Source organism: Catharus ustulatus, chromosome 3 (genome assembly GCF_009819885.2).
Source record: "Catharus ustulatus isolate bCatUst1 chromosome 3, bCatUst1.pri.v2, whole genome shotgun sequence".
Classification (NCBI taxonomy): Eukaryota; Metazoa; Chordata; class Aves; order Passeriformes; family Turdidae; genus Catharus; species Catharus ustulatus.
This window is the reverse complement of record NC_046223.1, coordinates 109,411,622-109,483,474: the sequence shown is the minus strand read 5'-3', so window position 1 is coordinate 109,483,474 and position 71,853 is coordinate 109,411,622. Positions and strand designations below refer to the sequence as shown.

At 44.9% G+C, this 71,853-nt stretch overlaps 1 protein-coding gene across 1 annotated transcript; it reads left to right on the top strand.

The window, feature by feature from the left end:
- The first annotated feature begins 33,720 nt into the window (after positions 1 to 33,720).
- LOC116993636 (protein LYRIC-like) lies at positions 33,721 to 64,403 on the top strand. The gene is made up of 12 exons (XM_033054468.1): positions 33,721 to 33,894; positions 33,970 to 34,068; positions 44,520 to 44,579; positions 45,773 to 45,863; positions 48,134 to 48,202; positions 49,998 to 50,201; positions 51,121 to 51,195; positions 52,777 to 52,872; positions 59,307 to 59,410; positions 60,088 to 60,207; positions 61,634 to 61,763; positions 62,232 to 64,403. The coding sequence occupies exons 1-12, from the start codon at positions 33,721 to 33,723 to the stop codon at positions 62,285 to 62,287; spliced, it is 1,278 nt and encodes a 425-aa protein (XP_032910359.1). The 3' UTR covers positions 62,288 to 64,403.
- The last annotated feature ends 7,450 nt before the right edge of the window (positions 64,404 to 71,853 follow it).

Below are 71,853 nucleotides of genomic sequence, written 5' to 3'. Positions count from 1 at the left end.
CTGTATAAAGTAAGGGACAGGTTAACTGTATGTTAACCTCAGTTTTGAGGTAGTTTTCCAGGAAAAGGGAAAATGTGATGGGAAACTACCATGATCCAGCCACAGTAAATTACTGGTCCTCTACAGTTATAAAAGGTACAATAAGAGAAAAGGTGTTCACCTGGTGCAAAACTCCTCTTCAGTGAACTTTTGTGGGGGAACTGGGAGGGAAGAGGCTGAGGTTTCTACCTGGGGCTGATCAAGGGGAAGGGAGAGGGAATGACAGGATCTGCTTTCATTGGGGACTGTTGTGTCTGATGAGCTGCTGGAAACAGCACAGAATTCATAACCTTTATGCATTCCTAAACCATCCAAACTCTTTTTTTTCAGTCTTTCAGAAGAAAAACCACAAAACTCACACAAAGCCTGTTTCTTGCCACCTGCTCCCATACTGTGGCTCCACAGACTCGTCCTTTCCCTGGGTAGCTCTTGCTATTTATTTAAGTGATCAAAATGTCCTGCCTAGGAATTGTGACTGTCCTAAGGGCCAGCAGCAGTGGGCTTGTGGCCCTCTGCTTCCATGGAGGATAAGAGACAGATGATGGGTCCCACACCACTTCTATTCAGATATGTAAACTTTGTCACTTAGGTCTCAGCTCTTCTGAGTCTTCTGTAAAGTCATTAGAGGCAAAATAGGAAGTTGGAGGAAAATTTTCTTCTTACCTTTGACATTTCCCTTTGAATGAGAAAAATACCCCCGTCAGCATGATCCTTTGAGGCAACAGAAGGCAGAGAGAACCTGAAAACAACTTTTATGTGTTGAAATTTAAGTGAAGCTGATTCCCCCTGGAGTCTGTGCCTGATGTGTACCAGGAGGAGCCTGTGGAGACACAGCAAAGCTGAAAGCTGGCAAGCAGTGAATGAGACTGAGCACAGCAGGCTGGGAAGAGTCCTTGGGGATGTTGACCAGATCAGTGGCACCTCCACAGACACAACCAAAGGTGCTTAAATTCCCTGCCAGATGTCCCAGACAGAAGTCCCAGCTCCACAGAGGTGTCACTAAGGTCCCCTGGAGTAGAGGAGCAGTGTGTTTTAGAGGTTCCTCTGCTGCAGCATCCAGCATGAAGGTGTGCTTACTGTGTGGGAGTTATCCAGACTTCAGTCTTGTGGCAGCACCCTGCTAGACTGAAGACATTTCCCACTTTTGTAAGAAATCATGGTTTTTTGGCTCAGCTGGGAAAACTGGCAATCAATAAATAAATAAGTAATGACCATTGCACCTTTAAGGCTACTAAATATGGGGGAGATTGCAGATATGCAGATTTTGCTCTGTGCAAGGCCTCTAAGAAGGGGCTACACACAGGATATTTACTGCATTATTTTACAGGAATTCTCTGTAAAATAGGAAACTGCAGGACAGCTGTGACTAGTAAGTTACCCAAGTCACAGAACAGTGCAGTTTGTTCCATGACATGTGTCTTTTGGGGCCTTTAAAGGGAGTTTATAGAGATTTGTATATTGGGAAATTTGAGCCAGGACACTGAGATAAACCTTTCTGTTACGTGACAGGCACACTGTGGTGAGTTGCTGAAACTCCCCAGTCATGACAGCATAGCATGTTCAGTATCACTAACAGAAACAAGGGGTTTATCAGTGAAAAAACCCAATATCTCATCCTGTCTGCCACTTTAGAATGATATATACTCAGATTTCTTCTTCCACTGACTTGCAGCCACCTTCAGGGATGGGACTAGAGCAGCTGTGCAAACACCATGCAGCAACCCTAAACCAAGGAAGTGGAAAGATTTATCATTACTCTTCATCTCCAAGGAATTCTTGGAAGATGGTGGAAATCACTTTTCATCCCCAAGTATACCATGTCTCTCCTGACAAAAGTATGCCAGCGTATCTTCAGTGTCCCAGCACATTTGAATTCTTTGTTTTGTGCCCACCAAAGGAAGGACTCACCATTGCAAGGGTCATGGAAGAAGCAATATTGAGTTTTCAGCTCAATTCTGATAAATTGAGAGAAGCAAGTGTTACAACTCAGAAAGCCTCATTTAATGAGAATACTGAAGTCCACATGCTCTGAATTTTATTTTTTCCTAATCTCTCTGAAAATGCAGAGAATGCAAAAGAGTTTGTGTAGAAATCTGGGCAGAACTCCTTTTGCTTATGGCCATTTCTGACTTTCCTGTTGACACGTCTCTACAATATTGACCCTTCTCTACAACCAATATTTTTGTCTCCCAAAAGGAAGTGGAAGAGGTGTTCCCACATGATATTTTCAGGAGAATAGTCCCAATTTGATGATACCATAGGCATAATTATCTGATAATGTTCTTCTAGGTGTGTTAAAGAAATATGCTGAGAAGTGCACTACAAAGGAGATGTAGATGATCATACAGGTAACACATCTAGCATTGTACTGGGAAGGATTGCAGTTAATTTAGTTAAAACTCAGACACTGGGCTGGGCTGGCAGGGCTTCTCTGCTTTGTTCAGGTGCAGGAGTGGCTCCAGAGCCCTCAAAGCACAAAGAAAATCAGAAACAAGGAGGCTCTGCTGTATCTCCATGATCCAGACACACTGTGCCCATGCTAGAGAGGTGAAGGGTTTGATCCTTCAGCTGGACTTTGGCTCTTACACAGGCTCTCCAACGCCAGAGCAGAGCAGCTAAACGTGAAAAGCTATCTGAGGCTTCACACATCTTTAATTTTGGACAATGAAGCCTCTATCTCTGCTTGACAGATCCAATATTGCTCCTGGCATGAATTTAAGCAGCTGTAATGTCAAGGATTTACAAAAATTCAAGCAGCAGAGTATAGCCCAGGGCTTCAGCAAGCACAATTGAAATGGTGTAATTAGGCATTTACTGAGATGTTTCTTGGTGTAAATTGTATTACCTGTTCTTCACACTTGCTTACAGCCTTTGTTAGCAGGGACAAAAGTACGATCATAAGTCCTATTGAAACATTCAACCTACTTTTAATGCTGGGTTAGTAAACCCATAAATTCCAGCATTTATTAGAAATGCCATTTTCAGACCTTTACATGGAAACAGGAACTGTTAATTATGAACCAGCTCCATTGCATCTCACATGTTTTTCAGGAATGGCCTACAGAAATCCATCCTGGAAGTGCAGAGGAGCAGGGCTGTCCTGGCAGACTGCACATTGCTTTGCTGAAGATCTTTCCTCTCTCAGCCTTCACCCCTCTTGTCCATCTGGACTGCACCCCAGGGGAGGATCCTCCCTTGCTTATATCAAGTGGTCCCAATGCAGACCAAAGTCTGTCAGCATTTCTCTAGCATACACAGATAAAACATTTTCAGAGGAATAACAGGACATTTGGAAATGGGAATTACTTGTTTTTCCTTTTTGAGCTCCCTGCAATGAGGGATGCTTTCCAGCCTACCCAGAGCCAACAGCTCATGTTGTGCTTTTTTTCCCCTCTCACCCTGACCTTGGTACAGCTCTAATACATCAACATACAATATTCCTACTATTGTTGAACCTCACTTCCTGAGAGACAGAAATCTGGGTTCTCTCCCTCTGAAAGTGTGACTCACAGCAGGAAAAAAAATCCCTCACAGGAGGTCTACTCTTCCAGAATAATTCCTCTTAATTCTTCTCATTCTTGAGCTCAGGAAATTATATCAGGAAATTATATAATACAAACAAACCATGGTTTAAAGGGGAAAGGGTAAACTTAGATTGAACAAATATCTTTCCTGTTAGGATGCTCATGATGAAAAGTGCAAATGTCTGTCAAGGGCTGCTCTTCAGCCAGGGCTGTGTTTCTCTCCTGGCCTGAGTACTTTTCTCCTAAAAAACAGCTTACCTGCCATCTTATAACAGATGCTAAGTGTGAAGAAAGAAGGAAATAGCTGCAGTAGAAATGTAACTTTAAAAACTATTGCTGGTAAATGTTTGTACAAAGAACTGGAGATATGATTGAAGTTAATGTAAAGGAAGCCACCTGCAGACCAGAAGCATTTAATTTCTGTCATCAGGGTACAAATAGTAAATGACTTTGGCTTCCAGCTATGATGTTTACCAATACCTGACACGTATATAGAAGTGGATATTTATTCTAGCACACTGTCTTCATTTTTTTCAAGGCTACTTTCAAGCAAGCCTTTGAGAAGCACTGTGAGCACCACGAGCCCAAGGGCTGAGCAGCTGTGGCTGGGCACTGCTGGTGCCCAGACCCTGCCCCAACCCTGCCCAGGATGCCAACATCACTGAGTTTGGAGTCCAGCCCCTCTGGAACAGCCTCAGGGTGTTTATCACTTGTGACTAACCACCCATTTCCCCCTCTGTGCAATGAGTGCTGCTCTCTGTATCTGCAGAGCATGCAAATCAAGAATAACTCAATCACAGTTATTGTGGCATCTAAAGAAGCCTAGAAAGGAAATCCAAGTTGTTTCAATTCTTTCTGTGCAGCTTGTTCAGCTTCAGAAAGGAGGGAAACATGCAGTGGCAAGTCTGGCTGTGAATGTTTTTAGGGAGGATGAATCTGTGGGTGTAACTCTATCATCCAGTGCACCCAGGTTCACAAAACAGGCCTGTGAGCCTGAGAAAAAAGGGCAGAAATAGAGACAGAGAGGGAATAGGAGACAGAGGGGACAGAGTGAAGAGGGAAAGAGAAGGAAGGAAGGAAGGAAGGAAGGAAGGAAGGAAGGAAGGAAGGAAGGAAGGAAGGAAGGAAGGAAGGAAGGAAGGAAGGAAGGAAGGAAGGAAGGAAGGAAGGAAGGAAGGAAGGAAGGAAGGAAGGAAGGAAGGAAGGAAGGAAGGAAGGAAGGAAGGAAGGAAGGAAGGAAGGAAGGAAGGAGATAAAAAGAAATAAGAAAGAATAGAGGAAGGGAGGGAAATTCATACATCTTGTTTAAAAATTGTAACTTCTCTCATAGTCTAATTTTCATTACTGAATCAATATATGAAATTAAAATTACACTTAAGGAGAGTAAGGCAGCAAATACCATAAGGATGGAAATATAACCACAACAATAAACTAAAATGGCTCAAGGCATGCCAGCTCTGCACACTAGCACCAAACACCTCTCCATCCTCAAATATCAAGAGACAATATCAAGCCAAATGAATATCTCAGAGAAGTTCTTTATCTCCCTAACTGTTCAAATCCATATCTGACCTCTGCTGGCCAGCTTTCTCCATGATGCATTTACAGAACACCACAACTTGGGAAGTGATGTTTTGCATATGGCTATTTTGATTCTTCACTCAGCAGAGTTTTTAGGCAGCTGGGGTGTCTGACCACTGTTTCTGGCTGTTTCCAAAGGCTGGGCAGGCAGCATTCAGCAGGTGAGTGTGTGCTCTCCTGGGCTCATTTCACTCACTGCCTGGGAACTGCCCAGGTCAGGTTTCCCACGGCCAGCACACCTGAACTGCCACCCAGCCACTGGGACAGCTACGGCTCTGCTGGCACAAAAATCCCACCCCGTGCTCACAGAATGCTTTGTGGTCAGACTGTTATTAACACTGCATAGGTTTTCATGCTCATGATCTTGCTGTATTTATATAAAACATAATTGACTTTCCTTGCTTGCTTTAAACTTTTAGGAAGTGCAGGGAGAATGTGACTGCATGGGAACATGCTGGGCTGGCCCAAAGCTGGGTGAGTTCTCCTGTCCAACTGCAAACCTGCATGGGATGGGTAGGTGGTCAGTTTAATACATCACTGAGAGGGTGTGCTACAGGGACCTGGGAGAGCACAAACAGACCACAGTGAGATCCATATTGCAGAGGTCTCCACAAACATCCCAACCTCGTGCTCAGCCCTCCAGGAGAGCCATGGCCTCATGGAGAAGTGTCTCCCCTCCCAAGTGCTGCAGGGAACATCCCAGCTCTTCAGGAATAATAACCATTTAATTCCATGTGACCATCTGACAATGACAGATCCATGAACATTAATCACAGGTAGCCTCTCAAAGCAGCTTCAGACACAAGTTGTGGTGTTCCTCAGAACTACCAACTCCTGCTTTGATGGCAGAGTTTGTGAGCTCTTGAGCTTTAACATAAAATGTATTGTGCAGAGGAGCTGGGAGCTTTGTGTGAACTTAAATGTCCTTTCTTCTTTCGTGCATTAATATATTGGTTTTGCACTATAATCCTTGGCTAGCCACAGAACTCCATAGACTTCTGGATGCTTGTCCCCTGTTAATGAGCCCACAAGACTGATTTCTTGGTGTTATGACATCAATGTGACCTCATATTTACATGGAAAAATCAGTGGCTGAAAGTATTGGCGCAAGTCAAATCCTGAAATCCTTTCCCAACCAGAAACCTCATCAAAATCAGTAGGGCCAAAGACGTAAGAACTGCTCATGTAAAAGTTTCAGGGCTGTTCTTTCAATCTACATATCTGAAAAATACCCGTTAAAATGCGCCAGATCATTTTGCTTTGTGTCTTTTCTGGCCAGCTTGAAAAATGCCTTGATGATTGCACAATCACAGTCCTTCAAAGAATAGCTCTGATTTGACTTTAAAAAAGCTTCATAATGCTGGCTTTGCCACACAGGCTACACTTGCCTTTGGGATGAAGGGGGTACGTTCTGCCTATCCAGCCAAAATCCACGCAGCAGTCCTCAGGTTTTAATGAACAGAAAATCTTTGTTGGAAAGACAGGTTAGACTTGATTTATTTTTTCTTAAGAAGAGAAAATATTGTCTGTAGCAGTGGGAAGGAGTCAACATGTGTTCACTGGTTACAACAGTTATAAGCTCTTGTATATGAAAAAGGATTAGAACAGCATGGTTTTTACATTTTCTGGGGTGGAAAATTTAGTTACAGATTCATATTGAAGAATAAATGTCATGAGCTCTCCCCACTCCTATTGACATTAAGGGGAATTTTCTAATTCATTTTCTAAGGAACAACTTTTGGTTATTTTCTTTATTCCGTGCACAGGAATGCTAACTGAGCAGCACAGGGATTTAACATCATAACATGCTCGTGGGACATTGTAACACAGTGCAGAAAAACTGATTTTAAAGATATGTCTTAGTACAGACACTGCTGTAGGACCAGGGAATGAGCCTATTGTGTAGACAGCAGGCAGCCATGGAAATCAAGGACCGCAGACTGAATCTGAGTGAGTTCCTACTGTAAAGCAGAAGAGGATAATGTGATTCATGGATGCATGAACAAGGAAGTAGTGAGTAGGAGTGGGGAGCTGATCTTATCTCTCCCCACTGCTCTGGTAAGACGAAAACTGGCAAAATGCATAAAGTTCTGGTGCCTTGTATTTTAATTGTAAAAGCTGGAGACGGGTCAGAGAGAGGATGAGAGAAAAATGTCTCTCTCTGGTGAAAGCCTGGAAGGGATCTCTCTGCTTACCTTATCAAAAAGATGGAGACATGACTTGATTAAAGCATACAAGTACCACCGCAACAAGATAATACCATATGCAAAAGATCTTCTTCATCTAGTGGAGAGAGCATAGCAGGAATCAACGGCTGGAAGATGAAGCCAAACAAATTCATACAAAGAAACCTAGGCATGCATTATTAATAGTAAGAGCAATTAATCCTGGGAACTACTTACCAAAAGTAGGGCTGGATTCTCTGTCTCTTGATGTTTTCAGATCAAGATTGGATGTCTTCCTAGTAGAGATGCCCCAGGCAAAGCTGTATGAAAGGGAAGCAAGGTGAGACATAATAGTCCATGATACACCATCAGACCGGTTGAGTAGATGATCCTGTTCTTACTACTCACTGGTTCTCTCTGCTAGTAAACTGAAGTGTCAGGACCCAGGCCCAGACTCCAGAACATGATCACCTATGCTATGAAATTGTTAGGACAATCCTTCACATGTTGCTGACCAGGGTCAACCCAGACACACTTAGCACAGTTTGGGAACGAGCCTAGTCCAAGGTTACAGGAAATTTGGACGTGGGCACCATATTTTGCAGAGGAAAGGAATACAATAGTGGTACATGCTGATCAGACCACCCTCTGGCAAAATCCATTTTCACCTGTATTACTTGCAAGGATTTGATTTGGCTACAGCAGCTCCAGGTTCAACACCAACCAAGAGAAATGTCTGTGAATCAAATATTCCAGAGCCGCCTCCGAGTAGGTGGAATGATGTTGACACACTCACAGCTTTGAAGAGCTCTAAAAGGAAAAAAAGGAAGAATGTTTTGACATATTTTGAATATTCAGAAAGGCTAATTGTTTCCTGAAGTAACTGACATTCCATAGGAGTAGTGTATTCCTGCCTGTCATGTCCATACTAGATGGAGACATTGAAGCAGTGCTTCCCACACAGCCCTGGCAATTAGGCAACATGGAGCCTGATGACTGGGATCTTTTAAATGTCAACACAGCTCCCTGTTCCAGTGCTCAGCCGGCACTCATTAGCAGCACTGAGTTAATGTGCTTGTTGCTGCTGGTGATGATGTGCAGGGACACAAGTGCTACCCCTGGATGTCTGCTGTAACAGGAGAACAAGGAGTGCAAGTTCAAGATTTAGTATCTCATCTCAGGGATCCCACAAGGATGCTCTTTGCTGTTTCTGAGTGCTAGAAGCATTTCTTGCCTCCTGAATATTAAACAGACACTAACCCTCAGGCTTTTTATAGAAGAAAAAAAATCCCATACACTCTGGCTAAAGCTTTAGCAGGCTCTAAACCATTTTTACAGTGGAATTGCATCTACAATTAATTTTTTTCCAGCACTGTTGAACCTGGCAGCACAGTAAATATTGTATGGGCCATAAGGACAGTTGGGCAGCAGTTGCTGGGCTACCACCATGCACATCAGAGGCCCCTAATGCATTAGTTTGTCTATTGGGAGACGTGGGACAAAGGACTGGAATTATAGCAAGCCCCTACATAAAGACTTCCAGATTTAATCCCTGTTTATAAATCAACCAACACAGAACCCCCAAGAGAAAACAAAATGGTACTACCACTTCTTTCTAGTGTAAGAAATGAAGGCAGAGAGACAAGGTGCTTTTGGTCCAGGAGATGTACAAAGAGAACTGAGGGCAGGTCTCCACTTCAGGCCTTTGTGCAGGGACACCACACGGTTTTATGGTTCTGGATGCCTCCAAACCAGATGTCTTGCTCCATGCTGAGTGCTGAAGTGCCATGTCCAACTCAGCAGACAGTACCTGAATGAGGAGTTTCAGCATTAGTTCCCATATCTCCCCAAATCAGCCTTTTGCTTGGTGTGTGTCAAAAAACTCTGGCCCAAGAAAACAGAGCAATCCCGCATCTGGGACTCTCCAAAAAGAGCTCCCCAGCTGCAGCAAGGAAATGCAAAAAGACCCTTTCCAGTGCTCTTCTGCAAGCCTGAAGATCCTGTGCTGACAACAAGGTCATCTATCTCAGAACAAGGTTTATTATTTTTGTGAAACTCAGATCACTCAACACCTGGAGGCAATTTCCTAAGCATCTGCACTTTTACAATGTGAAGCCAAGGTGGGATGAAAGGGCAAAACCCAGTCAACTCTCAGAAAATCTGGCACTCCTGGGCTTTGCAAGCTTGCCTTAGCTGAGCAAAGTTGCCATTTGCAGTATATCCCTGAAAAGCTTCTGGAGTAAGTGAAGCAACACTGTGGTTGTGATTTTCACTTCATTATATGGAACACACTTATTTTAGAAAATTTCCTTCACATTTCATGCTGGCCTTAAAGTATTGTGTTGTCACAAAAGGTGGATATAACACTGACAAGCAGGGCTCTGAAAAGATGATACAAATACATAATTGATGTGGGGAGACCCATGGTTTGGGCATCATTCATCCCAGGCCAGCTGGCACTCCTGCAGTCACAGCTCAGGCACGGCTCAGGAGCTGAGCCACTGCCAACAGGCTTTTAGCAGGGGGACACTCAGTTTTGGGGAGATGGTTGCTTACCTGTGTGGCCATGAGGAATTCCACAGCTCTAGGCCATGGGACAGAAAGAGTCCTGGAGCTGCTTTCTTATTCACAGTGGTGCAATCTCAGGATTTATCTTGCCAGGACATGAGAGGAAAGGAGCAAATGAAGCTCTCTGAAGCAATTCAGACATCAGGACTTAGATGTAGATACCTAAACTTAATGTAATAAATTTAATAATGATTTTTTCTGCTAAGTGTTAACACATGAGGTAAAGGAGAAGTAACTTTTATCACCTTCTGAGTTGATCATCTTTTATCACCTGAGACCTTCTTGGTATTCTCTCTGGCATCTAGACAACTGAGCAAACATCTTTGGGACTGTGCTGTGTCAATTCCCACTGCACCACATAAATCTTGTGCATCCCAGGACACGTGTCTGGCCAGCAGAGCTGAACCCACAACCCTTCTTAATACAGAGCTGAAACCTACCCCAAACCTCTAAAGGATTAATTTATAAAATTTGTAATAAATGTCATTATTTTAAAAATACCGATAAAATAATATATCGGTCTTTTGTTTAAGATAATTATAAGGTTTGAAGTGCTACTCTTAGTTGTTTTATTCAAAGCATAGAGAAGTATCATAGATATCAAGAGCTTCCTGTGTGGATTTCCATACTTTCATTCTGCAATTCTAGGTACTGAAATTTTGCCCGTGTGAGAGGCATTGCTTTTTCAGGGAAGGTCATGGGTGGATCATGTCTCTGGATGCAGCACTGGTCTCCAGTGCTTCTTAATATTTTTATAGAGCATAAAAAGCAAATGTGGAGATAAATTCCCAGGACATATCTATGCTGCTACTGCCCCCTCTATGACAGTGACAGTGAGCTTCTCAGCCTGAGGCTCTGCAATGTGAGAACTTCCAACAGAACAAACAAAGGGACAATTGTAAGAGAGTGGTTTGGCAAATAAATGAGTATGGGCACATTCAGAGCTGCCAAACTGAGCCTGGACACACGACCTGGCATCTGTCAGGACATGTCCATGTCCAGCCTACGGATGGACATGTTGTCCGGCACAGATCTCCACATCTGTTGATGTCTGCTGTACCAGAGGATCACAGATTGTCCCAGCTTGGAAGGGACCCATAGCTGGGTTACAGAATGTCTTGAGGTAATGAGAGATCCTGGGAGCATCCCTCACCTCATTGTTGTCATCCCATTTTTTGGGTTTTGTCTTCTTTCTTCTGCAACACTTTCAGCATGTGCTGCTAAGCTGGGTCCAATTTTTAACTAAATGTCCTTGGAAATTGGAGCAACCCTGGCTCAACCATATATTCAGAAACTCAGGACACTGCATGACTGTGCACCTTGGATTAGGCAGTGTTTCACCAGTCACAGCAGCAAGCTTTAATAAAGTGTTTTAAATGAAAAGAACTTTATTAGAGGGAAGGGAGGGAAAGACACAGAAGGAAGCAACATTCAGGGAAAGTCTGAATTAACACCCAGCCAGCCCCAGGCTTGCCCCTCAGCAGAGGTATAAAGGAATTAGCCTGGACTCATCTTTGTGCTTGCAGCTGTGACAGTGACAAAGGGATGGCACTGCCCTCCTGCCTGGTCCCATTCACCTTGAGACATGCCTGTGCTCAGTGTTTCAGTGGGGTGACTGCCCAGGCCATTTCCAGGGCTCTGAGTATCCCATGGGCAGTGTTCCCAGCCCTGCTGCTGGTGTCCCCATGGAATCATCAGGCCTGGCAGGTGCTCCCAGTGTCCCCAGACTGCTGCCCAGTAGCCTCCAAGCACAGGTTTTGCCATGGGGTGCTGTGGCTCATGCAGTGCCAGCTCTTGCACGCAGCCAGGGACTTGCTCTCCTCTGCAGTCAACACTTGCTCAGGTCACCCCTGGGCCACTTGAGAAGCTGGGAATGCCTCTTCTCCAGCTCTCCAATGGGGCCAGTGGACTCTACACCTTTTAAGACAGCCAGGATCATATTTACAAGACTTCTGGGTGCAGCAGTTGTCTCCTGCCACGTTTTCACTGTACCAAGACCAAAAAATGTGAAGTTTCTAGCTATTAGTGATCATTTCTGTGATAGAATAATACATGGTCTGTGAGAGGATTGTAGCTCTACATAATGGCCAGAGGTGATGGGAGTGCAAGGAGGGATGACATCCCTCAGCCCCCTGATGCCCAATAAGAGGCATGGCACACATGGTACAGGAGGAGAAATCACACAAAAGGACATTAGGAAAGAAAACACAGAGAAGATCAAGGAGGAAAGAAGGGTGGGCAGAGCACATGACATGAAATGGGTCAAAAGAGCAGGATGAGGTAGAGAAACAGCCCATCTGAGACATGGTGCAGCCGTTTCCTACTCATAATGTTGCATTTTCCCTGAGGATACCCCAGTGTTTTCCTTCTTCCCATACAAATCTCCACTACTGGCACACTCTGTGACCATGGGACTGCAGGCCAGGGCATCTCCTGCCTGGGCAGCCACAATGGCCCCAGTGCTAGTGACATCCAAAAGAGCCTGGAAATACTTGTTTCCATCCTCAGCATGCTTAGCACTGGTATTAGCCATGAGGGTTCTTATACCAAGAACAAAATGCATTTGGTTCTGGTTTGCCAGATGCTATTACAATCCATATTTGTATTTCTCCAAAGCTTCCTACCAGCTCCCAGGATATATTCTCACTCTTATTATGTGTTACAGAAACTCCCTTCGTGTCATCTCCCCTCCCTGCACACTCAGCGAAGTACGGGGTTAACTGAGCTCTTCACAGCGCTCAGATTTTTGAGAAATGGGCCGTGGGCATTGTTTGTTTCAGTGTACTCTCACCTTCCCTCCCTCCCTTCATCCCTCCATCCATCCATCCATCCATCCATCCATCCATCCATCCATCCATCCATCCATCCATCCCTCCATCCCTCCCTCCATCCATCCATCCATCCATCCATCCATCCATCCATCCATCCATCCATCCATCCATCCATCCCTCCATCCATCCATCCATCCATCCATCCATCCATCCATCCATCCATCCATCCCTCCCTCTCTCCCTCCCCATTCCCGGTGCCGCTGGCGGACCCGGCCGCTCGGTGGGCGGCAGCTGCGGGGGCACGGTGCGAAGTTCAGGGTACAAAGCTCGGTCTGCCCCGGGTCCCTGGGCTGCAGCCGGGCTGTGGCGGTGCTGCTGGCCCAGCACAGCACAGGGAGCACGGACACGCTGCTCGGGGTGTGACGGGGGCTGTGGGAGATGCTGGGACTGCAGTGATCCCTGCTCCCAGTGCCCCGAGCCACGCTGCCTCCTCCCGAGGAGCTGACTCATGGACATACACCAGCCGAGGGAAACGTGAAATATTTGACATTCCTCGCACCCTGTCACAGCAAAAAAACACACAGTAATCAAGGGAAATGTGAAATATTTGGCATTCCTCGCACCCTGTCACAGCAAGGAGCGCGCTGGTTCCCCGCCCTGCAGGCACCGCGCTCCCGAAGGTCCGCGCTCCTCGGGACACGGAACGGGACCTGGTGCCACCGGAGCAGGGAAACACCCGAGCCTGCCCAGGAATGGGGCACTGGTGTCCCCGGAGCAGGGAAACACCCGAGCCTGCCCAGGAATGGGGCACTGGTGTCCCCGGAGCAGGGAAACACCCGAGCCTGCCCAGGAATGGGGCACTGGTGTCCCCGGAGCAGGGAAACACCCGAGCCTGCCCAGGAATGGGGCACTGGTGTCCCCGGAGCAGGGAAACACCCGAGCCTGCCCAGGAATGGGGCACTGGTGTCCCCGGAGCAGGGAAACACCCGAGCCTGCCAAGGAATGGGGCACTGGTGTCCCCGGAGCAGGGAAACACCCGAGCCTGCCAAGGAATGGGGCACTGGTGTCCCCGGAGCAGGGAAACACCTGAGCCTGTCAAGGGCCGTGCGGGGTGAGGAGGAGAAGAGCAAACAGCCCCGGGTCTGGGCGAGGCCATCCCTGCGCCGGGGACGGGCTGGCAGCCCCCGGGCATCGGGACGGAGGGACACTGCCAGGATCAGGATATCAGGATGGAGGGACAGTGCCAGGATCAGGATCAGGATGGAGTCACAGTGCCAGGATCAGGATCAGGATGGAGAGACACTGGAGGATCAGGATCAGGATGATCAGGATGGAGGGACAGTGCCAGGATCAGGATCAGGATCAGGATCAGGATCAGGATCAGGATCAGGATCAGGATCAGGATCAGGATGGAGGGACAGTGCCAGGATCACGATCAAGCTGGAGTCACAGTCCCAGGATCAGGATCAAGATGGAGGGACACTGCCAGGATCAGGATCAGGATCAGGATCAGGATCAGGATCAGAATCAGGATGAAGAGTGCCAGGATCAAGATCAGGATGATCAGGATGGAGTCACAGTGCCAGGATCAGGATCAGGATCAGGATCAGGATCAGAATGGAGGGACAGTGCTACGATCAGAATCAGGATGATCAGGATGGAGACACAGTGCCAGGATCAGGATAAGGATTAGGATCAGGATGGAGGGACAGTGCCAGGATCAGGATCAGGATCAGGATCAGGATCAGGATCAGGATCAGGATGGAGGGACAGTCCCAGGATCTCGATGATCAGGACAGAGAGACAGTAGCAAGTTTGTCGCAGCCAGCAGTGAAGAGTTGTGAGATGAAATGGAGATTTCCATGAGGAAGAGTCCTGATTCACATTGAAATAAAAACAAAAAAAGTCTGCTGCCACATGCCTGGCTTGCCCCTGTTACAATTTGTATGTGATTTTTGAGCAGCCCTCCCCGTGGCTGGGGCAGGCATCAACCATTTTGTGCTTAAGTACAAATTAAAGGATGTCTAATCTTTGTTTACCCATCATCTGTCCTCTCTGTGCCTCATACAGCTGATCTTTATACATCCTTACTTTACAGGAAAGGGCAAAACATCCAATAATTCACTTGTATTGCATCAAAGTGAATGTTTTTAAAAACCCCAAACAACAAAACCACAATCCACCATCCTGCCTCTGTTCCCCCCTCCCTCAGGTGGAGATTTTGGGACCTTGCCATATCAATCTGGCAGTTTGGGCTCCTGTTTCAATGTCTTCATGAAAGAAACCTTACTGAAATCTGCTTCTCCATCACCAGAAGTGCCACCCTGGATAAATCCCACCTCTCTCCCTTCTGTAAATGGTTGTGATGACCTCACTCACCTGCACATGGCTTAAGGTTAGCAACAATGTAGAGAAATAAAATTAGCATTTTCACCATTTCTTTCTCAGATTCTCATTTCCTGATTTCTCTTTCTTGCCTACATAGGAGGAAAGAAAGTGAAAGCCTTTCTGCCTGTGAGACAATTAATTCCTCTTTTTAATTATGAGGGTACTTTGCCATAAATGTGGTTTAACTTTTACCCAGGTTGTCTTCTGCTTCTCCCACTACTCCTCAAAGCCTTTAAAATATATATAATGTGTTATTGCTTCATGGGCTCATTGACTCCCACATCGTGCTGGAGTATGCTCCCATGGGAATACCTATTAAGTCAGGCTTTTTAAAAATTAAAGGGGCTTTAAGCAAGCCTTCTCCTTGCCAGTGCTGATTGCATTGCTGAGGACAGACAGGGCTGAGGCTGCCCCTCTGCCCCCTTCCCATGGGCTCTAGGTGGTTTGAATCCCTGCCTCCCTCAGCAAGGCTGCTTTTTTGGACCAATTTCTTCATTTATCACCCCTGCAACAGCTGCTTCTATTGCTGAAATGAGAAAGAAAACCACTTTGCAAGTACCCCAGCAACTAGAGAGCGTTAAACATTTCCTACAGAAACCTTCTCTATCTGAAAATGAACCAAAATTACTTTTTAGACTATGTGTATCTGCTTTGGAGAGGGGGAAATAGGAAGTGATTTTTTGCTTACCAAAGGAGAAAATTATCGCACAGAGGTAACTAAGAGATCTTTGCCTAGACCAGAATTCAAATGTTCTCTCTACAAATAGCAGGACACGAGAACAGGGACTCGACTTTTCCTCTACAATCTATATCTGAGCATGAAAACAACATTTCCTGTTTAGGCAGAGATTGAATAAACAGTTAGAGGAGAAATTTTGCCTTAGGTTGAACTGAGAAACAGAAGTTTGGGGTTTCTGGAGATGAGACATACTTTTGTTAGCATCTAAGATACTTTTGATCTAAACCAACGTGTCTCTCGGAGGAGATAAAACTTAAACCTTCAAAGGCTTTTTTTGGGTAAATTTAGGATAATTTTAAAATTCAAGGTGGCTTTTTGCAGTGAAAAGTAAAAGGTTTTGTTTAGCAAAAGCCAGGAAGGGATACCAAAGTAATATTTTCCAAAAATATGCCTCCATCTTGAGGGTCAATATTTTTGGTCAAACTTAACTCAGATTTATAAGTAGATTTTTTCTTTCTAAAGGGGTTTTGATTTTGGTGGGGGTTTTTTTTGTTTGTTTTGGGTTTTGGTGGGTTTTCTTCCTTTTTTTTTTTCAGGAAAAAACATACTGTTTGTAAAACTAAATTTAGAAAGCTTCCGTGTCCTCTCACCACATCTGGAATAAGGATTGTGACTATTTGGTAACACTGAAGTAGGTGAGAGGCTTCTCCTTCACTCCTATTATTTTTTCATCTCTAAAAATAGAGGTTTCCTCCTGTGGTGAAACAAGTAATCAGTTTTGTAGCTGGATTTCTTGCCAGGCTGTGACCTGTCTCCCAGGGGATGAACTCCACTGCAAACCTTTCTCATCTAATGCCTGACCAAGGCATAGCAGCAGTTTTGGATAGGAAAACCCCGTGCACCTTCCAATCCTCTGGCATCTCACCAGGCTGCAGAGAGAGAAAGAGGTGGCAGAGGAATTATCTCAGGCTGTGGTGCAGTCTCTTGGCAACTAATTCCTGAGGGAAGCAAGAAAAAATTGTCCTCCAGGTTTGAGGCTCTAACTGTCCAAGGAAGAGAACAAAACACTAACTCATTACTTTTGGTGAGCTACCTGTAGATAAAAACATGTTTAATTTCTTGAGCTGGATATCAGTTACGCTATTGTGAGTAATATCAGCAGGATTACAGTGATTTTGCCACTCCTGCAGAGTCAGAGGACGGCAAACTGAAATCGCCGCCTTGATCTGCTCTGCCTGTTTGCTCTTGTTAAAAGGCTTGGGACTGGTTTTCAAGTGGGACAGGTTTTTGAGGGCTCATTGTCAACAGCTGTAAGTGCTTTCAGCACAGCTCACACCCAAAGGCAGGTCAGTGAGCATTATGTTTTCTTCCCTTGGAAATGTACTGAGCGACGCCAGAGATGCAATTTTATGTAACGCGGCAGTGCGCTCCGGCGTTCTGCAGGCAATTTAGGGCCCTTGTGATCTACACCAGCATCAGGAGTGCTTTAATAAATGCTCACTCCTGCCTCTACGGTATCATCAAAACAAAAAGTTTTACATGACCTCAGCTTCAGGCAGGCTGGTTTTCAATGGCAGTGTGGTCCACTGATGCACGTGGGAGCTCCAGTTTCACAGCCAAAGCATGTGCCACAAATTAATACAAGTTTATAAAATAAGAAGAAACTTTCAGCTTCCCCTATATTTGTAGGACCAGGATGCTGACATGCTAATGATTGTATGCTTAGATTTTATGAAAGTTTCCTTCTGTGGGCAAAAACTTTAGAGGTCCCCACATTAAAATAATTAAACCAAAGTAAATGCCAAGGGAATAAGGGCTGCAATATAAACTGCCTAAACCCTGACTCCTCAGTGGATACCTTGCTTTTGTAAGAAGCACCAAGTCAGAGTGTGACCCTGAGTGCCCAGTCCTTGCCTCCAGGCTGTTGTGGGGAAAGCAAAGGCTCATCTTGCCACCTGCTAATTCTCAAAAGTGCGTAGTGAAATACAACATCTGAAAGGGCAGGACTGAGCTTTACATCACTTTTTAATTCAATGGCTCATTCATTCAAATAAGATTTACAAAGACATTATGCAATTTTGCAGCATGCAGTCATCAGGGTTGTGTAATGAATATCTAACCTGCAGCCTGCAAGCCTTAATTGGATGTAGATCATCTCATGACCATGGTGGGGAAGCAAAGAGGGGCCGTGCACCAACTGAGCTTGTAAAAATGTGTTGAAGTCTCTGACTCAGTTGTTGTCTTATATAAAAGAGAAATGCTAGGGAATTGTGAAACCTTGTGAGTTATGCAAGGAGGGAGTTTAATTGCTATTATTGAATTTGTACATTTTTTGCACTGCTAGTAGCTTTTAATTACTCATTACATTCTGAGCACTTGACAATTAGAAATATGAACTGCAGGCGAATTTGTCCTTGATGCTTCCTTTAGAGTAATGGAAAGTTAAACCTGTCCATACAGCTTATTTTACAGAGATATTTTAATTCACACATTATATAATGAAAAAGAAAAGCTAATAAAAATCTTATTCACTCGTTTCCCCCTGAGAACTTGTCAAAGAGATTAAACGTTTCTCATTAGCAGCATTTTAACTTCTACTAGAAAGATTTTCCCACCTTGAAAATCTCCAAAAGCATTTATTTATATCACCAAAGAGCATTTCTGGAAGCTCTAACACACACACATCTATTTTCTGGCCTGCAGTTTACTGGGAATATTGACATAGTTTCTTGCAAACAAAAGGTGTAGAACGGGTAAAAATACAAAATTTATGGCTAAGTGTATGAAAATCTAATTAAAAAAACTTGACACAATTAATTGGAAGAAAAAAAATATTTATTTCTCATTGTAAAATTATGTAAATGTATAATCAGGAAGGAAAAACAGAAACATTAGTATGTCTCATTATCTTCCAAAGTTTTTGAGTGCTAATGGAGTGAAAGACAGAATGCTTTGAATTTTTTTTTTTTTACATGGACATCTGCAACCATTCTTACAGAAAAAATAGAAAAATCAGATATGATAATGATTCATCCTTGCACTTGTAAACATAGCATAAGCACTCAACACAAGGAAATGGACATCAGTTCTGCAGAAAGAAACAAAATGTACACTAGGCCAGAAAAAATATGATTATTTCAAATAATGCTGACCTTGGTTTCCCTTGTCCCTTAACATAGTTCCCATGTCTGTGGCAGTGACTGTCACTGGACTTAAATGAATTCTCAGTCACATTTCTGTTGCCACTACTGGGTTTAATTTACTTATTTGGTTTATTAGGTAGTTAACGACTTGTGTGAATTCTAGTGTCTGTGATTATCAATACCAGTATTGCTCAATACTCAGGATTGAGGCTCCACTGATTTTATTAACCAGCAGGAAGTACAGAGCCTAAATTGTGGCAACGGGGTAGAAAAAGTATCACATTGGTTTCACCCTGTATTTTTATAGTTATCACTTTTCACTTAGTCTGTGCTCTGCACATCCTCAGGGTTGCAGCAATTCATTCTGGTGGCTGATCTCAGTTTAGTAATTTAATTTTTTTGTTTCTCATGCAGCAGAGCGATGGCACATATAAACAAAGCACATCAATTTGATTTGAGTATTTTGACTTCTCTGACATCTTTACAGCATAAGCACAACAATAATAAATCTCTGCCATTATTTATTTTTTGCACTCAAAATCCCGCTCAGGAGATGAATGTAACTTATTTCTGCACAAAGGTGATGATTAGATTCTTGCCCTAAAGGTTCAAGGTGGCTATAAAAATAATTGAGTCACTACCCATGGAGGTATTTAAAAGAAAGACATGCAGATGTGGCGCTCAGGGACATGGCTTAGTAGGTGGCTTAGCAGTGCTGGTTAATGGGTGGACTCTGTGATCTCAGAGGTCTTCTCCACCCTAAAGGATTCTATGATTCTGTGAATTAGCATAATTTCAAGCTTTATTCCCACAACCAGGCTTTCCTGGTAGCCAGAAGGAGATGGCAGGACATGGAGGGTGGTTTGGGGCTGGATGTGCCCAGGTGCTGCCCAGGACAGCTCGGTGATCCAGGCACATCCTGACAGGTGCTGGTGCCTGTGCCTGGACCTGTGCCCTGCACTCCTGGAGCTTGCTGGTGCCAACACACCCGACAAGGTCAGACTTCAGCACCAGCCACCCACCCGGGGAAGTGGCAAAGCAGCCCCAAATTCCATGAAGCTCATTCACCCACCACCGGATATTTATTTAGCCTTGCCACTCTCAGGCAGGCTTTCCAGCCGGGTGGTGAAGAATTTGATGCTAAACCAAAGCTGAAGCCAGGAAGCCCAAAGGCTAAGAAGCAGAGAGAGGCAGTGGCACAGAGCTGTGGATCCCGGCAGCCTGCGGTGCCCCTGGCTCGCCCGCCCCTGTTTTGGGTTACACAGTGTGGTGGCTCAGCCAGGGAGAGGGAGCCCCAGGAGGGGGAAATAAACGTGTTTGGAGGAGGAAACTGAAGGAAGAAGAGTGTTTTCTGTAGGGGAGTAGAGTGGTACATAGGACTGCTCGGTGGAAATCCAACATAAACCTTGCACAAGCCTGACTGCTGTGATCCCCACGACTGTCTTCTCATTCCTTAAGTAATTGAGGCTTCAGCTCTGCAAAGCATTAAAGCTCAGGCTTCATTTTATGCTGTCATTAAGTGCTTTGCTGAACAGGGGCTTAAAGTATCAAGCTCCTTGCATGAGATTTATCCCACCTAATTTTAGACATTTGCAGTGCAGATATCTACACCAGAGCTATAGATCCCAGGCTCTCCCCATTGTGAATGAGGACAAATAAACATCTCTGGGGTGCTGTTCATTAGGCCTACTCTACCCTAGAACAAGAAATAGCACTCATAGAAGTATTTGCAATCAGAGCCCAAAATAGCTAAATCAGATGTAAACATCTACAGTCTGTGTACCTACATTCATGCACCTGAACCACAACAGCCTCTGACGACAGATGAGTAGGAAAAAGCCATACCAATTGGGAGAAATCAGGAAAATGCAAACTGAATTTTAACAGAGAACGGAAACTGAAAATTATTTTCTCCCTGAGAAAGTTACAGTTGGAATTGTTTTTAAGACAAACAGAGGAAGAACAGAATAGGCCATTGTTATTCTCTTGTTTAAGGCATGATTTCTTTCATACTTGCATTGTTTGAGATTGCTTCCCTGCCTCCATTGGTTACTGGGGGTTCCTGCTCACCCGCCTAACTTTTAGAAAGCTGTAGTTAGGTGAGGTTAATCTCCTCTTGTGTCAGACAGATATTTTTGAAGGAGGAATCTCAACTATTTAAGGTATTTCTTCAAAGTTATTTGATTTAGAACTCATGTTTCTCTGAACATTGAAAACCACAGCTTTCCCTGCATAGGCAACTGCGATGTAAACTTCTGGGAATCACTGCAAACATGGGAATGCCTGGAATCCCTCTGGGAAATAACTGCAAAACCTTTAATCCCTGTTATCTCTGAGAGCACATATTTTTGTTTGCTTGATTAGCAGTGGGAGAGGATGAGCAAGTGGTGTGTTGGGCTGTAAAGCTGTGTGCTGTTTCTCTGCTGCTGGGTCCTGGGCAAACACCCCTGAGCAGAAGAGCAGCAGCAGTGCTTGCTGTGAAGTGGTGGGAGGCAGGGAATGTGTGACAAACACAGAAACAGCAGCAACAACTGCAGCTGCTGAAAGTGCAACACAGTGTCCAGTACTGATAGACTTAGTTGGTGCTTGATCACAGAACCACAGCATCACAGAATCACAGCATCACAGAACCACAGCATCACAGCATCACAGCATCACAGAACCACAGCATCACAGAATCACAGAATCACAGAACCACAGCACCATAGAACCACAGCATCACAGAACCACAGCATCACAGAACCACAGCATCACAGAATCACAGAATCACAGAACCACAGCATCACAGAACCACAGCATCACAGAACCACAGCATCACAGAATCACAGCATCACAGAATCACAGAACCACAGCATCACAGAGCCACAGTACCATAGAACCACAGCATCACAGAACCACAGCATCACCACCCCCCTGCCATGGGCAGGGACACCTTCCACTATCCCAGGCTGCTCAACACCCCATCCAATCTGGCCTTGGACACTTCCAGGGATGGGGCACCCACAGTTTCTCTGAGCAAACCATTGCAGTTTCTAACCACCCCACAGTAAATTATTTCTTGCTAATATCTAATTAGGAAGAATATCTAATTAATGTGGTCTGACTCCTATGGCAGGAATTTGGGATGCCCATTTAAGCACTGAACTGAGGCAATAAGTTAGGAGTAAAATTGCTTGGCTTTTCCTTCTGTGAACAGTGGAGATGGGCAGCTGTGCTCTCACAGGGCAGCTGACAACAGAGCTCTGGGCTCTGTGAAGCCCACAGAGGGAAAATTCATGTCCAGGACTATAAGACATCTTTCTATTTTGACATCTAGAACTTTCTGGCTCTGATGTGAAAGCTTCTACCACAATTTAGGGAGCAATGTGGGGACCAGGTCTAGTAGAGTGTATTTTACTTGGGGACAGATTCTGTCTGGGTGTTTTGTGGGACCCAAAGAAGAGGAAATGATTCACTGACAAAGAGGGGGAACAGATGCCTTGACTCACAGTTTCCTGCTCTAACCACTAGGCAATTCCTCCAGCAATTCCTTAGTGCATCAAAAGGATGGATTAGTTTCTTAATTCCTTAAACATCATGAAATGGTTTTCCAGTATTACACATCCAGGCTGGAGGAGGTTCTCTATGTTGCCTGCTGGAGGAGGTTCTCTAGGTTTTATTCTGTACATCTGAGAAAAAGTGCCAAACTAAGTGTATTTGCCTGTCCAAATGCTAATTGCTGATGACACCAAAGTGCCAGGTCTGCTGTACTGCATTCCTCATATGTGGGGGGCTGGGGATTATGGGGTTGATTTACCCATATCTCACTTAGTTCATGAAATTCCAAACATAACAGAAGATACCTTTTCTGCCTAATTTGGTAAGATTCTGGATGATGGTTAAGAAACACAAAAGGATTATGTCCACATAAAAGCAAATTTAAGACATTACTGTTCAATTAAATCATTCTGGGTTTCACTTTCTTTCCAGTAAATAGAATTTCTTTGTATCCATGACCACTGTAAATGGTTTCTAGATCATACAAAGATGACCAAAAGAGTGATTTATCAAGCATGGGTGCAAAAACTTTACATTTACAATTAAGCTGTCAGCTGTATTTGAGAATTTTAAACAAAACTCCACTGCTATCATTGTCTCACATATGCAGTTTCTTTTATAATTATTTTTCCCAAAGAGAAAACACACTATTTTCAAAACCAGTATGCTTAGGCTGACAAATCCACAGGATCCCCTTGAAGGAACGCTCAGATTCAGAGCCCAGGCAGCATTTCCCCTTGCAGGCTGGTTTTAGTTTTAGGACTGTGCCATCTGCTGTTGGAATTGCAGATTTCCCTGGGTCAGCCCAGTCTGCAGGAGTCAGCTCTGACGGCCTGGCCACACATGACTGTGATTTATCCCAGATGAGGGACACGTTGTAGAGTGACTGCCATCCCTGTCAGAGGCTTCAGCCTTGCCAGGATCATTTATTTCACTGCTTTGAAGGGCTCTGCTTTGGCACAGACATGTCAGGGCTCCCAGTTTTCCCTCCTGCTCATAAGTATCAAAGGTGGTATGACACACATGGGATGCACAGTCATATTCTGCAATATTAAATTTTAGCAGAAAATGGAACTTCTTTTTGCCCTTCAGTTCCATGAACAGAGAAGGTGCACAGAAAACTAAGGAATGGGCAATTTCACCTTCCCAGTCCTATACTTTAGTTCCCATTGTTTGTATGCTTGTGGGATCACTATCAAAGCTATTAAAAACTAGACTGAACAATAGAGATATTATTCTGCTACTGAAACTGGATTGCATTCTTAGCCACAAGCATCTCCTATCTGCCAACATGAAAGCAATACCACTTTGGGAAAACTGAAAATGACACCACTGGGCACTCAGATTCCTCACAAGGGTAACCCACATCCTCTGCAGAAGCATTTCTGAGCTCAAAGGTCTGCCAGGAAAGGCTGGCAGGGAAATATTCCCAAATGCATTTTCAATTTTAACTTTTCAACACAGGGCATCTTCCTGGCAGTCACTGCAGAACAGGCATGCTGTGCTCCATGCCTGTCTATGCCAGCACAAAAAATGTGGCAGTAGGTATATGGATGAGGGTATAATACCATATTTTGAGAGACACAACTGACATGGAACTTCTTAATCTCACTCCTGCTTCCTGCTATAACTACATCTGACTGCCTCACATCACCAACATCCCTACCTACTGACATTATTAGAACAGGAAATGTCTTGCATTTTAGACACAGAATTATGTGAGCAGTTAGTTAATAGGATTTTGTTACTGAGAGCTATAGGACCTGGCACCTTTGGCACCTGTCTAATGAGGAGGATGTACATGCCTAGGGATCAAACTGAGAATGGCCAGCACACCACACAATAAGCTCATTAGAAATACTGAAGCATACACCTTAAACCCTGTTCTGCTTCAGGATTTAGGCAGTTTTATAAAGCTTGTTTTCCTCTCAACAGCATGAAGAACTCCCAGATCAACAAGCATCATTAATACTTGCAGCTGGCATGACACCAGCGCTCCCCCAAGTACCTGTCCCCAAGGCTTTAGGTGTCCATCCTACCATCAACAGCTCCTGCAGCAAAACATCACCCACTGGCCATGCCAGCCACCCCCCTGGCCATGCCAGCCCACCCCACTGACCACACCAACTGATCCCACTGACCACACCAGCCCACCCCACTGACCACACCAACTGACCCCACTGACCACACCAGCCCATGGCTCGTGGGACCTGCCCCAGTGCTGCTCACAGGCCATCTGAAGTTAAAACCGAGGCTCACAGGGAGAGCAAGGGATGGTGTTGCCTTGTGTAGACCATGGGCTGGTGGAGTTTGGGGAATGCTGATCTGAGAATACAAGCAGATAAAGGATGTGAAAGCAAAGCCATTAGTTCCTGAGCTGAAATGACTTGGCCAGTGTTACCCAGCAGAGCTGGGAAGTGAACATGGCCCCCAAAGGTCATGTAAACCATGGTTTGTTTTCTAGTTGAGAAATAAAATGGAAAATATGAGGAACACGAGTAAAAAATCCCTTCTGCAGACTGAGAATATGGCTAATATTGGTGTTCCTCCTCTGCTTCATCTAGAATTTGTTTATAACAGCAAGTGATTCTGTTTCAGATAGAAACACAATGAGGTGTCAGCAGAGACCCTTGACACAATGATGGCCAGCATTTCCTCCCAGGATCTGAGTTTTTCCCACAGGACAAACCATCCACTCCAAGCCCTCTTTCCATGGGAGCTGTCTTCTCCCAGTACTGCCTGCAGCCTGAGGCTACTCAAAGGAGAGCTGTAAAGAGGCTGAGGTGCTGAACACCTTTCCCAGTTCTCCTGGCTTCAGGAGGCTTCAGAGTGAGCCTTGGGCCAGAAGCAGGACTACAAATGAAACAGGAGGGCTGAAAGCAGGAGGCAAAAGCAGCTGTGAGTTTTTGACCATGGGGGCTTCAGTGAGAGCAAGACATGAAGGGAAGTGAGCTTGTCCTGGAGGGATCCAGCCATCACCAGCAGCCAGACCTGGCAGATGGAGCTGGGCATGGAGACACCTGCTCCTGCCTCAGCTCCTTCTCCTGCCTCAGCTCCTTCTCCTGCCTGTCCTGAGGCCAGCACAGCTCTGCCCAGCAGCAGCACAGCTCAGATAAAGAAACTGAGCCTTGGTAGGACTGTGTTCCACAGTCCATCTAATGACCACGATAAGCTGCAGGCAGCAGTTTTTGGAGGCTGAGAAAAGACATGTCTCATCTCTGCAGATGTCTCATACAGAGAATTTAAGCTCAATATCCTAAATTTAGAACAGCATGAAAGGAGCCTGAAATGCACAGAACCGCCAAAGCACTTGAACATGGCTTAAACGCCAACTCCTACAGACACTCAGAAAATTGCAAGCTGCTCCCTTCTGAAAAACAGCTACCAAATATGCAGCCTTCCCTTCTGGAATGCTGCATTATTTGGGAAGAAGTGCAGAAGAACAAGTAACCCTGTGCATGGAGTCTCCAGTAGCACTGCTGCAACAACGTGTTGCTGCATGGTGTGGCTGGCAGGCTGGTGGGATGGCTCTGAGTGCTAAATTATGCCACGTTTTGAGAGACGCAGCCCCAGAAATGAAATGTTATCAGTCTAAGTTACAATCTAGTTGCCATGGCAATTATAAAATGGGAAATCATTGGCGTCATTTATACCATTGTCACATGTCTTATGGTGAAATCTTGGCACCCTGGGCTGTGGAAGGAGATGATGAATGTGGGGTTTATCCCAAGTGGCTGAGGGGTTTTTGTGTAGGCTGAGCAGAAGAGCAACAACCCCAACAAATCCTGACTGTCTGGATCCTTGGGGAACAACTCAGGGACACAGTCTTGGGATCCAGACAAAATGGTAGTTTGAAAACCTTAGGACTTAGTTGCTAATTGACATTTCTGCTAAAAAGCCAGATCCAGAATCTTCTTTGTGATTGCTGTAGTCCTTTGGCCTGGCTGCTCACGGGACAGAGTCCTTATCAGAGCAAACCTGTATGCTCTCAAACCACAGGCAGCTGCCAGCCATGGAGGAGACTCAGCCCTTCACTGTGACACCTCCTCTGAAGGAAGCAGCGTCACATTTTGTTTAATTGAAATTAATAAACTGGCTAGGAAGCAGAAAAAACATGAGCAGCCAGCTGCACTGGTGCCTCTCATGTGTTGATGAGGAAAAGGGAGCTAAAATGATCCCACACCATGTGTCCAGGATCAAGGTAATAGGTTACAAAGGCTGGATGTTACCTCTCCATAAGACAATGTAGAAAAAGGATGTCAGGGAATGTGCAAAATAACAGACTCCAAAATCAGCAAGAGACCTGTTGAAAATGCCTTTTGGTGAGAAACAGTTTTAATATCTTTTCTTTATCAGAAATGAGTCTTAGAGGTAACATACATGTGACACTGAAGCACTTTCTCGGGAAGAACAGAATGAAACCACTGCCAGAGCAAGTCACAGAAATCAGTGATGGGAAACCAGAGCTAGATAATATTAAATTAGCAACAAGATGTAGGGTTTTTTCACGTGGAGGATGACTAAACATGAGAAGAAACCATGGAGGATGTGGTGGATGTGGTACATTTTTCAGACCTCCACATCTCCAGATCAAAGTGGAAGATCCTCTTCAGATGTGAAGCTTATCTGAGCACATCTAGGGACAGCCATGCCTTTGAAACCAGATCGAATGAGAATGTGATTGTGCCTGACACTGCAGTGTAACCACACTTCTATCAGTGGATGTGTATTCAGACATTTTTAACGCTAAAGCCTCCCTGAGGGGAGTGATACCTTCCCTCCAGTGTGTCAGCTGCATCTCTCTGAATGCTGCTTTTGATAGCAATAAACTGGGTGTCATCACTCTTTACTCCATGCTCACTGTGTCGTGTGCCAGTTTGGATTAAAGCAAAGAGAGACATCTTAATTGTAGGAGACTTCTCTGTAGACATCATGTTCCTGTAAAACTGCACACGTGCTGCTGGTTGCTGATGAAGGGACCTGGGAAGTCTTGAAAGCATGAGCTTGAAGTGTTTGTCAAAAGAAACAGCAAATTACCAGCTGGTTTCCCAGACAGCTGGATGTGGGACACAGGCTGAAAAGCACTGAGAATAAATATGCATGGAAAGAACATAATAAAGCCCTGTCTTTTGCTGCTAAACAAATCCGTCTATTGCTTGTATAAAATATTTATAGCAGTATGTTGTAGGTTGAATTCAGCTTTTTTTTTTTTTTTTTTTTTTTTTTTTTGAGAGTGGAAGGGAATAAATTTTCCTGCCAGACTCTCAAATCACCACTGAGGAGATGTGCAGAAAACCTACCAATCCTGCTGTATATTCATGCAGCTCTGCACAGGCTTCCACCCAGGGAAGAGTGGGTGCTGAGGGTGCGAGTGACCTGGGGCACTTAACAGCTTCTCTCTGAATTGCTTGACAGGGATGCAAACCTTTTCACCTCCAGGAAAGCCAGTTATGCATTCTTTTATGTCTACTTCTGCTTTGCTCTCAAGGCCTTTGATTTTATCTTTAAACCAGCGGTGTTTACGGTTCTCAAGATGATCGTGTTCTGCTAAACAAGTTCCTTTGTCCCACAGCGCGGCTGACAAATCTGCTAGTGAAACAATTTTACTATTCAGCAGCTTCAGTTCTGCCTCCAACTTTTTCTGTGTCGCCTTTGAAGTGCCAGTGCTGCATTGATGCCTGCCACGGCTCTGCCTGCCATGCATGTCATTGCTACAGCCCATTAGGAGCAGTTGCAGCCGTGCTCACCACTGGCTTCCTCCTTCCTTTGAAGCCAGTGTTCTTTGACTGGTCTTAATTAATGCATAAGCTGGGAAAGTGCCTTCTTTCCTCCTTTCAAGATGTTTTTTGTTTCTTTGTTTTAGCTTCATGTCTTTGGCTGAATAGATGTTTCCAGTATGTTCTTTATGAAAATGAAAGGGAAATTGAAGCTTACACAACTTTTTTTTATTGGTGAAAGAAACCCAGCCATGGTCTTTCTTTGACTGCATTACCATTGCGTGCTTTTTTGACTGCATTTCTTCTCTCTATTCAGGAAAGCCAAGTAACATGATTAAAGTCTTCTTCCAACTCAAAGACTTTGACAGCAAACAAAGATGGATCACTTACCAACTGAATGAATCATGTACAGGAAACCGAGGCAAGTGTTAAACATATTTACTAGGGGAATCAGTTAAGAATGGTATGCTGAAGATCTGCTATTAATTAACAGCAGTTCCCTGCGCTGAAACAAGAGATTGAAAAGCTATTAGATAATTAGTAAAATTCTATAAAGCTGCATTCCTCAAAGCAGCCACAGATGCCGAAAGGAAATGCCGGACTGCTAGGCCAGATACCAACTTGTCAAGGAATTAATCATCTTATTTAATGGCAAATACCTGGCCACGTGGGCAGCCGTGCAAAAGAGCTGAACAGTCTGAACAGATGGAGCACTCCTCTCTCATTACTGGTTATTGTCACGCTGCTGCCAGGCGTGCAGCCACCACCTTCCTCAGCTTCCTCATCCCCAGGCTGAGCAAGCTCAGTGCTTCATCGGCTTTAGGCATGTCCGAGGAGTCACTGCGAATTACACGAATATGTGATGAATGCGTGTCCTGCACATCAGCAGATGAAGCTCAGGGTTTGGTGCAGATGTCCCTTAAAGCCTGTAAACAAGCAGCTTGTGAGACCCCCTCACCATGCCAGCCTGTAAAGGAGCTTCATTCCAGCAGGGCAGGAGGGTCCCAAACCACAGCAGGAGGGACATCACTACCCACCAATGCCAGAAACAGAGAACTAACTGTGCTTTGATCTCAGCCACCTCCAAACATCCCCCTGCCCACATCTGCACAGTGCTCCCCAAAACCCTTCCCAGCTGTGGGACAGAACACAGACTGCTCCATGGCACTGGAATGGGTGCAAGCCCCCAGGGTTTTCCAGGCAGTCACCCCAAATCCCCGAGGCTCAGAGAGGGGAAAGCCAAGCCCTGTGATCCCAGGGGAAGGCTCTGAACAGCCTGGTCAGCACCAAGGGGAGGCACAGCTCATGCTCTGCCCCTGCTCTGGGATTTCTGAGCAGCTGCTTAGAAACAAAACTCTCCTGCCTTCTTTCACATGCAGCTTGCTGAACTCCTGAAGGTTGAGTCTGATTAAAGAGGTCTCCTCACTGCCCCTCACAAAATGGTTTTGCTGGGACAGTTTAAAAGCTTCCTCTCTGTCTCTGATTTGTTTGAAATCACTAATTTTTCTATCAGTCTGTTGCTGTTGATTAAACATAAGCAGTGGCAGGGTAGGGCATCTCTTGGCTTTTTGGGGAGAGTCCTTAAGTCAGAACCTTATCATTTTTGTGCAATGCTATTAAAACAGTAATTTAATTCCTTCAATTTTTAGAAAATTTAATTTTTTTGATGATTCAATAGACAATTGAAATTAAAATAATGCTTTAATTTCAGTTTGAAAACTCTGGTTTGCCTTTAACATGAAAACTGCCCAAATCAAGATTTTTGCCTTTTTTTCAGTTGCCATAAGACTTTGTCAAAATCAAACAGCTTTTCATGAAATATTTAAACATCAATAAGACTGGATTTTTCTCCAGAAAATTTCCCAAAGCCTACCTTCATAATTTCAGCACCCTGAATGACAAACTCTGCACAGAAGCAGACAGGTTTAACCAGAACCCATCAGAATTAATGTCTGCACTATTTTGTCAGTGAAAATCCATCACATTTTGGTCCACAACAGATAGGTGGTTCCAGCTTCTAATTATTGGACTTTCTGTCCAGGTATGAGAGCAACTCCCCATCTGACATTTGCAATTAGCTCAAGTCACACAAATGGAGAAATAGCCCCTCAAGTTTGCAATAAAACTTCAGTCTTTCCATATAACACAACAAAATAATAATTTGTGCTATTTTCATAGAGCAATAGTGTAAGAGATATGCTACCAAATGAGCCTCTAATAATACTAGAAAAAAAAAAAAAGGTCTAATATGATGATGCTTATCTTTTTAAATACAGTAGTTTCACGAATACAAGCCGCACGGATTATAAGCCGCACCCCCGGTGCCTCGACAATGTTGCTGTCTTTGTCAATAGATAAGCCGCACCCCGAATATTAGCCGCACTTTCGTTCGTCGCGAGAATCCGTGCGCAGCTTTCACAAATTGGCCAATTAGTAACAGGATCGCGGCATAGCGGGCTTTACTGGCTCGGGGCGGGGCCAGGAAGGCTCGGCCCGCTCATGGTTGCCGACGGGGCCGGGTGGCCCAGCTCAGCGCCACGGCTCGGCGGGGCTGGCCGGCTGGTGCTGCCGCCGCCGCCGGGCTCGCTGGCCCCCCTCTCCCGTCAGCACCGCCCCGCTGCCGCGTTCGCTCGCCCGGCTGGCAGGGCTGCCGCCGCCGGGCTCGCCGCCCGCCCCGCTGCCGCTTTCGCTCGCCCCGCGCCGCGCCTCGCGAGCGCCGCGCCCGCCCCGCGGCGCTTTCGCTCGCGGCGGCGGCGCTTCCGCTCGCGGCGGCGGCGCTTCGCTCGCTCGCGGCGGCGGCGCTTCGCTCGCTCGCCGCGGCGGCGCTTCGCTCGCTCGCGGCGGCGGCGCTTCGCTCGCTCGCCGCGGCGGCGCTTCGCTCGCGAGCGGCGGCGGCGCTTCGCTCGCTCGCCGCGGCGGCGCTTCGCTCGCGAGCGGCGGCGGCGCTTCGCTCGCTCGCCGCGGCGGCGCTTCGCTCGCTCGCCGCGGCGGCGCTTCGCTCGCGAGCGGCGGCGGCGCTTCGCTCGCTCGCCGCGGCGGCGCTTCGCTCGCGAGCGGCGGCGGCGCTTCGCTCGCGAGCGGCGGCGGCGCTTCGCTCGCTCGCCGCGGCGGCGCTTCCGCGAGCGGCGGCGGCGCTTCGCTCGCGAGCGGCGGCGCTTCGCGAGCGCCGCTTTCGCTCGCCCCGCCGGCAGGGCTGCCGCCGCCGCCACCAGGCTCGCCGGCCGCCCCCTCCCGTCTGCACCGCCGCCGCGTTTCCTCGCCCTGGCCGGCACTGCAGGCCCCCGCACCGCCGGGCTCCCCCACGCTGCTGGCCCCGATTATGCTGGGCTTCCCCCGCTGCCAGGCAGCCCCACCCGCCGGCCTTCCTGCTTCTGCCATGCTCCCCTGCACTGCTAGCCCCAGTTCTCCCGGGCTCCCCCGCCATGCTGGCTCAGGCTCTGCCGCCCTCCCTGCCCCGCCCTGCTGGCTCAGGCTCTGCCGCCCGCCCCCCACACTGCTGGCCCCGCCTCTGCCAGGCTTTCCCACCTCTGCCGGGGCCGGCCGGGCTCCAGCTTGGCTTGGGGCTGCCGCGGGCTCTCACTTCCGTGTTGGCAGCTTTTAGAATTTTGTTAATAGATTAGCCGCCCCGGAATATTAGCCGCACTTCCGGGTTTCCACCAAAATTTTGGTCAAATTGGTGCGGCTTGTATTCGTGAAATTACTGTAAATGCCATTAGAGGCCAGCCACAGTAATTGCCTCTATTGAAGAAAAAAAAGAAATAGAAGGGAATGGTGCAAAGCAGTAATCTCATACTCAATTAAGCAATGCTGACTCCTGAAATGTCTTTCAGCTTATGTTTCCCCAGGAAAAGATAAACAAACTAATTTAGATGAGCTGAAAGCAGTGAATTTATGTATGAGCTGAGGTATAGATTGTATGCATTTTTAACAGCTCAGACATGAAGAGATGTATCTTCATTTTACAAACAGAGAAATAAAGAAGGGTAAAAAATAAAAATCAAGATAAGTTAAAAAAAAAAAAAAAAAAGACAAGTATCTAAACTAACCACATAAGTGCCATTTTGAGCTATGGAGGAATTCCCCAGTCTCTGACATTTGCACATGACTACTCAGTTATCAGCTCAGGGCTCCAGATGGGTGCAAGATAGACATTCTCACAAGACATCAGTATCATGCCTAGGGACAGAAACACTCCATTCCTGAGGTTTTAGACCACAAGATTATTCAGTGTTAAATTTTAGAAGATAGGCAGTATGAGATAGAGGCAGAAAGTGATAATTTGTGTGATCCACGTTTAAGCAGAAGCTTCCTATCCCAACAACAGTGTTTGAAGCACCCCATATCCCCACAGCTCTCTCCTATGTATTAAGCATTTCTCCCTCCCCCCCAAAACCTTCTTCTCCCCATAAGGCCATTCAGCATATCATTTTATCCACAATTCTCCTGTAGTTTATCTGAAAATTTCTAGAGTGCTATAAACACCTTACTGTGCTTTCAAACACAGAGTTGTAATTAATCTAGGCCATGAGAACAACAAATCTGTCACCTCTGAAGGGCTGGTAATCCAGTGGAAGGATGGATAACAAGCCTTTCCCATTGCTATCTTTTCAGTGGGTTTGAGCTCCAGCACTCACACTCAAGACAGCAGTCTCTGCTAGGTGTGAAATAAAGCCATGACAGATAAAAGTCATTCCCTTAGCAGCCTTTTCTCTGTGCTGCCTTTGCTGCAAACATGACTTTTTATGCTGTTTTAGTTAAATAAGCTTTATTTACTAATTTTTTTTGTTGTTATGGGCCCTGATAAGACCCACTGCGTTTGTGCCAGCCATGCTGAGAGAACGAGGAGCTCGCTCCTTCCCTTCACGACTATTCAACATTTATTTATTGCTCAGAGGTTGTCCCGCTAGATTGACCAGGGCAAAACTCAGCTTTCCACTTTAAAAAAAAATACTCGGTGGCTTTGAAAAAAGACTTTCTGAGAGCATCATCTGCACTTATTCATCAGGTGGCTGGGGGAATTTTGCATCCTGCGCGGCAGAGGTCTGGCTCGAGGCGCTGTGCCCCGCGTTCTGCTGGCGGCGGTAGAAGGCTGGGATGAGAGAGAGCAGAGCGCATCTCGGGCTGCGTTACACGGCAGCGCTGCCATCGTCACAGCCATGGTGCTCCATAACCACGGGCTCGCAGCGCTGCCTGACAGCACCGGCGCGTCCCTAAGGACTGCTCTGCCTAGACCGGGGAATTCTGCAGGAAAGCATCACTTGTGAGCATCCCTGCACACCGCATCCTCGGCCGAACATCTGCGCTCGAACCATCGCCTCGCCTTCACCTTCCGTCGTGTGCCGCTGTCATCCTTCTCCAGGGAAGAGCCACTGCGCGCATTAACCCCTTCCTCCCCGGCGGCAGCGATCGGCCGCGCCCGGGGTCCCACTCCCGCCCCCCGCTCGGCGCACCCGCCCTTCGCCACGAGGCTCCCGTAAGCACCGACGTGTCCGCGCCCCCCGGGCCCCCCCGCATCCCCGCCCGGTCCCCCCGCGCCGCTCGGGGCGGCGGCGAGCGCGGCTCCGGCACCAACTTGGGGAGCGCGGCCAGCGGAGCATCCCCGGCACCCATGCTGGGCCCGGCGGCGCGGATGGCGCTGGGGGCCGGGGAGCTGCCGGGCCGGCTGCTGGCGCTGGGGGCCGGGGAGCTGCCGGGCCGGCTGCTGGCGCTGCTCTGGCCGGCGCTGGTGCTGGCGGCTGCCGCGGCCGCGCTGCTCGTCCTGCGGGGGCTGCGGGACCGAGGGGCCGCGCCGGGACCCCCCCGCCGCCGCGCCGCCGGGGAGGCGCAGGAGGAGGAGGAGGAGGAGGAGGAAGAGGAGGAGGAGGAGGAGGAGGAGGATGGCCCCGCGGGGGCCGGCGGCCGGGCGGCCGGGGCGCTGCCGGCGCGGCAGCCGGAGGAACAAAGGCGCACGGCGCAGGTAAGGAAGGGTTCCGGGTGTCGCGCCCGGCCCGCGCCCCGGGACGGGACGAGCATCCTTCCCTCTCTCCTGCCCGGCACCTTTTCAGGGCAGAGAACAGCCCTGCACCCTGTGCGTCCTGCCCCACCGGGCTGCTGCCACCCCATCCCGCCGTGTCTCATCCCATCCCACCGTGTCTCATCCCATCTCACCCTGTCTCATCCCATCCCATCCCGTCCCGCCCAGGGACGCACCGTCCCGAGCCCCTGGCTGTGATGCAGGGGTGAGGGGGCTCAGCACTCCCCCCGGAACCCTCGGCGGTGCCATCCAGGTGCCAGTGCAAGGCAGCAGGTTGCCCGAGCACCTGGCTGGGGGTGCCGGCACTGGCCTTGCATCCGCCGTTCTGTCTGACAGCATAACTCCATATCCTCTTTGCAGGGAGTCAAGTTAATGTCCATCATACTAAGAAGGAATATAAAGGAGTAATATCCATACTGCGGTGTTAATACTATGTGCTGATTATGTATATTTACTCCAAATCAAAGCTCTGTTGTTATTGCATGAATTCGTGGCTGTGAGCTGGTGATCATGGCCACCCTGTTGAATATATGCTGTGAGTTTGATTTGACGCACAGTGCTGAAGTTTCTGCATGACACTGTCATCACTCTGTTGCTTTGACATGCTGTAAGCTGTCTGTAGCAGAAAATCTCAGTGTAAATCACAGAAAACAATTTCATCGAGGCACTGCAATGTGGAAAGTAAAGCTCTCAGAATAACTTACCAAACATAAGTATGGACTTAAAATTAATACATCGAGCTTTTTAAAAACATTTTAATCTGTTACTATTGTCTCCTAGGTGTCATTTCTGAGCAAGACAAACAAAATGAGTTTGCAGGAATTTTTAAGTGTGCTATATAAAATAAGTGGTTTTGTTCCTCAGGAGCAGAAATGTGCCAGGCTTTCCATTGTAATGCTAGTTTTCAAGGGTATATTATTTTGTCATGGAAACTTTAGCTTTTAGTTGTATTATAGTTATCTTTTAATCAATTATTGCATTTTAGGTCATTTTTTCTTTCATCAGTCAGAGCAGAATCTTCACCTGGCAGCATAAGTACCCCTGAATTAGCAAAGAACAGCTAAATCCAAAAGCAATCTGAACAGAGCTGCCAGGGTCAAGGGGTGAAGAGGGATTTCAGTAACAATTTTATTACACCTTTATAATCATCAATACTAGATAACTTGAGTTGCCTGCAGAACCAATTAAAATTTTTCAGAGCCACCAATACAGGAGGCAGCGTGGGATAGAAAGGGGAGACACCCCCTTTATTGTTTAATCTGTTGCTATTTTCTCCTAGATCTTATTTCTGAGACAGACAAACAAAAGGAATTTGCAGGGATTTTTTAGTGTGTGCTATAAAATATGTGGTTTTGTTCTTCATGAGCAGGAAATGTGTCAGAGACAGCCCAGGTGCTGTGGTGGTGGCAGGGTTATTAGTTCAAGCTGAAGGCACAGATTTAGATGGGTATCTTCTAGTCAGGGATGCTGCATCTCATGGCCTAAGTAACACAAACCAGAGAAGAGGAGGGATAAACTGAAGGGATAAATTTGTTTACAGTCATGTGCAGTTTCTGCCATTAATCTCATCTTTTCCAGTGCTGAGCGATTCCTACTCTTTAGGGACTGGGCTCCAGCAGTTGCATTTACACAGTGGCATCATCCTCTATACAGACCCACTGATTATCATGCAGAGTATGGAAAACATGGTCCTGAGGAGGTGGAGCATGAGAAGAGGATGATCAAGAAAAATAACTTAAAAGATCCTAAAGATAGATAATCCTGAGAAAACATCTTGCACACTGGAATGAAAAACGAAGGCTTGTCCTCCCATGACAGTACCGTGCCTTTTCCTTTCTCTATTTGTCTCTTTTGTTTTCTTTTCCCCACCCTGCCTTCTCCACTGCTCCTTGTCATTTCCCATCAGATTCTCTCTGTCTTTGAAACATCATATCCTCGAGGCAAAAACTTTATCTCCTCACTTAAGTGTAAAATGCTGCACTGTTCTGGCACGGAGCTGCTGTGAGGGTGCCAGAACAGCCAAACACCTTTGATATGCTGAAATTTGCATATGAAAATTTCCACCAGAGCAGCAGCAGGGGTGTCATTAATAACAAAGTCTCCCATTCATAGACACGGCCAATGTGATAAGATGGGGTGTGCAGGTATTACAGAATAGGAGCCCCTCTCTGCTGCCTGCTGAGGTATGAAAAAAACAAGACACAAATTGCCTCCAGTGCTCAGGTGTGTTGATACATCCCAGCAGCCAAACATCTGCATATCCTGGAGTGGTGGATAAGTCAAGATCTTAATTAAAAGAACCTAGGTGGTTAATTATTTTTTCAGTTTGGGAATGCATGTTTGCCAGTAATTCCCACTTGCAGCCTCATGGGTGGGCTGTCAGGTTGCCTTCCCATGAAATCTGCTCTTACTTGGCTGCAGGATGATGTGGAACTGATCTTCCCTTTGTGTGTCCCTACTCCCCATAGCAATAGGTAGCCAGACCTGTCCAGGAGCCACAGTGCCCTGTTAGACCCAGACTAAGTGGCTTCAATAGCCCATGTGATAGAAGTCTGTTGAAACAAACTTTCATAGAATGGTTTGGGTTGGAAGGGGACCTTGAGGATCATCTGGTTCCACCTCCCTTGCTGTGGGTAGGGATGTGTTGTTCATTAGACCAGGCTGCTCAGAGCTCCATCCAATCTGTCCTTGAACATCTCCAGAAATGGGGCACCCACCACTCCCCTGGCAACCTGTTCTGGTGCCTCACCACCTCATGGTGAAGAACTTCTTCCTAATATCTCATCTAAACCTCCTCTCTTTCAATCTGAACTCATTCCTCCTTGTCCTCTTACTAAATGCTCTTGTGAGTAGTTCTACCCTATCTTTCCTTGAAGTTCCCTTCGGGTGCTGGGAGGCCTCAGTTGATCACTGAGGTGGTGCCCCCACCAAGACTCTCCAAAACCACATTCTCCTCCCTCCTGCTCCCAGCTTTCCCCCTCCCACCTGCAGTGGGATGGAGTTGAGACTTGGAGGCACAAAAGGTAAAGATCACAAAACTGAGATAAAATCAATTTACTGAAACAGCAACGAGATAAGAAAACAAACAGGAACAGGAATAATACTAATGACAGAGGGTACAAGAAAATAAATGATTCACACAGAAACCCCTTAACAATAGAGAATAGCAGACTGGAAGGAATCCCTTCTCCCCAAAAGAGAGTCCCTTCCCCTAGCCCCCCTGGCAATGACTACAAGGTGGGATAGAATAAGCTCCAGGTCCTGGCCACACTCCCTCACAGTTTCTGCAAAAAACTAACCCTGTCCTGTCCAGAACCAGGACAGTCACCCTGAAGCCTTCTCTTTTGCAAGCTGAACAACCCCAATTCTCCCAGCCTTTCCTCATAGCAGAGGTGTATCATCCCTCTGATAAACTTGGTGTCCTCCTCTGGATTTATTCCAACAGCTCCATGTCCTTCCTGCACTGGGACCCCAGGGCTGGATGCAGCCCTGCAGGTGGGGTCTCAGCAGGGCAGGGCAGGGCAGAGCAGAGGGGCAGAATCCCCCCCATCTGCTGCTTTGGGTGCAGCCCAGGGCACATTTGGGTTTCTGGGCTGTGAAAGTATGTGGCCAGGTCATGTCCAGCCTCTTTGTTCCAATGGATACATGGCCTGCACACAATCATACAAGCATATTTTGAATGGGATTTTGTGCATAGACCAAAATAAATTACATTCTGGCTGTTGTCACACAGCCACACACACACACACACCAAAAAAACCCTCTAGAAATTATGCTGAGAGTGTTTAGTCTTTTTCGGGATTGCCTTTTCCCTAATTCTGGGAAATTGCTAATGATACTTGCTGGAAGCCAACTGATCTGAGTGGGACAGTTGCTGAGTTGGGGCATTTGTGTTTACTCAGAGTTTTTGGGCTGTTCTGCAAATTGGTCAGTTGTAAAGAAGAGCATTTTTTACAAATGCAGTGACATCATCTTCCTTAAGCAGCTTCTAAAAATGTGTGCTGATACATTCAAAAAGAAAGCTTTCTGCTTTTCTGAAGTGTCTTTATAAACTGGAGATATTTTTTGCTTCTTACAGGATTGCTTAACAGTACCAGAACCACAGATCCATCCCTTCAGCTCCAGAGTTTTGCAGAGACTTTTTCTTTTCAGGTTACACAGTGTTTTTCATGCCAATGCAACACAGTTGCACAATTATTTTTATACAGCTATCTTGGATGAGAATTGATTTTTATAGTATCCTGGAAGGTGTTGGAGTTTGTAATTGCCTCCTTAAAATGGAGCCTTTATCCCTTGTTGAGATGTGCTCTGATTAATCAGAATAGAAGATCCCAGGAAAGTGATTTCTTCATCCCTCCTCACAACAGTAGTTTTAATCTACTCACACTGCAGAAACTCATTCCCCAGACATGTTTTTTTCCCCTGATTATGAGAGCAGCTGAACCAAGGCAGGTCCTTGTGTTTATGGCTGCTGTGTGGCTTCTTGTATGTCCAGGGAAGGTTGGCCAGCAGGAGGACCTGTAATGTAGGCAGCATCATCCTAAGGATGATTCACTAAATGTAATGTAGGCAGCATCATCTTGAAGGAAGTTTCCCTAAACTTTCTTGTACAATTGCTTTTGGGTATGAATGGCTACATATGCAGTCCTGGCTTCCACTCCTTATCATCAACCTGTGTTTGTGCTCAAGGGGTCCCTTTGGGCAATTTCATCCCTGGGAATATGTGCAGACAAATGGGTTTTCTGTGCTGATGACCCAGGTCTTTTTCCACAAGGTTCTTGGAGCATCCATTCCATGGGAGAACTGCCCCTTTCTTTTCTATGTTAGGTGCCTTGAGGGAAAGGGAAAATTTCACATATTCCTGGTGTGTAGTTCTCATATAATTGTCTGTTCATTGCATGTGTTTTCCTTGTAATTTTCCTTTCCAACAGACTCTTCTTTCCTACTGGGGACACATTTGTCTGAAGTGATTTTGCCAGGGAAAACTTTGCATTGCCACATGTCAATAACAGCTATTAAAAAAGAATATTAGTACTTACACAACTGATCAAAAACCAAGATTTGGCTCTCTTGTCCCTCCCCTTTGCAGATATGTCTCTGTAGTGTTGTGAGCAGTCATGTCCCAAAGAAGTTCCTTTATGTCCTTCTGCCATGCATGCAGAGCCACTCAGTTTCCTTTGCTAACAAACCCAACATTTTTTTGGCTTTCCATTGTCACCTGAGCAGAAATTGCCATTGTGTTATCCTTTTTCTAGCTGGTAGAACTGACTAATTTTCTTTGAAGCTGGTACTTTCCTGTTTCTCTGATGGCCTCTGCCTAAACCCCATCCTTTCTCCTCTGACAAATGCAGGCTTGTCTTTTCCCATTCACCTGGCTCCCATTGGTTTAGGGAATAGGTCTCCCAGAGCAAAGTCCATCGTCAGGACAAGACCATGTGGCAAAGGCAGGCTGGCCAGGATGTCTGCTCCCATTTATGAAACTCTGAACCAGAATTAATGAAAGCCAACACTGCTTTATTTCCCAACACGTTTGTCTCGCCCCTGCTCTCTGTCTGTGGATGCAGAAATGCAAATCCTGTCTGACTGCAGCAACAGCACTTGGGTTGCTCACCCTGTGGCCCAGCCCCTGTTTCTGTGCACAGCAGACAAGAACCCACCTGCAGAGAGCCAACAGTGAGCTGCAAGCGGTGCTGCAAATAATCTGACTCAGAGCTGGAGTGCAGGGAGCAAGGACTGCATCTTCCAGAGGATGCTGAGAGGGATGAAGATTTCCTGCTCACTTTTCAGCTTGTTGAGATCTACTGAGAAAGCTGAAAAGTGCAGTCATACCTTGTCCAGTTGTAACAGAGCGTGTTTAAGGGAGAGAGCATGTTTAATTTATTGCCCTGCTTTAGAAAGTCCTTTTTATTCTTTTCTCCTACCCCTTCCTTTATTATTTAATTTAGTGCCTGTTGGTGTTACTTTTGTCATACCAGTATTGCCTCTTGGCCTAAATCCACCACATTTTTCTAGTGTTGTAACATAAAGTGAAAAAAACTCCTTTTTTTTTCACTGGAAATGAGCACTAAGAAACAATTTAATTGAAGTACTTCTTAAATCTGGAAATGGTTTTGTGTTCACAGACCCCCTGCCAGAATGGGGTAGTTTTGCTTCCTTTCATTTCCAGTGTCCAACCCACTTAATTTGAGTTTTCTGAAAGTGGTAGCTGAGAACAATTTTCTGAATCTTTATTCATGTTCTTAAATGAATTCCCTGACTTCCAATGTGTGAAGCATATTATAGCTCCCTTTGGGTTTCATAGGCTGAGTTTGTTTTGTCCTAGTATCCCTCTACTGGGCAAACCTTTCCATGCCTTCCTAAGGATGGCAATTTTAAGCACCTTTCCCAAGAGGGACAAAGGGCAGTTAGTGAACCTGAAGCTGATATTCACATAATTTTTAATTAATCCTCTAACCAGCTGGTGGCACTGAGATGTGAAAGCAGGCTGCCCTGGTTTGACAGACCCTACAAAGGTGTTGGGTTTTATAAAAATGACTAGTCTAACAAGTGTCTAAAGGTAAGTCTCTAGTCATGCAGCTTTATGGCTTTGAATACAAAGTTTATATACTAAACCCAGTATTTTTTAGCACTTGGAAATGTATTACTTTGCCTCCTTTCTTTGTGACTTTATGTAGAACTATATTAACAGCATAAAACAAGTGAAACACTAGTTCAAGAGAATCAGAAATCACTAGTTTCAGAACAGTCATCAGAAATATAACCTCAAGTTACATAAAAAAGGAAAAAAAAGGCAGGGGGTGGGGGGGGGAAATCCTGTTCCACTGGGTCACGAACCAAATGGCCATGAACTAAAAATAATCTTGCTATTGTTCCACAGAATGTGAGTAGAAATTAATATGCTAAGTCTGATTCCACTAAAAGTCCTGATTCTGTTTCTCTGTATGTATTTGATGTATTTGGAATTGCACTTAAGACTTAATGTATTCATTTAATGTGCTGGATTTAGATGTGTTTTCCCTGTACAAAACTACATTTTTCATTAAGAAAAAAATTCCCCCGACAATATTAATTTCTCTTTAATGATTCCATTAGGTTAAATGAAATAAAATAATGAAAATTCCTTTTTCCTTTCCGTAGTGGCCAAATGGCACGATAAAGAGGCATGACTAATCCCCTACCCTAAGGGCTTCAAAAGGGAAGAATAGTGTAGGGTGGGGTTCCTCAGCCACACAGCCAGCTTACTGCCTGAAAAAGGGTTGGATAAGGGCAGGATTTAATACAAAAGGTCAGGCTAACATAATACATTTCCACTGAAAGGAAGTAGAACTCAGTAAAAATTCTTGGTGATGAAAGGAAGGGAGTTGCTGGTATTACTGAAGGATGGAAGAGAAGCAAGAGACATTTCAGGTTCGAAAGAAGAGCATCACCACAGTGGTGGGACGTGTGCTGAGCATCAGTCAGTGGTCAGGTTTGGTATTTTTTTGCACTCAGCTGCTCCTTAGGAAGGATGCAACAAGGTTCAGGAGTCCCAGGTGGGCACTTAGGGCTAAATAGCCACTCAGTCATCATGAAGACCCCTGGGACACAGTAAATAGACTGTCATAGTAAATGACTGTCAGCAGTATGTATTTAACCTCCTAGTCAGTGATGCAGACAGAGGGGGATGTTTGTCTAGCAGGTGAAATATCATTTAAGTAGGAAATGCTGTGCTTGTCTGGTACAAGCATGCAGCAGTCAGGTTAGCAAAGCACTAAAACAAAGTGCTGCGATTTTCCAGCTGCTTGTTTACTGTCATTTACATGGAGAGAAGGTCCAGGAATGAGATCCTGCTCCAGCTGAGACAAGTCTGTCAGAGCCAATATAGTTTGCATCTTCCTTAATCCTCTATTGCACTCAACATTTTCCTGCTGGAGTTCTTGCCTGTGTGAGGGCTCTGTACAGCCTCGGGCTGTGCTCGCTTACGCCAGCCTGGGGAAGGGAGGCAGCTTCATGTCCTTAATCCTGGCATTTCCTTGTCTCTGCCTGCAGTCCCTCATGCCTGCAGAAGCATCTTGATGTAAAGAGAGGCTAACAGGAGGTGGGATGGCTCTTATCCTCTTATCTGTGCCTGTCTGAAAGAAGGCAAAAAAGCATCCTCCTCTGTGCGTCCTAAGCTGTGCTGCGATTTCTGTGCCCATGGTGGCAGTCGTGCTCAAAGTGCCTTCACTTGGGAGGTCCATTTGCAAAGCCTTTAGCAAACAGTGAAGATTTCATTATGAAAACTGGGAAATCACCAGGGTTTGATGACATCAGGAAGGAATATTCCACTTTCATGTTGTTTGGCTTCCCCCAATCATTTCTTCTTGCATTCATCCGATAAAATTCAGTTCTCCTGAAGTTCCCTGGCATATAATGGCATATCATCCCCTAAGATTCTATATTGCATAGGAATTCTTGTCCACTGAGACAAGATTTATCTGTATTTTCACACATTTAAATATACAGAAACATATGCTGAGAAAGAGAGAATAGTATAAGCTCAAGATTTATCATATCTACATGGTTCAAAATTTCACCAAAATGCCCCTGGTTATGTATTTCATATCCCACATTTTATGTGAGAGGCTGCTTCCCTCCCTGCTGCAGGTAGAGCAGGGTTTTTTGCTTGAGCAGAGCAGGAGATGGACAGTGGTTTGCTTTGTGGGGTTTATGGAGTGCCTCTAGTAAATGAACCTGAGATTCTCAGAAGAGAGTGCCCATGGGAAAAAACAAGACAGCCTTGCTTGCTTCTAACAGATGTTGCTGGGCTTTAACAGAGAAGTAATTATTTTACTAATGTTCAGAATAACATAATTGTAAACAATTATATTGTTTGCATATGACAGCTGAGGGAGACGGAGGAGATTTTGGCTTAAGCTTATAATGTGAAGCTGGTTTGGTTACTGATACAACAGGCAGGGGTTTTGCCTCCTGCTTCTGTGACGTTTTACTGGAAGATCCAGAATCAGTATTATCTGTGTGCAAAGTCCATAGTTTTGGGGCTTCCTCTCCTAATAACTGTGGAACTTGGGACGAACACCAGCCTGATGGGCCCATGTCCACCATGGGCTTGTAACTGGTCTGGAATTCCAAGCAAACACCTCCAGGGATGAAGCATTTGCCAGCATACAGGTGCCTGTCCTGCACTTCAAACCAGACCTTTCTAAGACTTGTGAAAAATAGCTCTAAAATCCCCCAAATATCAAAGAGATGACATTAAGGGTGTGAAGGACTGCAGCCCCACTGGGTCTGCTGGGAGAGACACGGGCAGTCACCCCCAGGATTTTATCTGCTGTTAACTAATCACTGGCACAGTGTCTCAGGACAGAGCTGACCTGGGAGAGTGGGGAGAGGGAGAAGGCAGGAGGAAGCATCAGCTGGCTTCCCTTCCCCAAGAGGACTGGGCACCTGAATTCAACAGGGATCAGAGGGGTTTTGCTCCAGGCAGGGCTGCCAGGGATCCCTTTGCCCCTGGCAGAGGAGGCAGAGGATGGATCAGGGATTGGGGTGACAGCTTGAGTCAGGCTCCCTTCTGGGAGATGTGGGTTCAGCTAGCAGCCCAACAGGTCTGATGGACTGAAGGAAGCCTGGGCAGTGTGAAGAGCAGCTGCATTGCACAAGGAGAGCAACCTGGATCAGTCAGAGAAGTGCCATACATCCAGCAACGAGCTGCTGTGTGTGTCAGGGGAAAGAGAGGCACCTGGGGAGGGAGCTTCAGCCTTGCCTTGGGTGCTGCTGGCTCTGCAGAGTGTGCAGTGGCCCTTCCTGGCACAGCCCTTGCTGTCCCAGCAGCAGATTTACACCCTCCCATCCCTGTAACTGGTGGATGGCAATTGCCAGGGAATTCTGAGACAGCTGAGACATTAATCAAACTATAATTTGAAAAGTCCTTAAACATTTATTGTTTACTTTACTGGATTTAGCTAGGATAAAATCTGTTCTTTTAGTTGGTCAGATAGACTTGAGAAGAAACATAAGGTCCACCCCAACTGGTAAACAAGAATTAAAATAAGCCTTCTCATGTCTATGCTGTTTCTTTAAGCCAGGTTTACCCTATTTGAAAAACAACTTTGATCCTAGACAAGTCTTATGATAAACCACAAATATGTGTGCTTTGGAATAAATCTTTGAGGAGTTTCTGGATTTACATTCATAAAGGCTTAGCATACACTAATTAATTTGGAATAAATTACTCCAGTTGGAACAAGGCCACAAATTCTAGCCCAGATTTGTACAGGGGGTTGCTTAGCTGTATCTTTCAGACTATTGCATGCATTATGGGAAGATATTGAAATAAATATGTTTATATATATCTACAGATACACATGTATGCATGTATATGTATTATAATGCATTTTTTATTGTCTACCTCCTAGGTTCCAGTGAATGGCCATCTTATCACATCAGTCAACATCAGAGAAAAAAAGCTCCTCAAGGTACCAGCAACAGTTTTAGAGTTTACATATTATCTTTCAAGAGACAGTTGTTTTAAGAATGTTCTTTTTTTAGGTAGTTTGTTCTTTCTTGGTGTGCTGCACTTAAGAGATGATGCAGGAATGTAAGCCCGTGCAATTTTCTGGCACAGCCACACTGTAGTGTTTGTCTCTGCCACCACAAGGGGGATGCTCTCATCATCCAAGCCCAGAAGTGGGTGCTGGAATCTCCCGTATTTGCATTCCAGCTCTGACAGGGACATTTCCTAGGGTCTGTGTAAGGGTTTTACCTTGGGCATTGGGCGCTTGTACTGGTGTGGAGGAAGAGGCTAATGCTTTACAGAGCTTCCAAGTCTTTACAGCAAGTTCCAAGTTGCCCAGACAAGCTGTGTCTTCTCCATCCCTGAAAGTGTTCAAGGCCAGGCTGGATGGGGCTTGGAGCAGCCTGGGACAGTGGAAGGTGTCCCTGCCCGTGGCAGAGGGGGTGGAAATGGGTGATCTTTAAGGTCCCTTCCAAACCATTCTGTGATTCTAAGGGAGGAGCACCCCCTGACCCTGGGCAGGGAACTATATTTATGGTAGGGGTTTCCCACCTTGGAAAAGTCAAGAACCACTGTTTAAAGTAGAGAATTCAAAATTTATGGTTCAAGGTTAGTGCTAGTTTCATCAAGCTGTATGAAAATGGCCTCAGCTACTCCTGTGCCCTTTCAGATTAGCGCAAACTACAGACACCTTCACTAAAAACAGGCTGTGCCATGGTTTGAAGAGAGGAGAGGCAGGGGTTTTTGTTAAGCATTGGCAGGGTCCTAACTCTTGATTATAGCATTCCTGATTTGAAAGGGGACAAACACTTTAGACTTTCCTCTTTCAGGGGAAGAACATTAGAACCCAGGAACAATGAATGCAAATCTTACTGCAGAGCAGGTACCTGAATTAAAATGTGAACTTTCTAAACTAGCAGATAAGTAAGACTTGTAAGTCCAAAGCAGAAGCATTTATTGATTTGGAATTCACAATAAAATCTGCTCAGGAAGACTTTTGCACACACTTAAGAGACTCCAGCAACCCCCTACTCTCTCTGAATACCATGGGATGTCTTCATTTGGCAATTACTGCCCTGACTCTTTTTTTCTCCTAGATGAAACGTAACAAATATTTGTTTTATCTTTCTGCTATCTATCTCCTCTATACTGTAGCCTAAGAAGAAGAGGAAAACCCAGTGCTCAGACAAAGAGGTGCCAAAAGATCTGCTTTCTGTGGAAAAAGACAAACTCCAAGAGGAAGAAGGTAACAGAACTGATTCTTCAGTTATCTGATGCATATTAACAAATAATAGCATGGGATGAAATATGTCAAAATGGAGGTCTTCTTTATATTCTAGAGTTCTGTGTTAGTGGGGAAAGGTGCCAGTTTGAGAGTTATTTCTGTCACCTGCTCCTTCCTATGTGGACAGGTGCTGTTGTGATCCAGTTTAATTACAGAGGAATAAAGAGAACTAACTCTCTGGGAATAAAATGGATAGAACTCCGAAAGATTTGAATATACCCAAAAAACATGATTCAAACCAAACAAGCTTAGATGTTATAAAAAAACAGTATGTTTTATTTAATAATAAAAAGAGGCAAAGAGAAGGCAAGAGAAAAGAAATAAAGAAAAGTACAAAAAGAGGGGGGACAGTGGGAGTGACAAAGATTAGAATGTGTCACCTCTCCATGGGTTTCTACGATGCCTTGTTGCTTCCCTCCATCTGCTCTTCTTGGTGGTTGGGCCCCCCTGTCTAACAGCACAGAATCCCATGGATTAATACACATTTGGGCAGGTGGGAATGCCCATGTGCCTGCCCAGAAGGGAGCAGGTTTGACTCAGTCCCTTGCCACTCTGTGGATCTCTTGCATCTCCTGCAGTGCTCTGGTGCAGAGCTGGGGACTCCTTTGGGAGGGACCTTCCTGGGCCATGACCCCTGCCCTGCTGTCCCTCACATGGATGTCCCTCAGATGTGGCTTTCCTGGGGTGAAGGGGCCCCACAGCTGAGCTGGTCTGCACAGCAGAGGATGGGCACTCCCTGCCCCACACCCAAAACCTTTGGAGCAGGGTCTGTGCCAGCCTGGCAGCAGATAAACCTCAAACAAGGTGCTGGGCTGTGGGTTCTCTTCCAGATGCTTTGAACAACAGTGTCACCTTCCCTAACTCAAGTTGCCTTAGGTGGTTTAACTCACAGTTCAGGGTTTCAGTCAGGAGCCCATCCAGGGTGGGCTTTGGTGGTGAAGCATCATCATGCACTTTTTCTATAATGGGCAAAAGTCCCTCATAAAGATGTTTAAGCCATAAACCATAACATTTCAGTCTCTGACAGGGCCACGTGCTTTCCTGCCACCCTCCCCAGGTGCCAGCTGTGCACACAGGGAGGGCACATCTGCAGGTGAGGAAGGATCTCTGCAGTGGTCAGTGGCCAGCAGGGTCCTTCATGCTCTTCCCCAGCCCTGTGGCCCCTGCCCTGCTGACACACACATTGCTGTGTCCATGGCTGAGGCTGGTAAAGGTGCTGGGGCAATTCACAGCCAGCTTGTAGCACACCTGTGAGCAGAGCCAAGTCCTTTGTTTGCCAGCAGATCTACAGAGAAATCTGGCAGAGGCCAGCAAGGCTTGGGCAGCTAGAATTTCACTGGAAAATACATTACATCCCATGAGCCCCTCTCTGCCTCCCCCCACCAAGGGTTACATTGAAAACAACAAATTCTAAGCCTTTCTGGGCTTAAAAGATTACAATGTGATTAGTGTGGTGGTGAGAGGGAGAGAAGCCCTCGCTGCTGTTGGACCAGAATCCGTCCTGGGGCCCGTGAGGCTGCTGGGGGAGAAGGGGACACAGCAGACATTTCTTCAAATGGATCTGTAATTTTCTGAATGGATGAGCCAGCTGAACTGTTTCATATGTTTTTCGGGGATTTTTCATGCATTCTTCAGGGATGCTTCAGAGAAAGGAGTGTCTTGGTCAGCTCCAGGGGCTGTGATTTTTCCTTCATTAACCATTTCTGCCAGCACCTCCTCTGACTTCTTGGGTCATGGAGAGCATGGACAGAGACAGGATGTGACCCCATGGATGTGAATGAATGTGTGTGTAAACCAGCTGAGTGGGAGAGGGTGTCCACATTGCAGAACAAGTCTTAGGGTATGTTCAGGGCTAGAGGAACACAACACATTGAAGCCCTATTTACACTGTCAGACATGTAAGGTGGTTGATGCTCTGCTGTGACCTCTCCCCCAAGGGAATGGGTGCCACATCAGGCTGACACACAGGACAGAAGAAAATGTGCAGTTATGTGAGTCAGGACACCACAGACAGGTCTGTGATGGGGATTTCTTATGTAACACATCTCTGCAGAGGAAGCAAAGGTTTCACAGGGGACATTCTGCACACAGGGGACGTGCTGCACGAGATCTGCCTCTTTTACAGCCAGCACCAGAAACTTTGAGATGGCTATTTACCTTGGTGCTAAGCAGTAAAGGCAATGAAGAAAGTTCTTTGATAGCTTAAAAATGAACTTTGCTCTGTGTTGTAGGAATTTGGCAGACCAAGATCAGCAGCCGTGAAAAGAGACACTTAAGGAAGGAAAGGCTGAAACAAAAAGGTAAATGTACAGGCTCAATTCACACACCTCATCTGGCTGGATTTGTTACCCCTCCCCACACCCCAGCATCTTTCTGCTTGCTCTATTCATTATTTGGCAGCAAAATCCATGCACTTACTGAGGCTATTTACTTAAGAAATAAGCTTTGGGAGCTTTTACTTGGGAACTTGCCTTTTACTCCATGCTCTCATTAAAACACACAGCAGAGCACACAGCATTACCCACAGGACTTGGAAAGCAGATGTCTGTTAGATTGTAGATATTCTAAAGGCTTGGTGTCACGTGGGCTTGTTCCTTTTGTGTGGCTTGACAGAAGTTTTCAGATAATAGACATATAAAAACACACACAGTTTTCTCAGTTCCAAACAGGTTCTTTAGTCCAGGATTGCTCAGACTAAAGAACTATAACAGGAATATACTCTTACCCTAATGAGATAAAATGAAACAACACTTTGTGCTCACTCCACGTTTTTCCTCTGGGGATTTCAAGGTGTCTGCTGTGCACTTATGCCTATATTCATTTCTGCTAAATTATATTATATGTAATAACCACTATATGAGAGCAGGTCATGGAATGAAGACATTTGGAAGTATTTTCATTATTGATAAAATGATCAAAATAACCTTTGGTTTATAATATGAGAGTTATTTAGAAGCTAAGATAGGAGTTTGGATATTGGAGAGATGTAGCTGGATTGGGAGATGTAGCTGGATATATGTGTGAGTAGCGCACTGTCTGCAATAAGGCTCTTAAAGTGCTCTCAGATGCTCTATTACAATTGAAGGGCAAAGGGAACAGGAAATTTCAATAGAAACATATACAGATACCTTGGGACCACTTTATCATTTGGATTATATAGAGTTAAATATCAAGAGTTTAGATTTTAAACTAAAAGCTAGAGTGCTGAGATCTCCACTTTCTCTCCAGCAAAGAGAATGGGTCCACATTTCATTCTTCATGTAAGCTGACCTGCTGTCATCAGTGGTGCCAGCTGCACATGCAGAACCCCACAGGGTTTAACCCTAAGGTCATGCAGGGGTTAAGGGCTTTGCTGACCCAGGAAAGGGAGCTCGGTTCACCAAGTCTCATTTGAAGCACCAGAAGTCTTAGGTGCAGTCCTGCAGCCTGGGCTGTGCAGAATGCTGAACCCCATGGTCATGTTAGCATGGGCATTTACAGAGTAGTGAGATCTGATCTTTTAGGAAGAAGTCCTAACCCTGCCGAGTGCTGGCTGCTGTTCCTGGCAGGGGAGAAACAGCAGCATCAGCATTGAGGTATGTGAAGGTGGAGCTGATGTCAGCAGTGGTCTCCTTCTCACCAGAGCTCCAGAAAATGCTTTGCTATTCTGAAGGCTGGAGTCATAAAATGCTTAAGGAGTCCTTTGGAACAAAAATGGTGGAGATAACTCTCATTCATTAAAATATTCATATGCCTGCACTGACTTCTCTAGCAACTTTGAACTAGCAACATCCAAGAGGTTTGCTTTCTTTTTTGTTGGAGGTCCAGTTGTCCTCTTTCTCTCCCTTCACTGTTCTGGGCCCCCTGAGCCTCCCCTCCAGGGAGGGATGCCCAAGGCCACTGTGGTGCTGTCCTTCTCTCATTGGCCTTCCTGTTTTCCACTTCAGTGTCCCATCCCTGGAGCCCTGCTTCGCTGGCATCACAGCTGTAAATAATTTCAGTTGGAAATAGTCTGCTGGGTTTAGATCAGGCTTTGCTCTCTTGTCTCTCCTGTACAAACTCTTCCTTGCCATTAATAATAATGATGATCCTGTGGTAATGTTTATTCCCGAGAAGATCCCAGCAGAGCATCCCTGGGCAGCTCGGTGGTTGAGCCAGCCTTTGACTGGGATGAGAAGGGAGCGGTGTGGCCACTCACAGAGGACACCAGTGCTGGTGGAAAAGGTGCTTTCTTTGCCAAGGCAGAGCTGAAGGGCTCAGGAGCCCCACGGGAAGAATCAGCACCGTCCAGAGCAGAAGATGATGTTTTCTCCAATGTAGGTGAGTGTTGACATGCAAATATTGCCGAGGAGAATCTTCACAAATTGCTGTGTCCTTATAAGAGTGTAGCCCCATTGACATTCATCCTGCACACACAGTGTTGTCCACCCCACTTAGACCCTGCCAGGTGTCATTTATTTCCCAGCAATGTGAAAAGGGAGGTCCTTATGGCAGGAATTCCTGGTGCTGTAGACTACCTGCTGGGTGCAAGTTATTTTCTACCTACAGGTATTATCTGTGTCCTTTACAACCAAAGCCTTGCCTTCTGGGGATGCTCAGACATGGTCAGAGTTAGGCTGCAGGGTATATCTGTGTATTTCAAAACAGGAAAAGGCAGGATATTCATAAATCAGAAGCATTTGGTTTTGACTACATTCTCAGTGATCAGTTGAGCATGGTGGCTGAATTAAATGGTATATAAGGCCACATGATGACTCATCTTCAATAGCAGTAATCCAGTACTCTGATTACTCAAAAAATGCTCTTAGATTGCCTGCATGTGAGTTCTCTTCTCTGCTAGGGTCCTTTTCTTGAAAAGTAGAGGATTGATGGGAGGACATTAGTACCATTTTTACTCTAACGCTTTCAAAAGGCCAAATTCCAATACATGATAACAACTTCTGCCAGTAGTGCATAAAGAGGGCATCAGTTCAGATGAGGGAGGAATTTAAGTCCAGAGAAGTGCCATGCTGATGTGATATGCATGTTGGAAGTCTGAGAAAGTCTACATGGTGATGGGGTGGACTCTCTCTATCCATAAAGGTGATTTCTCCTTGCTTGATGCTTGTCCAGCAACAGTGGATACAGGCTTGGAATGAAAAGAACATGAAAGGGCTGTAATGAGCTTGGGACTATGAGGTAGAAACTGTGAACATGACATCAGATTTTGGGTTACTGTTTGTTTGCATTTTAAATGCAGGAACATGGGATATTGCAGATGTAAAATCCTGTCCTGTGACCTTCGGGACACTGTCAGATCTCTCCAGGGATTTAGGTGAGTGGCGTCTTGCTATACATCTATCTGAATTCTTCCATCACTTTCTTAGCTGTTTGGCTGAAAAGGGCTCTCACTGGTCACACAGGGGCCTTCTCCCCTGGAGCCACATCCCATTAGTCCCTCTCCCTTGCAGAGCTTGCTGGCATCTGCAATCCAGCACAGCAGCGTTTTAGGGAGCAACAGCAGAACCTTTTATTGAGCGCTTTCCAAACTCGTGTATTCATCTTGGAATAAATAAAAAAAATATTGCCTCCTCTGCAGATTCTTTCTGTTAGGTTGACTCACAGAGAAGGTTTCTGTTGTGCTCTGATAACCAACAAATTCCGAGAATTTCAGGCCGAGGGAGGGAGTGAATGTGCAGCTTGGAAAGGCTGTGTTAGAGGCTGCCGAGCCAGCAGCTTCTCATCCAGCACAGCGAGGGAATTTCTGCTGGAGCCTCTCCATGCGTGGCCTTGGGAAGGATGGAGCATCTCCTCATTTTGCATTGAGTTAAGCCTAATTTCTGGCTTTCACTTTGCATCTTTGCAACTGTCAGTCTTCACTGATTGATTGCAGGCATCCCTGGTTTATACATTCCCTGTCCACCAGAAACTCACATTTGACTGAAAGTTTAATTGGATGATGAATGCAAAGTCTGGTCCTGATTCTGTTAGAGATACTAAAGTCAGGAATAGATACATAGAGATATTTGAGCACAAAACAGTGTGTGTGATGTTAGCTAGAATGCTGAAATCTGCTTCTGAAGCCAGGTAAGGCAATTAATGTAACACCTGCCATATTTAACCATCTGTTTTCCAACACTTTGTCAGTGGATTCAAGCAGTTCCTAATGTATAAGTACTCAACAAGGAGAAATATTTTTTATACAGCAAAAAAATCAAACCAATACACAGCCGTATAAACCTCAGATTCATTGGGTGAGAGGAAGAAAGTAAAAGTCAGAGATGTGGAAAAAACCCCTGCTTTATGAAAGATGTGAAGAATACCCTGGTCTGTTATGTACAGGCCTTAGAAAGGGGCTAAGGGGAGTCATTCAGGAGGCATGTGAACCCTACTGGTTGCTTTAGTTACTGAAATTAATCATCAGAACAACTTTTTCCTCCAGCAGCTCTCTCACCTGTGCTCTTTCATGGAGCAATTAATTTGGTAATTATGGATTTCTGTCAACTTGAGCAGAAGCCTTCTCCCTGAAGGTGGTGGGAGCTGGAGCTGGATACTCTGGATGTGGCCTTGGCTCTGCAGGAACTGCAGCTCCCTCCTCAGGTCCCCAACAGAGACGTGGCAGAAGTTTGCATTTCTGAATGTTATTAGTGTAGCCATTCCTGAGAGAGTTGTTTTTAATAATTTATGCACGTAGTGTCCTCGTCCAGCCTTTGTTAATAAATCCACTGTGATGAGAAGCACAGATTAATGCGTGGCTTAAATTATATAACATGCAGGCATCGTGACATAGTGAGCTGACAGAGGCATGATTAATTGGTTTTAATAATGTGACTATACCTATGTGATTATCTTTTAGGTTTGGGATTTGGGCTTTTTTTGGTTTAATTTTTTAATGAAGATGCTTTCCTTTGTGCAGATAATGTGAAGAGCAAATCATCTGAGGACAGTCCTTCCAGATGTTGGCATGGCAGCTCGGCTTTCCTCCCAGCAGATGATGCGTGGCAGGGGCAGGGTATGCACATCTCTTTGCCCTTTTTCTGTAGACAAACAAGTGCACCAGTGCAGGAGCTCTCTTCAGCCCATTCCCTAAGCCTCAGACATCAGGGTCCACTTCCCATGTGGCTCGTTTGCTGGTCAGGGAGAAATCCTGTGTGGGTCTGGTTTAGAGCAGATGCCCAGAGCTGCTGTGAACTCGGTCAGGGCAGCAGTTATCCATGTGGAACCCTTGAGAAGGGCAAGAAAGTGCATTTCATTTATGTTCTCCCTCAAAGAAAAACAAACAATGCAGTAGGTACAGTCTGTTTTGCTGGGTACAAAAGTGCAATCAGAGCTGCTGGGCAGCAGCACCAGGTGCAGGGGCTGTCTGCAGGCTCCGCCCTCTCTCCAGCAGATGCACTGCTATCAGCTGCGGGCAGATAAGCAAGGAACAGGGCAAGCACAGGGTGATCCCTCCCCACACCCTGCAGACAGCGGCTCAGGGACTTCCTGAGCCAGGGGCAGCAGGATGGGCTCTGTGTTTCAAAAAGCCCCACGTGTTAGCAGTCAGCTCAGATTGCTGAATTTGTGAGGCGAGCTCAAAGCTGCGTTTGGTTCTCATAACTGCAGCATTGTGTTTGCCTCCCTCCCATCGTGGTGTGGAAGGTGGAGCTGAGTGTGCCTTTTCCAGGCAGCTGCAGCCCAGCTTCAGTGGGGTGGTTGGGGGAGAGCCACGGCAGCTTTTAAAGCTCCGTGTACCTTTGCCAGAACTTTAAATTTCCTTGGAAATACCCTGAACCTAGATGCAGAATACAAGTCCAGTGCACTGTGGCAATCTGGATTTCAGTCTTTTTGTGACTGGTAATAGGTGTTTTTTTAGTTTTAAAATAAAGACAAGCATGGGTCCTGAGTGGCTGGAATAATTTTGGCATGAACAGTGTGGGTATTAGATGACCTTTTCTCTTGACCTTTCAGTCAGGATCGAGTGAAGTATTTATATATACCCCTGTTGTTGGGAGGCCTTTCCCTGCTCTTGCAGGAATGATGGCTGATGAGCTGAGCAAAGCTCTTTGTGCTCTGGCTGCTCTGATTGCTGAACTGCAGGAGGACCCAGAGGGGTGGAATGCATTAAGGAGAAAAGATTGTGGTTGTCTTGTGTCTCTGCCCAGCGGTAACTGAAGCTCTGCAGCAGATGCATCATTTTGGCCGTGATTTTATAAATAGCACAGTTTGCTTTAAAAAGAATAAAAACAAAACCCTCAACCCTGAGCCTTCCTGTCCCTTGGTACTGTGTTTCTTTACCCCTGCACTGCTGCAAAGGGTGCCTGGCCCTTTCCAACTTTGGACCCACGGGGGATGGAGGGAGGCAGTGTGGGCAGCTCTTCAGCAGCGTTCCCTTGCACTACATTTAGCACATGTCAGACTTGGCACACTCTGGGCTTGATCTGCACTTGCAAAGCCAAGCAGAGCTCTCTGCTTTTGGAGTTCCACATCAGTCAGAGTAGAATGATAGGAGCAAATTCAGCAGCTTGCTTCTGCAAACATCAGAGCAGAAGTGTTTAGAGGATTCTGTTTTACAGCTTGCTTTTTTGTTCTGATTTTTTTTTTCCTTTGAATATCAGCCTTGATATTGTTGCAGGGGAGGGGTGCATCAGGAACATGTATTCCCTGAATTTAGATGAGGTAATGGTTGGCATTAAGGTCGGCGCTGCAGGCAAAATGAGCTCTTAGACAGTTAAACATGGCCTGTTAGCTCTTGCAGGCTTGGGAACTAAAATAAAAAAAAACAACAAGAAAAGCCATTCATAACCTAAATATGAGCTGGGGTCATTTTATCAAATGCAGAGCAGCACATGTAATGAGTGTCTTTGTTCTGTGCTGGGCTGGTACAGCCGAAGGAGCTGGGTGCTGGACTCCTGCCCCTGGCCTGGAGCTGCCTTGGCTGCTCCCTGCTCCACATCACATTATCTTTTTGTGAAGTACCAGCAATAATAACAAAAATAACACTTAGAAAAGACTTGATGTTTAAGTGTTGGCACAACTGAAAGCATATATACATAGAGAGGGAGTTAGTGGTAAAGGGAACTGGGCAGTCACTTTTGGAATATTTAAAATCTCAGTCAGGTTGGTTTCCAAACAACACATTCCTGTGTTGACATTCATTAATGATACAGGCTGCTGGTGGTTAATTCTTAATTACTGTCATATCTGGAGTCCTGTGTCCATTTCTGGGCTCCCCAGTACAGGACAGTCAGGGATATACTGGAGAAGGTCCAGCCATGGCTGTGCATGAGCCCCTGATGGGGTCACTGCCTGTGGCTGGCCCAGAGAGTGGGGAACAGGCAAATGGATCAGAAGTGCATTTTCACTTATCCATAAGTGAAAGCTTTTTTTTTATGGTGAGAGTGGTCAGGCAGCAGCACAGTTTGCCCAGAGTGGTTGCAGACTCTCCACCCTTCAAAATATTCAAAACTCTGCAGCATTACTGAGAAACCTGCTGTAGCTGAGCCCTCTGTGAGCCACGAGGTGGGACCAGACCATCTCCAGAGGCCACTTCCAACCTCACTGATTCTGAAATTCTCATTCTGTCATCAGTCGTTGTCTCTGCATATTCAAACGATTAGTCCTTAGCAATCTAAGCCTTTGTTAGCTGGGGGCACTCAGTGTCTTGGAGTGAAGCCACACGGTCAGCACTGATGGCTGTAGTCGCAGCAATCCCAACAGCAGGCTGAGGTGGCCATGAGGGAAGGGGGCATCAAAGCTGGAAGCTTTGTTCATCATCTTTTTTCCCTACTCATCCTTAGTGTTTGCATACTTTTCATTCCTGTTACAAAGAGAAAGAAAGGTGGCTGAACCTCTTTGGGTCCTGACATAATTCACTTTGTTTTTGTGCCCAGGAAGTGCTGTGCTTTCACCAGGTGCCTTTCTGCAGGGTTGTTCTTGATCCTCCTGCCCCTGCCTTGAAAAATTTACTTGCATGTGCTTCCTAACACTCCCTTTGTGTGCCTATGCCACACATCTGCCACTGCCCCTTTGGTGGCATGTGTGTACTTCAGCTTTGCTGTCCCACAGAATGCAGCACAAGCTGTGGCTGGTTTTGCTGTTACAAAATATATAACCCACATAGTGTGGCTGGCTGGGCTGTTTTGGAGCACTTGTGTCTGGTTCCAAGGCAAGGGAATACTCATTTTATCCCATGCATCTGCCTCCAAGTGCAGCAGACCTGTGCTTTGGCAGCAGTGCAGTGCAATCTCAGAAAATCCACACTCTGCTTTGCAAATGCAACATCTCATGACCATGAGAGTCACTTTTTATCTGTGTCTTGGCATCCTCCCAATGAATCCTTCTTGATTGCCAAACAAATTTTCCCCATGACTTTAAGAAAACTCCTGTGTCTCCTCACTCCCAACCTTCCTTCTGTTCCAGAGTTAAAATAAATTTCAATTCCTTTGTTTTATGGGAATCAGTAGCTTTTTTCCACTAAAAGAAGTCTTTAGTCTGGGGTTTATTTGATATTTTGCCTCTACTGAATTATGCTAAAGGAAGATGCCAAATAAGGGATTCTTCCACACAGCTATTGACCTGTAACACAGAAATTCAAGCTTTAGACTGGAAATTATCTACTAATTTCAACTGAATGTATTACTTAGTCTACAAGTGATATCCTGGCAAGGATTTGGGTTAGGACTGTGTTCATAACACAGTAAATTGCCCTTTGCAATTCTCTACAGCAGCCACAGAAAAGCTCAGTGCCATGGACAATATGCAGCCTACTGAGAGGTTTGCCCTGCCAGATGAACCTCCCTTAAGTTCTTGCCCATATTTTGGGGCAGCATGCCAAGAGAGATGCTGGTAGAATCCAAATGTACAACTCTGGATCAGAAAATTTTAAATCCACTCCTTGGTGACACAGACTGAGTTTTGCTGCAGCACTTAGCAGTTTCATTTTCCAGGCCAGATAATTAGGTTCAGCCTGTACTGCACTGTACTCCACCCTATCTATCAGCAGGCAGAGAACTTGCTGAGTGTCCCCTCTGACCAGATCCTGCTGCTGTGGGGCCCTGTTTGCCTGCTCCCCAACACCCCCAGGGCACAGCTCTCTGCTCCCCATCTGCTCCTCTTTGCACAGGAGAGACACTGGAGACCAAGGGTGTTCAGGTAGTTGGTGCTGGGATGGACTTTCTGCCTGCAGAGGTGCTGGCAGCCTCCCTGATTTCTGGAGACACCTTCAACGTTGTGCCTTTCAGGATCTGAAAGTGTTTTCATTACATGGGGCACATGGAATCCACCTTGGCCTTGAAATGCAAATGTTTGCTGCCAACAGAAAAGTACAGCTTTGTCTGGGTGGAGTTTGCTGGAGGACTGGGGTGGGTTGCAAGCAAGAACTTTGCTGGAAAATGACATTTAACAGCATTGCTTTTGTAAAAATGAACAGCAGGGATTGCCAAGATGTTGGTCTGAGAGAGCTATCACCTCTGCCAGGGCTAAACCCAAATGGGGAGCAGGGGGACACACTGCTGCACAGCATGTTCCTTTTAGCGTTTATGTTCACAGGAATTATTGATCAATTTTAGCATGTGAGAGAACTGATGACCCAAGGAGAATCAGATTTAAAAATACTAAACCGTATTCAAAGTTTAAAGAAGATGTGGGAGATGTCACTGGAGAAGGGAAACATGCTACACAACAGGAAAGATTTAAAGTCAGAGCTTTGGGATAAGTACATTTAATCAGAGCTTGGGGATAAGTACATTTAATCCGATTTCCCCATCAAATCCAGCAAATTGTAAAGAATCTTATATTGTCCTTAATTTTAGTCTGAGTTGATTTTAAACACTCCTGGGACACAATACTTTGGGAAGGGTAATTCTGAGATGAGGCAGAGTCACTGCTGTCTGGCCAAGTTTCATGCCCACATGTGACAAGGGTGAAGCATTAAGCCCATTGCAGGCAGTTTGCCATCAAAACTGTTCTCATGTTTAGAAATATATACATAACATTAAAAAAAACCCAAAAAAACCCTGCACTTTTTGAGATACCAGAAGTTAAAAAGGTGAAAAGAACAGTTGTGGCTTTCTGTGTGCTAAGTTATGGTCTGTTTTGCTTACACACCCATGAGAGCATCCATCAGCAGAGATGCTGCTTTGCAGCTCAGGAGACTGATTTATATTTTGTACTGGAATTTTATTGGGGAATGCATTCAAAATTAGTTGCTCTTTTCCCTTTTGAAGAAGGAAAGACATATTGTCTATACAGACAGCATGGATTTTAAACTGAGAAACTTGAACAATGTTAATAATCATGTTTATAACATTTGGCAACAAACTGGTCAGAGCAACTTTTTGGAAACAGTTTTCTTTTATCATTCCCAGCATGCTTTTGGTTTTGGCCCAGCTTCAAGTAGAAGTTTTTCCATCCAGCTTGGGATTTTTTTTTAAGAGAAGTAATCAGCTAAGAGTTGTTATTATTATATGTTGTGTTTTTAAAGTTGTTCTTCCTGTTAGGATAAGACTTAAGATTGTTACATTCAAATTGCTAAAAAATAATCAAGTAGTCCTTTCAACAACTGATGCTGATTTATCTGCTTTTTTGCACCTTTGCACCTTCACTTTGGGTGAAGGAATTAAACTGGTCTGTTTTGCCTTCTTGACTGAGGACAGTTTGCCAATGCTTTGTGGAGAGGCAGCTGAGGGCCTGCAGCCAGATTTTCAAAGGTACCAGATGCTGAAAGATAGAGAAACCGAAAAGATTTTGAAAAGTTTTTTTCCCGGTTCCCATGAAATGATCAGAATTAATGCAGCGTAGGTGTTAGCTCTTTCATGCCTATTTGAGTTGTATCTTAAGGAGGTTTGGAAATCAGTGCTGGGATAGTGCTTTTCTGGCTTACATTCAAGAAGAGAAAATAGAAAAGGAAGATGAAGTTGAGAATGTACTTGGTTTTATTTTTTGTAAGAAAGAAAACACCACTGAGAGCAATAATGAATGCACAAATCCTTTGTTAATATTACTCTTCCATATGAATAATTGCCCAGAGGATGGTGTGTTGCCGTGAATGGAAGAGCCTGCTGTGTCTGCCAGTGTTTCTGGATATGCCTCAATCTTTCTTCATAAAATTAAAAGGAAATATTTGACAAGCCATGCTATTAGTTTTGTAAAGCTTGTTTTCTTGAAGTGCAGGCTGGAAGAGCTTTTGTTTTTGTATGTGCTTTCCTGCCCTTCTTTAATTTTTCTCCTGTTCTGAAGAGTGTTGTCACTAATTGTGAACTGGCAGTCAATGTATACGTTTTAATAAATTTTAAAAATAAATTTGTAAATGTTTTAACACATTTAAGACATGCATATATGCACATCCAAATATCCCATGGGCAAGTAAGAAGACATCAGGTACTTTTGGAGCATTTGTGCTACTCACATGAGGCTGGGAAGTGGCATGGATTTAAACATAACTCATTTGTGTCCTTGCCCTGATAGGTGACCCTTCAGTGATTGACCTGGACTCTGACTGGAAGGCTCCCACAGAGGAGTGGGGAAACTGGACTGGAGATGAGGAGCATCAGGCAAGGGATGAGAAGAAGGTGAGGCAGTGCTGATGGCCAAGGAGACCTGGTCCACAGGGGTCAGTCCCATCCATTCTGGGGTCTCCATTCCAGCCCTGGAGCAAGGCTCATTCAGCTGTGGGGGTTTTGTGTTTGGCATGGCCCCCACCTGACCTGTCTGGGATAGCTGGAGCTGGGAACACACTTGCAGGAGGCATGAGATGGGCTGGGGGGAGTTTGCTGGTTCTGCAAGTTCATCATCCCCTTGGTGTTGCTCTCCTAAACAGCAAACCCTGGGTGTTTGCACCCTACTGCTGCTGACCTTCTCAGATACCCAGGCCTTAAAAGAGGTGTGGAGTCCAGAGCTGGCACAGCCTTCACAGCATCTCGGGCAGCCAGGGCATATTTAAGTTTGCTGATAAGAGGGTTTGGTGACAGTGATACAGTGGTTATCTTGGGTGGAGATGTAGAAGCAGAAGTCATGCTGTTTAAATGCTTTCTAGAAGCCCAGGGAAATGTTTGCTTCAGGCAGCAGTGGGAACAGCATGCTGAGCTTTTTGCAGAGAGATGTGTTAAGCTGAGGTGTGCAGCCTCTCCAGATAGACAGCCCTGCTTGTACACTGTCAGCACACACACCTGGAGGCAATCTGTTTTCCTGAAAAAAACAAAAATAGCTGTTGCCAGGACTCCTCTTACAAAATCTTTGATGCTTTCAGGATTTGCCAAAAGGCAAAGCAAGCATTCGTTTCTGCCTTTCTGGACCCGAAAGCAAAACACAACGGAAGAAGAAGAAAATGGAAGCGAAGGAAGCAAATGCTGGAGCTGGACTGAGGCATGTGAGTATTTTGTATTCCAAAAGTAGTGTTTGGTTTTCCATGAGCAGAGGAGGATTCTTCTCTGTTAGGATGACCTAAGGGAGACTTTTCTTCCTCTCTGTCTTCTGGCTTTCTCTTCTCTTTTCTCCCTGTCTTCCCATAAAAAGAAGTTACGAGCACAGTGAACAGTGGAGTTTTGCAACATGGTATTCCCTAACATATTTTCAAAACACTTTGATTTTGCAGTACAGAACGTTGGAATGCATCTGCCTAAACGTTTTTTCATCCATGATTAAAACCAGATGCACTCCAAATTGAAGTGTACAATTGGCCTGTGTTTCATCTGTAGCTGAATGTCACACAGAGATATCAACAGGAATGAAAAGGTGGTTCCCAAAAGTCAGTGAAGATAAAACAAGAATGTCTCAGAGTGCAACAGAGAAAGGCTGAGGAGAATGTCAGTTCATTTGGGATGGGAAGTGCAAAGGAACAGAGTGTTGACTGGCTTTTGGACCAGTCCTTGCCTGTGATTGGTGCTCAGTGAAATGAGAAATTGTGGGGAGGAATGCCCAAAATGTCCAAATTGTGTTTCATTCACTTGCCACAGAATATGTTTTTCTGGACATGTATAGCTGCCCTTTTTTTTGTTTTTTTTTTAAATCATTTGTCTTCCCCTCACACCCACTGTCTCTCATGATCCTTGAGATTATTTTTGCTCCCAGATCTCCTGACACTTCCATTTTAAGGGAAAGGTTTTAACTACCTCACTGACCACAATCCACATAATCATTAGGATATCCTATCAGTTCCCACAGTGCTGCCATTCTCTCTCTGCACATCCAATTAGCTGGTTTAGCTTTGTATATACCTTCATCAATGACCTTAACAGTGCTGTTCAGAACTCCTCAGGACAGCACTGCTCCTTCTGATGTGTTTACGGACCAGAAGAAGCTCATGTTGCATGTCAGCCCCAAATGCTGGTGTCTGGTGCCCCAAATGCGTTTGTGCAAGCTCAGCCTTCAGATGGACATAAAAAATGAAATTACTTATGAAGCCAGATCCACAAGTTGCTCATCACACTCTTTGTGCTACCTCTAGTGTTTCTGTGGACTCTAATCATCTAGCAGTCACTGGGCACATCTTCCTCTTCAGTGTCACTACACAATGACAGTACTTTCATCTCAGTATTTCTTGCTCCTCTTCTGCTCACTGGGGGAAGTAAGGTGAAAAATAACACTGAAAAACAATTTCAACACTTTAATCCCCTCTAAAACAAATAAATAAGAGGTAGGTAGATGACATGGCAAACTATTCTAACAATGTAAAAATTAATTTGTTCTGCAGTTTCTTTAAATGCCCCACCATAATGACATTTTCTGTCATATTTTGTGCTTGCATATGCTTTGTTTAACTCACATGCTTAGTGAAGCATATTATTTCAATTAAGCTCCAGCAAGGTTTGCAAACAAGAATGGAAGAAGGCCCCAGGGACTTAAGATCTACAAAACATAGCAGTGATGCAGTTGATGCTTCCTTCGAAAAATCCTTGGACATTGTTAATAGTTCAGCCAATAATGGTAAGTGATTGTTTTTGCACATCTGATGAAGTTTCAGAATCATGTGTAAACTAAGGAGTGTTCACAAATGCATTTTTAAGTGAATATGTGAAATGTTTCTCCTCTAGCAGCATATTTTAATTCTTTGAGAGGCTCTATATTACTCAGAGGCTTTTCTGTGACAAATACTTGTTCCTCTTCCTCTCAGAGTTACTGAGCAAAAAAACCAAACCAGCTACTATTGCATTTAATGACAGTAATTTTTGCACAGCTCTTTTCAACAAGAAAGAGAAGGAAATATGAGTGAGTCAGCCTACTAAAAACACTGAGTCCTCCCCATGACTTTGAATTACCCTTGAACGTAGGTAGCCCTTGTAAAACACATCCAAGAACCCTTAAACACTCTTCATCAGGCAAAAAGCCAACAGTTCTTAGGGATGCAATTGCATCTGGAAGTTTTCTGCACTGTCCCTGTTGTTTGTATGGCAGGTGTACCTGGCAAAAAGGAGAGGAGGAAGAGGAAGAAAATGAAGAAAGAGACTTGAGGGAGCTCTGTAGCTGCCAGAGTGCCAACCCGATGGGGCAGACATGCCAATGAGCTGCAAGGATTCTGCTTTCTGCCATGCTGCCGAGCCCCAGGCAAAGAGAGGCTCCAGGAGACCTCCCAGCAAGAGGAAGAGAAGAGGAGCAGTGAGCCAGAGAGCGTGAGTGTGTGAGAGCAGAGAGAGGGAGCAGGCTGTGCACAGGAGGTGCTTTTGAAACAGAGGGGCTGTTCATTGCAAGCTGCTGCCCTTGATCAAAAGCTGTTGAATGGGGTTTGACTGGTTGCATTAAGTCCTTTCAGTTTTTTGCTGTCACGTTGTTTGTCAACTTGTAGTGTTCTATGCCATTGTAGAAATAGTTGGGCTGTACCTGGCTGTGATTGTACTTTGGTCCCATGGAGGATCCACCAGCTAGTCTGGTCTCCTCTGGCATTTCTTCAGAGGTGCTCATCGACAGGCTAGTAATGTACAGAAGGAAGCACTGTTCAGGAACACAGGGAGAATAACATGGGTCACTCTCCAGCCTCCTAACTCTTTTAACCTTGGTAGCTGCTATTGTCAAACTTTTGTCTTTTACCTTGCCATATTTATATTTTTAACCCCACATCAGACTAGTTTGCTCCTCAAGGAACATTTATAAAGGAGGTTTTTAACTTGCTTGGAAAGATGGTCTAAACCCATTTTTCTCCCTGGATTTCATGGTGGGCTAAAGTTTAAAGTCTGTATGTCCAAAGCATGTTGCATTTGTACTTATAGTAGACTGAGGTAATTTTAAAATGAATTTTTCTTAATCTGATGTTTGGAAGTTTTTTATCATTTTGTCACTTGAATATTCTAATATAAACTAAATTTGTGAATGAAGTTTTTAAGTCAGTTTAGTATTTATTGAAGGATGTGTATTTCTCTTTGTCAGAGGGCTCATAGTATGGAGGAGAGAACATGTTACAATAGAATACTGTGGATTATAGACAGTGCTGAAGTGGCACCACTAAAAGCAGAAGCCCTAAAAGCAGAAGGGGTCTTCAGACGGTCCTGAGACTGTGCCTGACCCATCCCAGAAGTGCTGCCTCAAAGGATGAGATAGTGTTTCTCAAATCTCCATCTGCATTTGTTTCTGTGCCTTTGGAGATGGTGGGGGACAGTCACTAACGCATGTTAAACGTGTGCACATCTGTAGGCTTTGGGCTGATGTTGTGAAACTCTTTTCACTAGGACAGTGAATAACCAGGGATGTCTGTGGCTTTACACTGCCACAGCTGCATCACTGCTGTTTGCATCACAGAGCCAGAGGAGAGCTCTGTGCTTCTGCCATTGCATCCCTGACCCTGATCCCAGCTTGTCTAAGCTTTACCTGCAGCTCAACACTTTTCCCTGATAGCCTTCATCTGTTGCATAGCTGTCAAATCAGCTGTACCCTTCAGAGAAGCAATTAGCTGCAGCAATGTATTTGTGTTTGGAGTTTAGCTACTATATGTTGAAGGGCAGTTTTCTTGTGCTGTGATTTTTGGGGTAGTTAGCTGTACTGTGTGCCCTGAAATTTAGCACAGTAGGGTTGTTTCAGACAGGCAGGGGAGGGGTAATCTTAACTGATGCCACTTAGCAGCCCACTGTCTAGGATCTACACATCTTGGTGTTTGTGTCTCAGTGTAGGTGAAATATTGGCAGTTTATGAATGAACAGACCAAAGAGCTTTTATCAGGAAAGTAACTGGTTTGGGATAGATGCATAACAAGAAAATACATGGCCTCGCTGGAGGAACAGGTACAGCAAGTTCAAGGATTTAGATGTGCTAATGAGTATGTGGGTAATGAACAAAGCTCTGCTATCTCTGAAGCCAATGGAAAATATTCATTGACCTCATTGGGGCCAGGATGTTGCCCATGGCCTTTGCTTAGCATTGGAGGTAACCTTTGTCATCCAAAAAAGAAAGAAAGAAAAAAAAAAGAGATAAAGAGATGCTCACATGATTGGTGGACTACAGATTTCTTCTACTTTTTTCTCTATATCTGCTTGTAAACTTTTTGATGTCTTTGTAATTATGCTTTATTTCAACATTTTTCAGTATTTCAAATGTCACTGTTTTTATAATAAAAAATTAAAACTTTTGCCCAAAGTCCAACACTCATGAGCTGTTTTATTTAATTTGTATGTGTGTGAGTTAAGAGCATGTGTTTTTTGCTAGAATCATTCCACTTTCAAGCTTTTTCAAGGTACTATAACTTTTTTTAAGAGATTCCCTTTATCTGAACTCTTCTATGTTTAGGAAATCCTCGTGATATTCTTTTGGTGTTGGGATGAAAGAACAATCCAGACTTGTAACACTGACAAGGTGACTGAGGTGCTCATGACAAGCAGCAGCAAATTATACTACTGTTTTTCTGTCAAATTCTTCAGTACCCCTCTTCTTGACTTCAGTTATGTCTGAGGCCTGCATTTTCCTTCTGGCTTCACTGTTTCACCTCTGGAAAGTCATCACAGTAACACAAACAGGCTCAAAAGTTTACGGCAGCAGATTATTTAATACCACACATTAATGTAGGCCAAAAAAAAAAACAACTTCTAAAACTAAATATTCTTGATCATAGGCTTTCCTAAATAATTGAAAAGCACCTTTCAGGGCAGATTGGGGTGGCAATGTACAGCATGCTTGTGTGATTCATCTGTTTTGTCAGCAGTTATGAAAGGGTATGTTGGTTGCTGCTTGTTTGACAATGCTGAGGCAGTGCCTGGAGCCTTCCTGTACCACGTCCCCCAGCAGCGCTGCTGCACAGGCTCCCAGGGATGTAGAAGTCTTACTCAGTGAGAGAACTGAATTTGCAAAAACAACCAAACCAAAACACAAAGCTCTTAAGCAACTCTGTCAGCTTCCATTCTTTCACGTCCCAGTTGTCAGAGGCTGAAAAACCATCACACAGCTTAATAAATGGTCTCTGCAGATGCTTTGAAAATCAGAGCTTTGGGTACCTTAAGAAACTCCCCTTTATCACCACATGTTAGGGTTATTCCCTGGTTTCTGTGCTTTTAGGACAGAGGCTGAGCAGATCATCAGCCTGCTCTGCTTCTCCTGGCTCTGGGAGGGTTAAATGGGTGTGCTGGATCTGCGCACTCTCCCAGTCTCTGGTCTTTGCTACATGGAGACTATTGTAAATCCTCAGACAGAAGATTCAACATCCCCATCAGGAAAATTAATCCACAAACACAAGAGGTTTATGTCCAAAAAGAAAACAATAGGAGTCCTTTTACTTTATCCGAATAAAGGGAGAGGCCATGGGACATTCGTCTAGGATGTCTCAAATTTTTTATCCTGATTTCCCGGCCGCATTTCTCTCTCTCTTTCCCCACTGGTTGAGGTACTTAAGAGGTACAGACTTCCTGGAATGCCTGATACCTAAGATTCCCCTCTAATGTGTAATCCTCCCTTTTAATTTTTAATTCTTATGGAATTTATGTTTTTTTCCCTGTAGTTTCTTTCATCTTTCAATTTCATTTATCAGCAAATGTACAGTTTGTTTGTAAAGGGAAGTATCTTTTTTCCATTCCTCAGTCAGTGAAATCCTTCCCATTGTTTCTTTTATCTCTCAGTGCGAGTTTTCTCTACCAGCAGACCCACAGCTTGTTTGTAAAGACAAATCCATCATTCCTCTCACCCCCAACATGCTGAAGCTTTGCTTGAGCTGTAATTGTCCCTTAGAAGAGTAAACCGAGAGTAGTTGTCTCTGATCATTCAATAACCCAGTGTAGTCTAATTGCCAGTTCATGGGCCAGGTCCAGCTGGCACTCCTTGCCTTTTCCCTAAGCAATTTATTAGCTGCTTGAGAGGCACTTGCCTTAGGAGCAGCCAAAAGCTCCCCACATGCCTGCAAATGGCCCAGTGGCTGGAAATCAAGCCTCTGGTGCAGCCACAGTGTGGGAGGTGGGATGAAGTGTGGCTGGCAAACATCTATGGTCTGGTTAGGGGCAAGCAAAAAAATTAATTGTTACAGCAGCAGCTGTGAATGACGAAATACACGGCTTTAAGTTTCCACTTTCTCTTAAACTCAGTCTGCTCTGTTTTTGTAATGATGCTCTTTCTTGTGAGCAGCCTCTTGAGGGTGGAAGATTGGCTATCTCTAATAAAAGGGTCATAGCCATACATGAGGAGTCCACAGTATCACAGGCATTAAGATGTGGCCGATTATGTAAGTGACAAACTCCTGACCTACAAAGTCGTGTTTACTTGCAGGCAGACAGCAGGACGCAGATGCAGAGGCTGAAGCTTTGCTTCACACTCAAACCATGGTGTAAACCACCACACAGGGTTAAGACGGGCAACCATAGAGAGGAATTTGGCCTGCTGTTCCATAATTATCCATAACTGATCATTGTAATTGTCTATAATTATCAAGGACCCACCCAATGTGCAGACTGGTGGCACAGCCAACATGTGCACAAGCTGACTAGCAGGTAGACATGCTAATTGCCTGGCAGGAAATAATTTCTTTACTGTGCTTACAACATGGGCCTGCTCTGTAACATGAGTATTTCCTAAGGGTAGCTGGAGGTTGTGAGAGAGGGTTTTCAAGTCATGGGTCACAAAAATCAGATACAGGAAACCTTGTCCTTCTTTGATGGTACTGAACCAGACCCAAGGATCTTTTCAAGGTAAAATGAACTTTCCAGAATGTGCCATCCCTGACATTCAGCCCTGCAGGTGTTCCTGCAAATGAAAGATCCTCTGTACTGACTGAAAAGACACTGTAATGCATTGATGTCAGAAACAACTCCATGTGTCTTCTGGGGAAAAGGCCACTCTAAGAGTAACTGACCCCTGTGTCATCCTACCAAGAGAGTATCAGAAATCTGGTACATGTTATTTTTCTATCAAACTTTGATTTCTCTTTGCATGCATGATTTTCTTTTGGTGGTGGTTCTGTGCAGTGCACATTACAGGCACTCATGGTAATTGGCTTTGTTGAGCTCTTCTGGCAGCAGCAGCCCCCTCGGAGTGTTCCTTCCTCCTGGAAACCTGCTGGCATCCTGAACTGCAAACCCAGTCAGGGAGCCAACATGTAAAGAAATATCAAACACTACAAGGTTACTCCCTGCTTCCCTGATAAGTGTTCAGGTCCTCAGGCTCCTCCTGTTCACCCTGCCAAGATTCATGGAGGGGCAAGTCCGGGCCGAGGGCTGGAAGGGGGAGGCTGCCAGTGAGCACAGGAGATTTTCCATTTCCAGTGCTCCCTGTTGTTCAAGTGAAAGTACTGAGATATCTGAAATTGCAAGCACCATTTTAGATCATGTTATTTTTAGACATTTTCATAGCTCCTCAGCTGTGTGGAGGCTGTTATAAATGAACCACAGCTTTTTTAATTTAGCAGATTTTGATTCTCTAAATGAATTTTTATTCAGTGTTTAAAATTTAGAAAATCTGAGCATACAGTGAGTAACCCAGAAACAGTCTTGGGCTTAGAGAAATTTTACATCATGCTGTCATATTTTAGCTTATTTTCTAACCCTGACTTTCTGACCCATCTGTTATGAGTTTAAAAGGTTTGGAACCGAGTTAAACTGACTCATACTGGTAAAAGATAATTCATATTGTTAACAGCAATCAACTAGAACAAACAGTACAGAAACTTGGAACATTACATTAGGAATCCCAAAATGAAGTTGATTAATTCAGTAAACAAGAGTAAAATTCAGTAATCACAAAACTCATTGTGATATACTTTTATTACTTTCTAACCCTTTTTACAAGAAGCCACTGATCCTCCAACTAGATTGTTTTCCTACAAAATTCATCTTGGAGAAAAAGGATGGTAAAATTTGTTAATGCTGACTTCAGTGCTGGATAGCTATGACTTTGCTGTATGAGTCACCAACAGAAAAGTTTCCCCCTGACTAATTTATATGAGTGGTTTTTTTCCCCTCATTGATATGTTAATGCTTTGCTTTTACTCCAGTACATTCTTATCTTTTTTAAGGAAGCAAAAAATCAATCCACGCTTTTTTGAGCCTGGGTATTTTTCACACCTTCTGCACCAGTTCTGTGGATTTTTCTAAATTCTGTTAAGGAGATACAGTATTATATATTGCAGTTTCTATGCAATGATATTACTTCTTTCTCTGTGATGTTGAAAAACTGTGGTTTTTTTTAATGAAAAATTGTTTGCTCAGCATGGAAAATAACTGAGTCTGAGGAGCTAACTAACCTTTTTTTTTTTTAGGTTTTTTTTTTAGTTCTAGAATGCAGAGTAGCAGGCACATGCATAAAGTTATAGGAAAAAAATAAACGTAGCAGTAACTTGTTGCTGCCCTCATACTCAAGTGCCTTCCATTATGGATGGAAGACCTCCAACATGTCCTGCACTGTACCTTTTATTTCCTGGCAAAGAAGCCAATGGACAATATGTTCCTAGAACTTTGATTGACCTCTAGTGTTGGTCAGATCATTTCATCTCATTGTGCCTTCGTTTCTCAACCCCTCATCAGGACAATATTTTCACTATGAAGTGAACTCTGCCCAAGGTTGCATATGATTATCAGTTCAGAGCCTGTAGGTTTCCCTTCACACAACACAGCAGATGCTGAAGCAGAACAGCACCTTATTCTTCAAAGTATTGCCATCCTGGAAATAGTACAGTGTGTGGTTACAGCATTATGCCACCATCTTCTAGCCAAGGACAGATTGAAGAACAGCACAAATGGAAAAAAAGTACGGTATTACAAAAATTAACAGAAAACAGTTTTAGTGCTGTTTTGTTTCAACATCTTGCAAGTGAAGGACTTTAAATTTCTGAAGAAGTTGAAGCCTGGTCTCACATTTACCTGATCCTAGCTGCTTTGTTGCCACCTTATTAAAATATGATTATCCAAAACTAATTTGTGTTTGGTAAAACATTGCCAGGCTCTCTCAAGACAGAAGTGCAAATCTCCTGTCTAGACATGGGTTTTGAAAACCCCGACTAGTTTGGCTAATGAGGAACACCTCGATATCAAACCCTCTCTACCTGCTGAGAGAGAAGGAGTTAAAATGCCATGCTGGCAAAGGAATCCCAATCATTCTTCTGCAGCTGCTTCTGACTTGCAGATCTGCTATGACTTCCTGCTCTTACTGCTGTGGATGCTCGGGTCCTGCATGCCATGGTCGTTTTGCTATTTGTGAGGAAGTTTTATCACCAGTACTCGCTGACTCTCTGAGATTTTGCTCCGCCTGTCATGACTGACTGCAAGCTGAGCCCAGAGTTTTTAATATATTTAGCCTCACAAATCTTCTTTGAACTAACAAAAAGGAGAGAATTAAGGATCAGCGAGAAGGAAGTGTCTTGCCCGAGGTCATCTGGGCTGCGTGAGCATGGAAGGACTGCAGTCTTACAGAGTGTAGGATTAAAATCATTAACCTATACCTCTTCCCTTAAGTACAAGAAACAATGCAATCTTTTTTTTTTTTTTTTTTTTTTTTTTTTAAAGGGATGAGAAAGTGGAGAGAGAGGTTTTTTTAATGCAAATTCAACAGTTCCACATCAGCCTATTCTGCCGTGGAAAGCTTCTTTGTGATGTTAAATGAGATTCACATTATTCTTCCCGGTATCTTTGTTGTTTGCAGAGTATAACAAGCAGCGAAGCTCAAGGGAATCGCATCAATTTTTATTCTGAGTCTGGCTGACAAAGATATGAACACTTAATTAAGATTTCTTTCATCTCATGGAAATAGCCCTGAAAATCTGAGCCTGACGAGAGCTTGATCTGAGCGAAGGCAAAGTGTCCAACTGCAAGATCTTAGCTGGAACGCTTGCCCTCACAGATCATTTGAACTGGAAGTGGGACCGCGAGGCTTCCAAGTGGATGTCCAAACTTTGAGGGAGGGGCTCCTGCTTTCATTTCTGACTCATTCTAATCCTGTGAATTCCTGTTTCACACAGGGAAAGACCAACAGGAAAGAGAATCTCTCAGCTCCGCAGAACAATGTAATCAATTCAGGCATGCATGCAGCAGGAATAGTTGGCTTAAGCTTCCCAAAGCGCCATCTGTGAGAAAACCGATTTTTAAAATTACAACAAAATGCACATTCTTTTTTCGGTTTTATTGGGTTTTTTTGTGTTTTTTTTGTTTTTTAATTTTTTTTTTACATGGACACGTGTATATTGATTAAAATTAGTCCCTTCTTGCTACATTAAACCACAGTGATGATAATTAGGCATCTGTGCACAGAGCTGAGATCATTAGGAGCACTAAAGAAACAAACAATAGTTTATAATAGGATCATTACAGCCATCTTAGCAGCACTTACAACATGTTTATTCAAAAATGAAATATGCCCTAAGGAAGAAAAACACCAACTTTGGAACCCTGGGGATTTAAAATAAAAAGGTCACTTTTAAAGCCCTTAAGTAAGTAATTTCAAACAACTCAGCAACAGCTCACATTAAAAATAGACTAAGCAGCTAAAACAATAAAATGTGTTAATTGCACAATCTGGAATGTATCAAAAGGACAAGCACTGTCACCCTCATTACCTTCTCATTGTTCAAAGTGAAAAACCTCAATACTAGTACTGACATACATCTTGGTGTATATATGCACAGCAAATATTTATGGTTCTGTGTCTCAGACTGTGCACTGCCAAGAAGGAAATGCAGCTGTAAGTAGAAGGTTAAAACAAACTGTGCATTTCTGCATCAAGAGCTCAGGACTGCAGAAACCATTGGGTCAGGGCAAGTTTACAGATCCTGCTCCATGTGGGAACAGGAGACTGTGTGTCTAAGTGGTGGTGAAACTTATCACATACACAAATGAAGACAGCACTTGGATTTACACACGTTATTTCTCATTAACGTATTCAGAAGTGCAGCACCCGCAGGTTTCGGTGGAACTAATGAAGCATTTCCATTATCCACTCACCAACAGGGGCCTGGAGTCACCAAAAAAGTAAAGCACTTCTGTGGACTAAATTTCACCTCTTCTGTTTTCCCTCTGATGGCATATCCTCTTAGCATCTAACACAAAATGTTATTCTTTAATCCAAGGAATTAACTCAAAAGAACAGCAAAACAGTTCATGGGAACTAAACCTTCTGCAGCACTGGGTGAATTTCAGCGAAAGCCGGGGGATGTTGGCAGTGCCTCAAAGCACACCTCTTCAGGTTCTGCCCAGGTGTAGTGGTTTAGGAATGGTACTCGCCAGTTCAGGACTCACACTGAGACTTTCCAAAACTACACAGTGCTCTCTCACTCCCCTTCCCCTTATATTCCCTGCTGTGTTGGGATGGAGTTGAGAATTGGAGGCACAACAATATACTGGAAGCATCAACGAGGTAAGAAACGTGCCCCCACTCCCAATACACAATCGTCTCCCTCCTCCGTGTTTTCCCCATAGGAAGAAACCCCTTTTTCTCCTGCTCCTGGCAATGACCAATGATGTGACCTGGGACAGAACAACCTCCACACCCCAGCCACGCTCCTTTCTGGCACCTGCAAAAATCAACACAGCTGGAATCAGGACACCAGGAGACATTACTTACTCATAACTATTTTCGAATTAAGGGCTATCCATAACCACAAAACCAATTAGGTTGGAAAAGGCCTGCAAGA

What these genes read in the sequence shown, in the direction of transcription:
- LOC116993636 (XM_033054468.1), top strand. Translation starts at nt 33,721, where the DNA reads ATGCTGGGCCCGGCGGCGCGGATGGCGCTGGGGGCCGGGGAGCTGCCG. An exon ending in AACAAAGGCGCACGGCGCAG is followed by an intron (nt 34,069 to 44,519) that starts GTAAGGAAGGGT and finishes TCTACCTCCTAG; the next exon opens with GTTCCAGTGAATGGCCATCT. An exon ending in TAATAGTTCAGCCAATAATG is followed by an intron (nt 61,764 to 62,231) that starts GTAAGTGATTGT and finishes TTTGTATGGCAG; the next exon opens with GTGTACCTGGCAAAAAGGAG.